At 35.1% G+C, this 72,089-nt stretch overlaps 2 protein-coding genes across 2 annotated transcripts; both read left to right on the top strand.

The window, feature by feature from the left end:
- Window positions 1-41,847: 41,847 nt before the first annotated feature.
- LOC145102715 (magnesium transporter MRS2-1-like) lies at window positions 41,848-44,384 on the top strand. The gene is made up of 5 exons (XM_079040167.1): window positions 41,848-42,261; window positions 42,734-43,312; window positions 43,394-43,846; window positions 43,921-43,968; window positions 44,043-44,384. Exons 2-5 carry the CDS (start codon window positions 42,740-42,742, stop codon window positions 44,271-44,273), a joined length of 1,305 nt encoding a protein of 434 aa, XP_078896293.1. The 5' UTR covers window positions 41,848-42,261; window positions 42,734-42,739; the 3' UTR covers window positions 44,274-44,384.
- Window positions 44,385-51,128: 6,744 nt separating this feature from the next.
- Window positions 51,129-53,193, top strand: LOC145102714 (Tetratricopeptide repeat (TPR)-like superfamily protein). The gene is made up of 2 exons (XM_079040166.1): window positions 51,129-51,817; window positions 51,987-53,193. The coding sequence occupies exons 1-2, from the start codon at window positions 51,219-51,221 to the stop codon at window positions 53,029-53,031; spliced, it is 1,644 nt and encodes a 547-aa protein (XP_078896292.1). The 5' UTR covers window positions 51,129-51,218; the 3' UTR covers window positions 53,032-53,193.
- The last annotated feature ends 18,896 nt before the right edge of the window (window positions 53,194-72,089 follow it).

Genomic DNA, 72,089 nt, shown 5'->3' with positions numbered 1-72,089 from the left:
GGGATCAAAGTTTTTAGACAGCCTTTATCCACTTGTCGGTACCTTCCATATTCACATCTTTGTCTGGTCGATCGTCGGTATTGTTGTCCACTTAAACACGAAAAATTGTGACAAATTTAGGACATACTATTTGTTACAAGACAAGGTGAACTTAAGTTCCTAAAAATTATATCTGATCCTAATTCCTTAGATACTATATCTTAAGGACCATTCATCTGACGACGACCAGGGATATTGTTGTCCACCTAAATTGAGCAGCGAGATCTATAGACAATCTTTGAGTGTTCAATTTTAATTGTACTGGAACGTGTTTCCCGCTTCCTGATATGCCCCAGCCATCAAGAACTTCCAGAGTACTCCTTACACCGGGTGAGCAGACAACCATTCAGAGAGAGAAGAGATTCAGAATTCTATTGCTAACTACTTCAGAGGGGTTGAGAAGAAGAAGGTTGCATATGCTGTGTACCAGGTCGGATTAGAAGTCGCGCAAAGGAGATAGCATATGGCTAACATATAAGAAGTATAACACACACACACACACACACACATATATATATATATATATATATATATATATATATATATATCCTGCAGAGAAATAGAGTTGCATATGTTGTGTACCAGGTCGGATTGGAAGTCACGCAAAGGAGACAACATATGACTAACAGACGGAAAGAAAGAAAATGATATTCTACATACCTAATTTATCGGAATTTACCAGTCGCCCCATCCAACCGGAATTAAGGACAGAATCCGCACATCGAGGAAAAGTTAAACCACGGTTCCAAGTACGGGTTCAATTAATGTGACGAGTAGATTCCCATATATATCTCCCTGCTCAACCTATCCGAGCGTCGTATTGTCAGGCTGAACGTATCTAACTAGGTCAAGATTTGTCAAGTCTATAAATTTCCTAAGTTCAACTCTCCCTAGTCAAGTCCATTTAAAAATTTTCGTGCCTACCGACGCATCAAGTCAGAGCATAGACCCTTCAACTTAGGGTACGTTACGCAGACTCAGGTTGCCTGTTATCACTAGATAATATCATTTCCCAGAACATTTCCCTCAAGCAGATTTCATAACCAACATGTTTTTTTTATTTTCTAATTTTCTGATTTTTTTTTTTTAAAATTTTCTAATTTTTGTTTTGTTGTTTTGTTTTTATTTCTCCCCCTAAATTTGTGAATAGGAGAGAAACGAAAGTAAATGCGCAAATTTAAAATATCCTAAAACAAAAATTAGTCGTTAAAACGAATCAGGTTAAGAAAAAACTTAGGAGTATTAGAGAAGAAAACGCAAACCGTAAGTCACCGATTGAATTTGCATCCAGAAGGTCTGAGAACAGCACGCATAATCTCAGAACAGATCCGAAAATTCTTCATGTCGTTATGTACTAACCCCATGAGTGATCTCTTCCTTTCTTCCTTGCCCGCAGAAGGACACATGCTCTCAAACAATGTTCTAAGTGTTATACAGTTGAGAGATGTCCCCAATCATACACCAAGAGCAGCCACTACCAACAAACCGAAGTCTGATGATATGCCTCCATAGCTGCTCCAGCACAGAGCGGGATCAGTTGGTCTTTGGAACCCAGTCCATTTTGAAACTGGGTCGACCTTTGTCATCAACGCACGATACTCTCTCCGATGACATATCCTGTTTATCACAAACAGAAGATGTAGAAACGTTAGAAGCATTAGGAATTTTGGGAGTTTGAGCCTTCGGAACCCATTTGTAGTTGGGTTTAACCCATTTCTTTTTCGATCCTATGGGTGGCTCAACACTTGATTTGGCACTTGAAGCCGATCTTCGAGATGACTTTGACCTAGCCGGTCTTGGTTTTGTTGGGGCATCTCTTGGATTGGACTTCTTGGTCGACATTCCCTCCTTGCCCTTGGGGTTTTGATTCTTGGCCTTGGAAGATTGATTCTTGGCCTTCTGTGCATTCCAATCAGCATTGTCTGAACGTGACCTTGAGGGGTTTCCTTTGGAGTATCTCCCTCTTGGCACGTTCTGCCACCCTTGTGCATAGTAGGGAACGTAAGCGCGATTTGGGCAGTTTCGGGCAATGTGTCCAGGTGTTCCACAGTGAAAACAAGTCATTTTCTTCACTGGGAAATTGTTTCTTCCTGCCCCTGGTGGCGTATCCTTGCCTTGTCTCTCGTTGTTCCCAGATGCACGCTTACAACAGACGCTTTGTTGCGCTGGAATTGGAGGCCTATATTTCTCAACGACAGGTTTATCAGAAGCAATTGAGTTCGAAGCAACAGGCTCAGAGCTCAAAGAGACATTTGTTTGTTCAATAGTGTTCTCCTTATTCTCATCTTCTGCTACTTTACCTGCACATGAAGTAACAACATTAGTATCTTCAAAATTAATAACTCCTCCTGACACAAATCCAGCTCGTTTTCCATATTGAAGATGCGTCTCCCTGTCAATTTCGTTCTTTGTCATAGGGATGAATGTGTAGTTATGATTGAAAGGAAGATGTACACTATCATACCCTAGACCCTTGTTTTGATTCCTTTTAAACTGCATGCTTTGGTCTATCATATTTGCAACCACCTCACTTGAGAAATCATATTTTCTAACATCAAGTTTGGCAGTTTCAAACTTTCCTTTCAAAGATTCAACTTCAGCCACTAGCTCAGCATTTTGTTTGACTACATAATCATAGTTTTCACATTTGTTGTTGTAGTCTTCCTTAAGTTTCCTAAAGTCCGTGGTTTTAGCTTCTAACTCAGCCTTCAGGGGTTTCTGTCGTTTCCTGAGTTGATATCCTTCATATCTCAGGTCCTCAACTTCTCTTTTAAATACATCAATTTGTTCCCGAAGAAATTTAATCGTGTCTTCACATGATTGAGAACATGAAACTTCACATGAATGAGAACATGACACTTCATTGACCGGAAGGTTTGCTGAACTCATTGTTTTTCGACAATTCAAAGCGTTAAGTTCTTCAATTATATCAGCTAGACTAAGACGATTGAGATCTTTTGTCTTCTTGATGTCAGCCACGTCCATATCCCACGATTTTGGAAGTGAATTCAATAGCTTTTTGTTTGTCTCAGATTTAGACAAGAAGATCCCGACTATATTCATCTCAGTAGTGAGTGTAGTAAACCGCTGCAACTGAGTTTCGAGCGTTTCTCCAGGGACATAATCGAAAAAGTTGAAATTTTGTCTTAACATATCCTGATAACTTTCTTTCATGTTTTCAACTCCCTCGTAGACACAAAATCAATAACAATAAAAAAAATTAAACGTCAAATTTAGAATGCCCTTTTTTTAATTTTTTTTTTTAAAAACAACCTTAAAAGTCAAATTAAAAAAAACAAACTCAAAAGTCGAACTTGAAAAGTCAAACTTAAAAGTCAAACCGAAAAGCTAAATTTGAAAATTTAAAAATTAAACGAAAAAGTTAAAGTTTAAAATCAAAAGTCAAACTTGAAAGTCAAAGTCAAAAATAAAAACAAATGTTTTGTTTTTTTTTATTATTATAATTATTATTATTATTTAATTAATTTATTTTAATTTTGGATGAAAATGAATTTAAAATTAAAAGGAATTTAGTTTTGGGGTTGAAAGTGTAAGTAATGCGAAACTTGCTGCGACTGGGAGAGGTTAAGTTTAATATTTCGGAATGAAATCAACAAGTGAACCGTTGGAGGAGTTGGCAAGGCGCCAGTTTTAACTCCCAGGAAACCCGGGTTCGATCCCAGGCATCGACAATTTCGCTCCTCCCCTTCCTTTTTATTAATGAAGCGCGATGCGAGCTGCTGTAGTCCACTGCCGAGCCGAGCCGTGATCCGAGCCGAGCCGCAAATACCGGAAACCCTAGCCGTAAATGCAATCGCCGCCGCCGGCCGTAAGCTCCGGCCGAAAACCCTTCAGCAATTACGTGAAAATTCGACTTTGAAGCTCCAAACCCAATCAAAAACCTTTTTTTATGAAAAATACAAAGAACAAACCCCCTTTATTTTTGCGAGATCTATCCAAAAACGCAAAAATATTACGAAAATAAGATCAAATATTGCCCCAAATAAAGTTTAAGGCCTAAGAACTCGGAGTTTACGGCCGTAAGCTTGGACCGTAAACACAGAATATTCGATTCCAAACAAAATAAAACCTTTTGACTGATACAACTTGGCTCTGATACCAATTGTAAGTCCCTAATCTGCCCGTGTATCAGTCAAATCCGTTTGATGGTGCGGAATTCCAATCAAATGGATGATGTTAGGTAAAAATAGAAGAGAATGAGAAGAAGAATATTATGAATCGTGAATGTATTAATGATATGAATGAAATTCCTTACACAGGATTCACACACAAATAAAAGCTCCTGTCTCTCTGGCCGTAAACTACTAGTGTTCCTCAATCATCAATTTCATCAATCTTTACTTCTCACCCTAACACCTCTATTTATACATGTTGGATATGGGCCGGAAACAATGGGCCGTAAATGAGTTTACGGCCGTAAGGTGTTTACGGCCGTAAACTCAGCCGTAAACTAGACCGAAAACTCCACAATTATTACACAAAAATACAATGCCCAGAAAAGTAAAGTATAAACCATATTTTGACCCAACACATCATCTGAACCTGAAGACCATATTTGATATGTTCCATCCGATTCAGTTTCTCCATGAGCCACCAATGACAAATTCTTTGCTTTCTTCTTTACTTTCTCCAGTTTCTCAGTGTAGTATGCTTCATCCTTTGTTTTATTTTTCTTTTCCTCTTTCTTCCTCAACAAACAATCTACTGCCAAATGATTTGCTCCATAGCAATAATGGCAATTAATTCCTGTATCACCTTTCAACAACATCTTCATTTGTTCCATCTCATTCTTCGAATCTGTCTTCATTTCCTTTTTCTTTTCATCCAGTTTGTTTTTGTTCTCAAAACTACCCTTCGAATCTGATGACTTCTTTGGATTAAAAGGTTTCTTAAAAAATTTCTTTACTCTATTGTTTGAGTAAAATGCAACAGCCTCATCATCAAAATTCATCAGAAAACCTTCTTCTTCATCAGACTTCGATTTTTCATTTTCTCTTTCTGAAACCTTCGAAACTAGAGCCAAAGGACCACCAAGACTTGCTATTGCTTCCTCAGCTATTTCATTAACTTCATTTTCATGAGATTTTAATTGATTGTACAAGTCATTCAAAGTCGAAGTATCAAAACTCTATTGATTTTTCACCATCATACTCACACTTCTCCACTCCTTTCGAAGTCCCATTACAAATATCAAATTGTACTCCATTGGTGACCTTATTATACTATAACGATTACAACGATAGATTAACTCGTTGAACCTATCATAGTATGCTTCAATAGACTCATTTTCTTTTTGTCTGAACTCTTTAAGTTCCACCAGGCATTGTTTCACAGAGGTGATCTTCGTCTTTTCACTCCCTTGAAATTTGTCTTTGAGATTATTCCAGATTTCTTTAGCTGTTTTGCATGTTCTGACATAATTGTACACAACAGGAGGCAACGCACCTCTTAATTCCCTCATGCGTTTCTTCTCCAGCCTTTTTAAACGATCCGTTTGATTATCAACTTCTAAACTACTTGAAGACATTCCGATTGGTTGAACTTGTGCAGGTTGATTGATTTCTCCTGTGATGCATTTCCATAATTCTTCATCCAATCCGTTCAAGTAATCTTCCATCCTATCTGCCCACTGATCATAATATTCTGGAATAAGCATTGGAATTTTTGTGGATGATCCAAGCAAATGAGAAAATGATGTCATCGAATTCAGATTGAATGACGCCATTGTTGTACGGACAAAAACTTCAAGATGATACTAAACTTTTGAGAATTTTGAAATCAAATTGTATAATTCAAATCAGAATTACACAACGAACACTCGATTAACAAATATTTTCGCAGAATCAAATCCTAGATTGAGATCAAGAAGAATTTTTCAATATCAAAAAGAACAGAAACTTTTCGAATCAAACAGTAGATTCAAAAACCTTTTTGATCGTATGAAAATCAGATCACAGAAAGGATTCCTACTCTGATACCAATTGATGAGATTTGTAATCGAGTTTAAAATCAATTCACGTAAGATTTAAGAAAGAAGAAATACGATGAACACGAGAGTAAATATAATATTTGTTCAGCTCATATTATGTTTTTGATTTTACAGAGTACAAAGGAATTCTTTGTAAAGAGTGTGTGAAAAGGTTTTTTACTCACTTAGTACAGACCTCTATTTATAGGAGTACAAAAGCATAACAAAATACTAAGGACTAGACATTACGACTATTCAATAAAATACCTTAGTAAATATAACATTACATCCAAAGACCCTTCTTACGAAGACTAAAGATCCTTCGTAACAACATAACTAACACTTCGACATATTACAACATTTATACCCTTACAGGGTACGACCAAAAGCTCCGTTTAACGTCGGTATCGGGTAGAATTTCTCCGGGCCATAAACTCAACCCCTATATAAAGGATTGAGTGACATCATTTTGAAGCTTTTTCTCTCTCTTAAAACACTTTCTCTCACTACTCTCTCTCTCTCTAAAAACTCGAGTTTGATCCAAAAACCACCTTTCAAGCTTCAATTTGGTAAGTAATCTATCCTAGCTTGTTATTAAGCTTTCTTATCATGTAAATCTATGTTTGAATCACCCAAAACACTCAAGAACATGTGTTTAAGGTTTAAGAACCCTTCCAAAACCGTGAACACCCCTAAAGAGGGTTTTGAAGCCCCAAAACCCTTCCAAATCACTTCTAGTGCTTAGTTATGGCTTAGAAACTTTCATGCATGAGCTTAGGCCCCAAAATCTCACCAATTGAGGTATGGACATGATTTTACAGCCCAAGAACATTCTTGGACCGTACACCCTCATTCATGGACCATAAACACCTTTTTAAGGTGTTAAATTGCCCTTAAACACCTCCAAAGGCTTCCATGAGCTTCCATGAGTGCATAGAACCTTATATTCCTTCATGAGATGCACCAAAACACACACAAATGATTCACACTTGAGTTTATGGCCCAAGAACATTCTTGGACCGTAAACACCCCTCCTTAGACCATAAACACCCCCAAAGGGTGTTAAAGTGCCTTTAACACCTTTTATGGCTTGGAATTGGACTTAGAACTTTGTATGCTTAACCTACAACCACTAAAACCCATGAATCATGGACAAACATGCGTTTACGGTTGTAAACTCATGTGTTTAAGGTAGTAAAATCCCTAAGAACATCTTCATAAACCGTAAACTCCTTATCCAAGGTCATTTCAAGTCCCGTTCACTTCCTAAGCCATGGAATCAACCCTAGAACCTTCCTGTGTGCATTGTAAGACCATTTGGCATCCAAGAACACACCACCCTTGAGTTTACGGCCGTAAACTCATGGGGATATGATCAATGGACCGTAAACTCCTCAAGGAGTTTACTCTTGAAGAGTAAACTCCAAATTTAGGCCCTACACGCCCTTAGATGCCACCCGGGTCACTCCGAACACTTGGAATGAAGTGTTTTCGCATCTCGGGGTGTATATTCTCAATTAATTAGTATTACAAGGTCTAATTGGATAAAAATGTGTATCTCTTCATATTACATAGGAACCTCGCGCATTCTCAAGCCCCGAACTGACACATAGCGTCCAACCGACACACTTCTCGACTGGTGAGTTCATATCCCTACACCTTTTTCCGCGTTTTTCAATGTTTTCAGGGGGGGAGTACAAGCAAAAGTACAAGGATAGCTTGTACTCAAACTTATTATTTCATTTGAAATGTTTCATATTCCACATCCTTTTAACAATCAAAACTGTATTAACCAACAGTTTGACTTGCAGAGTTAGTTTTCAAATCTTATTATATATTGTTATAATATATGTTTCCCACATGATTTTTCCACTTTATTATTGTTAAAAGCATTAGATTAGTACATTTGTTTTGTCCTCGGTAACACTCCACAGAGATACGCGATTGGAGGATCAATGTTGTAACAAGATTATTTCGTACTATTACTTGTAAATTCGTTAATCTTAATAATTAGAGACACGTGCTCTGTAAACACTCCACAGAGATACGCGAGTGGAGGACCGCCCCCGTAACCAGAATCTCCTAGAGGGAGAGCGTGACTTAAGTGTATAGATCTATACGGGGCTGACTACCCCGCACCTGGCTGCTAGCTACAGCCGAACCGAAAGGTTCAAGGGTGACGAAAGTCATAAATGGATAATGGACTACTTATTGCCATTTTTAGTCTATCGTATGGTTATGGAACTCGCAATTTAGATTACGGAGATTTACTTGTTGTAATAATGAACTTAGTAAGCTAATAACCTTAAGAATTAGTTTACTTTCCACTCAATAGTTTTATATACGTGTTTAAACTATCATACATTTCAAGGATAACCAGGCTTTCTAGAAACTTCACACAACCATTTGAAGTATGGTAGATACTTGTACATTAATTTTGGATTCGATAACTGAACTTTACTTTTAGGAAAATAAGGGTTTTCCTGTCATAACTGAACTGTTCTTAACTAGACCGTGTATCTAATGGATAACTCAACTTTACTTTTAAGGAAAATAAGGGTTTTTCCTGGGATAACAAACTGTACATAACCGGATCGTATAACAATCGGATAACTAAACTATACTTATAAGAAAATATGGGATTTTCTTGGATAACAAACTTTTTCGGAAAACCAAAGGAAACTTGTACATTTTCAGAAAACAAACCTCTTATGAACTCACCAGCTTTATGCTGATTTTCAAATTGCTTGTATTCTCAGGTCCACATTAGACAGGTACCCACGATCTTTTGGAGAAGACGGAGCGCTTCTCAGACTCGTCTTAACTTTTGTTCATATGATATATATGTATAACACTTGTAACACTTTGATTTCAAACAAATGTAATAATTCTATGTAATGTAATGTTTTGTGTTTACTACGCTTACTATGTACATTGGTTGCGATATTCATGACGTCCTCCGCCCGGAACGTTTCCGCCTTCGGTTTCGGGGTGTGACACCTACTTGTCGAGTTCCTCTCTGGACTTGACGGGTAAGCCTCTTGACTTGGTGTTTTTCTTCCCTTTCTTGACATTCTGAATTCATGGTGTTACTTTTTAAGTCAAAGTTAACTATATAGGGATGCAGGGCTCGTCAATACATTTTTGTGCATATAAAGATCGCTGAACACGGTGTTAAACCGAAGAAGTTATGGCTAATTGAAATTGGAATAGATTTCAGTGAAAAACCACCACTACAGAGTGGAGATCAGAGCTCTGATAGGTTTTGAGCATAACATACAATCCTATGTGTGCATGCAACCTTAATAAGATCTATGTTTTTTCTAATTGAACATAGAACATGAACAACCAAGTGTAAACCCTAGATCTCTAAGGAATAATCGAAAATCATATAAGAAGGGTTATGATACATACCTTTAATATTGTTATTGTAAACAATCTTGAATCCTTGCTTGAAATACCTTTGGTAGAAAACGTCACAAGTGTCGCGCCTCTAATTGTTCATAAACAAACCTAGCAACCAAGGAAAACTATAGAGAGAGAGAGAGAGGAGAAGCCTAAATTTTTTCCAAGGAACTTAGAAGAAGTCATGGCTGCAATGATACCCTAAGGAGGGTTTATATATGTGTTATGAAGGTATTGGGTTAGGCAGGTATCTCCGAGATAACCCTAATCCCTTAATTCGTCCCTAAGGCATCCAAGGCACCCTTAGAGCCCAAGGAAACCCTAGGAGCACTCTAGAGTTCGTTCCCCCCTCTTTAGGGAGGTTCTAGAATTGTCCAATGCTCAACTATTGAACATTGTCACCTTTAGTCCCTACACATTTAATTAATTCCTTTAACACCAAAATTATTTCCAAATTAATTTCTGATTAAATATTAATTAAACAATATGATTTATAACTAATATATTATATCCGTAATACATTAGTAAATCATTTATTTTGATTTCTATTCAATTTATTAACCAATTAATAAATTAATAAATCATTCTACTCTCTCTAAAAGCTATCATATTCAATTGTCAGGTTTGAAGGCAAACCAAAAGGACTATGCTACTATCAATTCAAGTATATACCAATTATAAATATAGGCTTAGACACCTAATCCAACAGTCTCCCACTTGGATATTTCTAATAACTATAACTGCTAGTATAACTACCAAATTGATCAGCAAATTGTAGCTACCAAAAGTCGTTATCGAACTTTGACCCAATCAGTGACGTGTCCTTAGATAAGTGATCAAATATCCCTCCGTTCTACAAGGTATCGTATGGACATGAGACGTGAATTATAATCAATCTACATGTCCAAGATTTGTTTCCCGAGTTCCAATTTATGACGACTGATATCAGACTACTAATTGAACACATCAATTCAGTCTAGTCTTGGACAAGCGCTTTAGATGTCATCATCAAATCATCGAGGGGCCTATAGATATCGCTTTTACCGTTAGGGCAAGAGGAACGGATAAACTTTGACTTATATGCTTGCACTATTCACTTATCAAATCACACACAACAATACGTTTTGTAACATCAAGTTCTTATGAATTTACGTATTATCAATGCATAATTGACTCGTAAACAACAACTCATATATCTCCACCTCAAGAATATAAGATATTATCGTCTCAAAATTCCTCGTGATAAAATCCATGAAGTAATTCTTTTAGCATGGGTTAATCCAATACTTAAATCCCAATTTCAAAAGCACTCATTAATACTGCAGCAAACCATTGTTATGCCTAACCCCTAAGACAATCTACAGTCTGATTCATGACAGTCTTAATTCACTACTGACTTCCAAAAGTATGATCGATTGTGGATGTTTGAATAATCCAATTATTCGGGAAGTAAAACATGGAAAGTGAAACACAATAATAACCTAATTAACTATGGTCTCAAAACTATTAAATATAAATAAAACACTTATTATTTAATCACCCTATTAATTAGACTTTATTAATTGTATAATGTTTTGATTAATCAACTAAACAGTTGAATCAAACATCATTCATGCCATGTTATAAACGTGCATACTATGTCTCTCTATGGTCCTTCCTTTGTGAACAGATCAATTGGAAATAATTCCAATGATGCTCATATCATAATTCCAAATCCTTATTACAAGTGTAAGACTTCCAAATTCTTGTCACCACTAAATGTGTTAGAGTCTAACCTTGCATGGAATATCCTTTTGTGATGACGTGGTGTTAAAGTCACCGAGAATTAACCAATGATGTCACAAAATGCTTCATTGAAACTTTGTTACTAAAACAATTTCATGGTAATCAAGTATCAAATTCAAGGTAACTCCTTGAACGCCTTCCTTGTGTTAAGGTTTCTAACTCACGTGTAGATTTCAGTAACTAACTCCTATTATGGAAATATTTCTATATTCTCATATAACCATCAATTATGAATAAGAATCGCCCCATTTAGGGAGGTTTTAGGATTGCTCAATGCTCAACTATTGAACATTGTCACCTTTAGTCCATGCATATTTAATTAATTCCTTTAACCCGAAAATTAATTCCAAATTAATTTCTGATTAAATATTAATTAAATAATATGATTTCTAATTAATACATTATATCCATAATACATTAATAAATCATTTATTTTGATTTATTTTTAATTTATTAACCAAGTAATAAATTAATAAATCATTCTTCTCTCACCAAAAGTTATCATATTTAATTGCCAGGTTTGAAGACAACCCAAAAGGATTATGCTACTATCAATTCAAGTATATACCAATTGTAGTTATGGGCTTAGACAGCTAATCCAACAAGCTCCATGGTGCGACAAGCCATGGAGTGGAGAAATGTGGCCACAGGGTGGCAGTCTGTCAGGCTCAAGCCCATGATTTTAGGGTTTTCAATATATTAAAGCATAAGGTTCCACATTTTTGGGCATTTTAGCAACCTCCATTGTATCTAGAACCCCTTAAACCCTAGCCTCCATCTTCAATATTTGAGCTCCTCCCCTCTCCTCTTTCCTCTTTTGGATGATTTTTATTATATTTTTTATGAAGCTTAAAGATCAAGAAGGTTCTTTTGTGTACCAGGAATGTTGCTTCAACTTTGGATTTATCAAAGGCACTATATTTCTTGACTATTGTGAGTATAAAGTTCCAATCTTTCTCTTTAATTCTTTAAATCTCTTCATTTGTGGTTTTGGCACTTTGATCCATTTTATGAGTAATCTTGGAGTTGAGTGGACTTCAACATCTTTTGATCAGTTTGGAATGCTTCTTGGACCTCATAGATGAGGAAAGTTATGATCTTTTGTCTTCCCTTTTATCCATGCAAGTTATCTTGGTCCTTTAGGTCATGTTGGTGTATTAAAGTTTAGATCTTGAAATATTATGACATTATTATGGATAAAGTTGGAAACTTTATCCATTATGAAGCTATTAAGAATCAGATCTGATGTTTTTAGCTTTGGTCTTTATGAATTAAGCTCTTTTTGAAGAAAACATTTTCAGACTGAAGACCACGGTATGGCCAAGGAAGGCCCACAACATGGTAGCGAGACTTATCGTGTCTGTTATGTCCACATGTGCTCACAGTGTGGCATGATGCTCGCCACAGCGTGACGATGAGTTTATCCACGACCGTTTTGACTGGATTCTGCCATGGCTTGGTGGCATGTCTGCCACAGTGTGGTGGCAATTTTTTATCGAGACTATATTGAGTGGTCGTAGTATGGCTATGGGTTGGCCATGACATAGGCATCAGTTGGAGTTGACTTTGGTCATTGACTTTTTGACCAGTTTGTCCTTTTGGAGAAAATTGGGTAGAATTGAGTATTTGACTGAGGATTGGTCTCGATTTGGCTTTAGGAAGCTTGGGTTGGTTGTTATGTTACCGAGGTAGCAGTTAGGCTTCTGTTAAGTAGTTCTGTTGAGTCTTCTCACTATACACTCTTGTATGGTAGTATATGCTTACTGACCAGCTGGGTCTTAGCTCGCTAATTTTTATTATATATGAACCGAGTTACTAATAAATCCTAGACTGTTGTGAGTACATGAAACTAGTGATAGTCCCTAGGGTTGCTGATAACATGTGAGGTGTGCTATTACTCCACATGGGCATTCTGTTAGCCCACTTGGACCATTAATAGTTCCTAGGTTGCTGATGACCCATAGCTAATTATTATGTTGTGTTGTATGTGATATTTTTGGGTAACTCGCTAAGCTTTGTGGATTAGATATTTTATAGGTGCTTATCAGATTGTGAAGTTGAGACTGTACACACACATCGACATATTTATGTTTTGAGATCCTATATTATCTTATTACTAACTCTGATTTTGGAATAATGGTTTATGAACAAAAGGTTGTAACTTTACTAAAAGTGGATGTTATATTATTTTAAAAAACGAAAAAAATTTCTTGGATTTTTGGGATGTTTTAGTGTCACAATCCCATTCATCTGTGAAGATAACGACGTCGCAATAAAAGAAGTGACACATAGTTAGTCCTGAGTATAGAAGTTTTAAACAATATAATAGCGACTTATCACAAGCACTATTGATAGCAACATTGACCCTTCCATTGTAAGGATGAAGAGGAAAGGGGATAAGGTTTCTTCTTGGTGTCACCTTTAGTGACATAGAATTCATCAGTTGGAGACCTGTTTACAAGAACGGAATCCCATGAGGATGAAAGGAAACCAAGTATCCAAGTTCTCAATTTTCTCTCGAAAAATATTTGGTTCATCATGACTCAAGATATATACCCCCAATTTTTCGATTCAAACACATTTCATGAATACGAACATATTCAATAGAGTTTTCAGAAATAAGATTTTTCTTTGATTCAGAATTATTTTGAACAAATGTTGAGTAATTGTAAGTCCCTAATATGCCTGTGTATCAATCAGATCCGTTTGATTGTGCGGAATCCCAATCAAACGGATGATGTTAGATCAATAGAAGAGAAGAAGAAGAAGAATATGAATCTTGTATGTATTGATATGAATTAAAGCTCTAGATACAAAAGATTCACACACACAATGCTCTCTAGTTTCTCTCTTCTCTCTGGCCGTAAACTCTCTTTGTGTTCATCCTTTTTTCCTCACACCCCTCACCCCTATATATATACACACGGGAAACATGGGTCGTAAACAGGGTTTACGGCCGTAAACACCCCTTGGCCATAAACTTGACCGTAAACACATAAGATATTACATAAAAATACAATTTCCTAGAAAAGAAAAGTATAAACCATAATATTGACCCAACAATCTCCCCCTTGGTTTATAGCTTTCTTTTCTTTTCTTAAATGACCCAACAAGATCCCCCTAAAAAGTAGCTGGCTTTCTTGATAATCTTCATTGGGAACTTGGCTTCAGCATTAATCTTCAAATTCTTCACGACTTCAAGATGAACTTGATGAATCTTCAGTGAATGACTTCATCTTGAGCGGTTGGGCTTTTCTTCAGAATTTGGCATTGAACGCACGTTGGGTGAGGAGGCTTAACGTACTGATTCTTGAAAGATAGTGCTTTCAGCTTGAGAATCTTCAGAGAGAACATCAGAGAGAACTACATTTCTAGATCACTTCAGCAGGTACAAAGATAGCAGCAGACTGATTGAGGAGGCTTCAATGCAATCTGTCACATATTCTTCAAGTTAGCTTGACCTTTCTTCTGGGGTTGAAGGATTGAATGTCGAAAGAATAATCTTCATTTCTTGCTCCTTCAAATGCGAATTCTTCGATGCTCACGAACGAGGCTTTGGCTCAGAAATCTTCAACACAAACTCCATGAGTCTTATCTATACCTGAAATCACTTTTCAAGACAAAACAAAACTAAAAGAAAACTTAGCACACAAATTAAAACATAAACAAAAATATTTTTGGATTTTTAATTTTTCTGATTTTTCTTTGATTTTTAATTTTTCTGATTTTTCTTTGATTTTTGAATTTTTCTAATTTTTTTTTAATTCTCCCCTAATATTTAAATTAGAAGAAACTATGAAAAATTTAACAAAAATAAAAATGATATCTAACTTTAAGAGTGATTTGGGATCAAAGTTTGTAGACAGCCTTTATCCACTTGTCAGTACCTTTTATCTTCACGTCTTTGTCTGGTCGATCGTCGGTATTGTTGTCCACTTAAACACGAAAAATTGTGACTTATTTAGGACATACTATTTGATACAAGACAAAGTGAACTTAAGTTCCTAGATACTATATCTTAAGGACAATTCAGCTGACGACGACCAGGGATATTGTTGTCCACCTAAATTAAGCAGCGACATCTACAGACAATCTTTGAGTGTTCAATTTTAATTGTACTGGAACATGTTTCCCGCTTCCTGATATGCCCCAGCCATCAAGAACTTCCAGAGTACTCCTTACACCGGGTGAGCAGACAACCATTCAGAGAGATGATAGATTCAGAATTCTATTACTTATTGTTTCAAAGGGTTTGAGAAGTAGAATGTTGCATATGATGTGTACCAGGTCGGATTGGAAGTTACACAAAGGAGACAGCATATGGCTAACAGATAAGAGGAAATTCATATATATAACATACAGAGAAATAGAGTTGCATATGTTGTATACCAGGTCGGATTGGAAGTCACACAAAGGAGACAACATATGACTAACAGACGGAAAGAAAGAAAATGATATTCTACAGACCTAATTTATCGGAATTTACCAGTCGCCCCATCCAACTGGAATTATGGACAGAATCCGCACATCGAGGAAAAGTGAATCCACAGTTCTAGATACGGGTTATTTAATGTGACCGGTAGATTCCCATGTATATCTCCCTGCTCAACCTATCCGAGCGTCGTATTGTCAGGCTGAACGGATCTAACTAGGTCAAGATTTTTCAAGTCTAAGAATTTCTTAAGTTCTACTCTGCCTAGTCAAGTCCATTTAGAATCTTTCGTGCCTACCGACGCATCAAACCAGAGCATAGACCCTTCAACTTTGGGTACGTTATGCAGACTCAGGTTGCCTGTTATCACTTGATAATATCACTTCCCAAAACATCTCCCTCAAGCACATTTCATAACCAACAATTTTTTTGATTTTCTGATTTTCTAATGTTTTTTTTTTATTTTTAAAAATTTTCTAATTTTTTGTTTTGTTTTTATTTCTCCCCCTAAATTTGTGCATAGGAGAGAAACGAAAGTAAATGCGCAAATTTAAACTATCCTAAAACAAAAAATTTTCTTTAAAGCGAATCAGCTTAAGAAAAACTCAGGAGTATAGAGAAGAAAACTCAAACCGTAAGTCACTGATTGAATTTGCATCCCGAAGGTCAAAGAACAGCACGCGTAATCTCAGAACAGATCCGAAAATTCTTCATGTCGTTAATCACTAACCCCATGAGTGATCTCTTCTTTTCTTCCCTTCCCGCAAAGGACACATACTCTCAAACAAATGTCTGAATGTTGTACAGTTGAGAGATGTCTCCTATCATATGCCAGGAACAGCCACTATCAACAGACCGAAGTCTGATGACATCCCTCCATAGCTGCTCTGAAACAGAGCGGGATTAGTTGGTCTTTGGAACCCAATCCATTTTGAAATTGGGTCAACCTTTGTCATCAATGCAGGGTACTCTCTCCCATGACATATCCTGCTTATCACAAACAGAAGACGATGAAATATTAGAATCATCAGAAGATTTGGGAGTTTTCACCTTTGATACCCATTTGTAGTTGGGTTTAACCCATTTCTTTTTCGATATGATGGGTGGCTCAGTGCTTGCTTTTGATCTTGATGTCGGCCGTTGAGATGACTTTGACCTAACCAGTCTTTGTTTTACTGGATCATCTCTTGGATTGGGCTTGTTGGCTGACATTTCCTTCTTGCCCTTGGGATTCGGATGCTTGGCCTTAGGAGTTGAATTCTTGGCCTTCTTGGCATTCCAGTCGCCAATGTCTGATCGTGATCTCGAGGGGTTTCTTTTGAAGTATCTCCCTCTTGACGCGTTCTGCCATCCTTGTGCATAGTAAGGAACATATGCGCGATTAGGACAATTCCTGGCAATGTGTCCAGGTGTTCCACAGTGAAAACATGTCTTTTTCTTCACTGTGAAGTTGTTTCTTCCTGCCCCTGGTGGCGTATCCTTGCCTCGTCTCTTATTTTTCCCACACACACAGTTGCAACAGGCATTCTGTTTAGCTTGAAATGGTGGCCTGTATTTACCAACGGCAGGTTGATTAGAAGCAACAGATTTAGAGTTCAAGGGTTCATTTGTTTGTTTAGAAGAACTCTCCTTGTTCTCATCCTCTGCTACTTTACCTGCACATGTAACAGAAACATCAGTATTTTCAACATTAATAACTCCTCCTGACACAAATCCAGCTCGTTTGCCATATCGAAGATGTGGCTCCCTGTCAGTTTCGTCCTGTGTCATAGGGATGGATGTGTAGTTATGATTATAAGGAGGAGGTACACTATCATACCCTAGACCCTTGTTTTGATTTTCTTTGAATTTTAATTGGGTTTCATATAAGGACTCGATTGTCTGACTTGACGCGGTATAATTTTTGAAACTAACATCAGTTTTTCCACATGTCATTTTTAAAGCGTCAAGTTCTTCAGTTACAGCAGCAAGTTGTCTCTTAACATAATCATAATTTTCACACTTGTTGCTATACTCTTCCTGAAGTTTCCTAAAGTCCTTGGTTTTTGCTTTTAACTCAGCCTTCAGGGGTTTCTGTCGTTTCCTGAGTTGATATCCTTCATATCTCAGGTCCTCAACTTCTCTTTTTAATAAATCAATTTGTTCCTGAAGAAATTTAATCGTATCCTCACTAGATAGTGTAAATGAAACTTCACATGATTGAGAACCTAAAACTTCATTGACTGAGATGTTTGCAGAACTCATTGTATTTCCACACTTCAAAGCATCAAGTTCTTAAATTACATCAGCAAAACTAAGACGATTGAGATCTTTTGTCTCCTTGATGATAGCCACGTCCATATCCCACGATTTTGGAAGTGAATTCAATAGCTTTTTGTTTATCTCAGATTTAGACAAGAAGATCCCAACTATATTCATCTCGGTAATAAGTGTAGTAAATTGTTGCAACTGAGTTTCGAGGGTTTCTCCAGGGATATAATCGAAAATGTTGAAATTTTGTCTTAACATATCCTGACGACTCTCTTTCATGTTTCAACTCCCTCGTAGACCTTAAAATCAATTAAAAAGCACAACTAGAAGCCAAAATCAAACTTAAAAGTCAAACCCTTTGATTATAAAAGTCAACCTTAAATGTCAAATTTAAAAAGTTAAACTCAAAAGTCAAACTTGAAAAGTCAAACCGAAAAGTTAAATTTGAAAATTTAAAAGTTAAACGAAAAAGTCAAAGTTTAAAGTCAAAGGTCAAATTTGCAAGTCAAAGTCAAAATTTAAGGTCAAAAGTTAAAAATAAAAGTCAAAAATTAAAATATAATTTTATTTATTAATTTTAATTTAATTTATATTTATATTTTATTTTATTTATTTATTTATTATTTTGGATGAAAAGGAATTTAAAATTAAAAGAAATTGAATTTTGGGTTAAAAGTGCCAATTTTTGAAAGTTTAAACCGAGAAGGACATGTTATAATTTAAATTTCGAAGTAAAAACACAAGGATGTGGCTAGTTGAGTTGGTAAGGCGCAGTGCTCTTGATCTGGAGGTCGTGGGTTTGAAACCCGGCACGCCCCTTTTTTTAATTAAACATTGTGCGAGGCGAGGAAGCTGATGCGAGGACGCTGGCCGCAAACCGAGGTGCGAGGCCGTAAACCACCGAGGCCGAGTCCGACGCCGTAAACTCCGAGCCGCAAGCTCGGACTGTGAACCGCGGGCCGTAAGCTCAGACCGGCTGTGAACTCCTAGGACCGCAAACACCGGCTGTGAACTCCGAAACCCTAGCCGCCGACCGCAAACTCCGACCAAAAACACCGATTTTTCGACTTTGAAGCTCCAAAACTCGATCAAAAACTTTTTTTATGAAAAACACGAAGAACAAACCCCCCTTATTTTTGCGAGATCTATCCAAAAAAGCAAAAATATTTCGAAAATAAGATCAAATTATGCCCCAAATCTGACAAAATTGACTGATACAACTTGACTCTGATACCAAATGTAAGTCCCTAATCTGCCTGTGTATCAATCAGATCCGTTTGATAGTGCGGAATCTCAATCAAACGGATGATGTCAGATCAATAGAATAGAAGAAGAATAATAATAATATGAATCTTGTATGTATTGATATGAATTAAAGCTCCAGATACAAAAGATTCACACACACAATGCTCTCTAGTTTCTCTCTTCTATCTGGCCGTAAACTCTCTTTGTGTTAATCCTTTTTTTTCCTCACACCCCTCACCCCTATATATATATATATATATATATATATATATATATATATATATATATATATATATATATATATATATATATACACACACACGGGAAACATGGGCCGTAAACACCCCCTTGGCCATAAACTTGACCGTAAACACATAAGATATTACATAAAAATACAATTTCCTAGAAAAGCAAAGTATAAACCATAATATTGACCCAACAGCAGTCAACCTCATCCTCCACATAAATTTCATTCATGTCACTTTTGTCAAATTCGGAAACATTTTTGGCGTCAAAAGTGTTTTCCGAACTCAATTGTGTGCATACATAGTCAAATTTTTGCACATAATCAGATTTAATTTTCTCTTTATCTTTTTCATCCAACAGTTGTTTTAACATGTTCTTATGGTCATTGGATTGTATGTAGGCTTCTATTTTGTCAAATCCAACACGGTATGCATCTGAACCCTCTTCGGAAGAGACTATGGATTCACATTTGTAGCACTCTGCATCTATTTCATCCTCTTTCAACTCTAGAAAGGGTAAAATCATTTTTTGTATCTTTTCACCTATTCCAAAGTCAAGATGCAGTTGGGTAACGTTAAAATAAAGACGCTTTGCAATTAAACAAAATATGTCTTGTTGTTTTAACAAAGCTAAATTGTCTCATTTCAAATAAATAACATCATCCCTAGACCTATTTAATTCTAACTCCAGCTTCTCCATCCACATTCATCTCTCTTCACTTTTACTTGTTATCCTACTGATTTGATGAGTTAGGTTAGAATTGTTTAGACGCGTTCTCTTTAAACTGTCACTAAAACTAGAGAAAGTATAATTCATATCATTTAATTCAGATTCATAGCGTGTGGCAGGAATATTAAGAGACTGAAGTATGGAGTGTACCTTGTTGATGACATTTTCACACTCCTTTACCTGTTTTGAAATAGGCCTAGCTGTGAAACTACTCTCGGTTGGACGACCTGCATTAGTTGCAAATTCCTTCTGCTCTGACACTCTGCTTTTCACCATCAAACATTTCCCAGCATACTCCTGCCCAACAGCCTTCGTAACAAAGCATTCACCATGAGTCGGCATTCGGACTTCTTCATCTTCCGAATCAGTTGACCATACCTCAACTCATCCAAACTCATCCCTATCCTCCTGCACGACCAAAGCAGGTTTTGCATTCTTAACATTCGTTCTCTTCCTCAGTTCTTCTATCTATTGAAGATAGTAAGCTTCATTCTTCTCTTCTTCCTTCTTCTCATTCAACCTTCTCAGCATGCATTCTTTGGCAAAATGGTTTCTACCAAGCAGTAGTTACAATCATAACCAGAATCACCAAGCAGCTTTATCTCTTGCTTTTCTTCATCCTTTTGTGAGCTTCTGAAGCCTTCATACCTTGATTTCTTCGATTTAAAGTTTCCTGACCTATTTCTATTTTTGAATAGTCCAAATTTCTTTTTGATGAAGCTTTTGGGATTAGAAACCATCAATGCTTGTTCTTCCTTGGTAAGTTCAAAATCTGAGAGGTCAAATTCCGAATCTTCTTTTAAAACCTTTTTGCCCATCACAACTAGGGCCAACGATCCCATGTTGTACATAACTTTCACGTCCTTCATCACTTCGTCCTCATGAGATCTAAGAATACCTAGTAGCTATGCCAAAGAATAGTTCTTGAACTGTTCATGAGCTTTCACAATTGATACATCCGCTTTCCATTCCGATCTTAAGCCATTCATAAAAGTAACTTTTTTGCTCAATATTTTCACGCTTAATATTTTGCTTAAGCATCTTGCTTAGTAGATGAGTGAAGCAATTGAAGGTTTGATCCGGTTTCTCTTCTGGCTTTTGAACAAAAGCACCAAATTCAGAAAGAAGTAATGTTTGAACAAAGTGTTCAAGATCTGCATCGCTTGAATAGATTTCTTTCGGATATCCCATATATACTTTGTTGTATAACATGAACTTACCAGACGAAACGTGTCTGTAGGCAAAGCAAACCTAGTGATTCTCATCGCCTTGATATTGCTTAAAAGCTTGTTTTTTTCATCATTAGGAGTATCTTCATGATCGATTAGAATAGAGTTATAATCTGCTTGGGTTTTAACAACCTTCCTTGTATCCGTGTGAGAGAAAGTTTGTGTTGTGATAGCCTCCCTTATTAGGGGTCCATGTTCTTCAAGACCAAAAACATAGTCTTCAAAGTGTAAAGCCCAAACTTCATAGTCTTGAGGAAAAAGGATTAGGATCCTGGTATTCGATCCAATATAGCTAGAAATACTAAAAGAAAGGGTGTGTGGATCTTCTGGATTCATCTTTGTCAAGATAATTGAAACTGTAAAGAATTAGATGTGTAAGATACTAATCGAGTTTAGGGTAACACAATGACTCAGATCTAACGTATGCAATCGATGAAAGAGATGAAGACCGCTAGAACAGATATGATAAAAACTCGAAACCCTAGTAAGCTCGACAGAAGATATGCGTATGTATTACTCAATCTCTTGCTTTAATACCAATTGTTGTAACAATAAAATAGTGATCGGTAGATTCAGAACAACTTAGTTGAATCAAACAAAATAAGAACAAAGATTGAATGTGATTGAAAGTGTGCCAAATGTTTTATTATCAATATCTTAGGAAGAGTTCGATTACAACTTCTCTGTGAAGATACGTAGGGCTACAAAAACATTTTTTTAAACGATACATGCATGCTATATTTATAGTCTAACCCTAGCACCATAATGACGGAAGGACATGCCTAATCCGATAACAATAAAGACTAAATACATGCATAATCAAAATTAAATTGACACAACACAATAAATATCCCAACAACCTATGCTAATAAGCAACCTATCTCCGATTTACTTTTTATGACACATACATTGTATCATGTCGAACACGAAACTTAGATTAATCGTAACTTCCTAAAAAATCGTTTATTTTTATTCTTTATTTTATCGCTTCGATGATAATTCATATACTAAGGTTTTCTACAAATATTATATAATTCTAAGATTTATCCACATATCGTGTATATGATCCATCCAGGAAAATCTTCGACCGATCCATCTTGGAAAACGGGTGTTTAGAAAATAAAGAAGGTGAAACTGACATTTTACAAAATACAAAGTGGAAATGGTTAAAATGACATTTTAAAAGTAGAAGGATAAAAAAAATATAATTTTACAAAGTATATATATATATATATATATATATATATATATATATATATATATATATAAATGAAAAATGTCATTTCTGAAAATTGAAGGTGCAAACCATCTTTAATATCCTCCTTAATAAATCAAAACAATCACATGTCCTCTTCTTCTTTATTTGAACACGTGACATTTTCTAAAATTTTTGAATTTTCTATTTTCTATTTGTCATTTTATTATATTTTTTATTTTAGTAAATTAAAATTCCACATTTAATATGTGAGATAATATATATATATATATATATATATATATATATATATATATATATATATATATATATATATATATATATAATGTATTTATTAGAAATGGTTTATATATGTAATGTATTCAATGTATTAAAACCTCATTAATTTTAATAATTTAAATTTTTTATCATTTTTTTTTATAAATTCAAACTTCTTTAAAAAAAAAAAAATTTAAATAAACTCATATAATATATGGGTCTTACACTTAGTTATATAAATATTTGATAATTTCTATCTTAGTTTGATGCTACTAAAAAAGGTTTAATTAATTAACATTCAATAATGGTCTAATACGATGAAAATAGACAAATATGTCACCTTTTTTAACTTGAAATAAAAGCGGCTAGTCTTCATATCTATGAGTTGTATGTTTGAGTTGTATGTTGGATTATTATGACATTGAATAATTACAAGACATGGTCACAAATTCATGCAGAATGAAGAAGACTATTATACCCACCACCTGGGGTCGTTTAGTTTCGTTTTTATTACTTAGAATCCGTGCACCTTCTTCTCGCCTACAACTTGACCCCTCACCCATTGGCTGCTTTCACTGTTTTCACACTTCACATATCGCTCTTCATACTTTTCTATTGACCACCGCATACGCTTCACTAATTTATTAACTACACGACAATTGATCAAAACCCACACTTGACACTCTCTTCCCTCTTTTGTCAACAGATTAGTATTATTTATTTTGTTTCAAGAACGATTTAGTTTACTTTCATCCATATTGACTGTATGAATTGTTGATGGGATGTCCAATGTGTAGGGCTAGGCTTTAGGGCCAAAGCCCTTTGATCTAATAAATTTCGTTATATTATAAGATTGGGTTAGACTCCAACAAGAAGGAAAACAAAGCACCATCTCTAATGCAACCCCCTTTGATCTAACAACCACTCTAAAACAGTCTACCCCAATATCATAATCTTTATTCTCCTGTCAACACGAGCACACCATTCGTTATATTATGCTACATGTTTATGGCTAATATGAAATACCTTATTATATTAATAGAATTTCACTTGTTTTTAATTAATATTTTATTTAGAGAAAATTTTCATTAAAGTCTTAATATTTTAGCTTAGTTTATGAAAAAGTCTCAAACTAAATTTTATTTATAGAAAAGCAGAAAACCAAATAAAATTTAGGATAAACTCATTTTGGCTGGTTTTGCAGTGTCTCATATTTTTTTCGTTATTTTAGTCAAAATATTAAGACTTTTCAGAATATTACTTTATTTTTAATCAATAACCAAAACATTTGGACTTTTTTAATGATTAACCTTAATTAATGTATATTATTATTAACAAATCATTTATAAACGACACACATCTTTTTTATTACAAACAAAAAAATACAGTTGTTGATAATTTATAAGGATGAAAAATGTGAAAATATTTTTCTAATTGTTTATTGATAATTTCAAGCTCTCTACGCTAGGTTAAAGAGCATATGAGAAACACCAAAGTCATAAGAGCACACACATAATGCATCTCACCAAAATACTCATAACGATGTATATGATGAACATAGAGAGTTTGAAGTGATCAACAAACAATAATGAAGTACTCAATCCACTTTTCCATTCCAAAAAAATTAGCAACAATTTATTTCTTTTCTTTATAATAAAAAGATGTGTTACGTTTGTAAATAATTTGTTAATAATAATATACATTAATTCAAACCTAATCTTTAGAAAAATCTCAATATTTTAGTTATTGGTTAAAAATAAGGAAATCTTATAAAAAGTTTCAATATTTTGACAAATCAACAAAGAAAGAAGGGATACCGGCTAATCCTCAAAACCGGTCAAAAAGGGTTTTTCCGAAGTTTTAGCCGGTATTATATGTTTTTCTATAAATATATTTTATTTTGAAATTCTTTCATAAATTAGACTAAAATATTATGATTTTACTAGAGATTTATTTTTATTTGGTAACCATATCTATTATTGGATATTTGATGATATAATAAGTAATAACACATATTTATTATGAAAGGAAAATGACATAAAAGCCCTTAAATTTTCACAAAAATGTTGGTTTTACCCTTGGACGTGTTTTAGGTCCGGTAAAGTTGGATGTTTTGTTTAATTTGTTCATTTATACTCTTTTAGTCAGTTTCCACGTAACCTACCGGTTACTAAGTGTCAGTAAAGCCCTTAAGTTTTCATAAAATGTCGGTTTTATCCTTGAACATGTTTTAGGTCTAGTAAAGTTGGATGTTTTATAAAATTTATTCATTTATACAATTTTAGCCGGTTTCCAAGTAACCTACCGGTTACCAAGTGTCAGTAAAGCCCTTGAATTTCAAAAATGTTTAGATTTACCTTTAAGTTATCAAAAATGTTCAGATTTACCCTTACTTTGATTGTTATTTTGATTATTATTATTATTATTATTATTATTATTATTATTATTATTATTATTATTATTATTACGTTTTTAAATGTAAAAAAATATTTTATACATACATTTTTATTAATATAAATATATTTTTAAAAATATACATACTTGTATTAAGTATTTATATACATTTGAAGGTCGATGTATTCCTTTAAACACGTATTTATATATTAAAATATATTTATTTGTATTAGTAGGTATAAATATATATTTATTTCATACAAATATATTGTATACATATAAATATAAAAATACATATTTGTAAGGTTTATATTGTATAAACGATATAATTATATGTATTTTTACATATTACTAAGTCTAAATATGTTTTTAAATGTATAAATATGTTTTTATTTGTATTTAATAGATGTATTTATTTGTATAAAATTGTATTTTAATATATATAAATATTTATTTATTTTGTATAAAACTATCGTATACATATAAATATTAAATAAATACATATTTATACTTAGTACGCAAACACCAAAAACTTTTTTGGTTTTGGTTGATGGATCACTAAAAGAATTTAAAAAAATGTTTCGTTTATATGTATTTTATCATATATATATATATATATATATATATATATATATATATATATATATATATATGAAATAAATACATATTTATGCATAGTAATACATATAATTATATCTCTTATCATATATACTTATAAAACTAGCATTTTTTCTTGAATCTCATGCATTTGAAACCCCCATTCTTTTTTCCTTTCACCACATTCATTTGAAACTCCCATGATTTTTCAATTTCTTTATAATAATAATTATAATTTGATAATTAGGTTAAATAAATATCAAATCTAAAGTGTATTCATATATAAACTAAATTTCAATATTAAAATAATATCTTTAATTCTACTTATAAAATTATGTTTTTTAGCTTTTAATATATTATAATTAATTTATTAGTTTTAATATATTGTTGTATGTAAACCATTATCATTTTAAAGGTATAATTTTTGAACAATTTGTATAAAATACTTAAATTATTAATTACAATATAACATTATAGGATCAACTTAAATATAAATTTTATTTAACTTAAACAACCCAAAAATTATTTTACAAATAGTTAAAAGTGATAAATTGTAGTGTCTTTCTAATAATGATTGTAAGTTGGTTAATAAGGTTAAATAAATATCAAACCTAAAGTGTAATCATAAATAGACTAAATTTCAATTTTAAAATAATATATTTACTTCTATTAATAAAGTTATTTTTTAAATTTTAGCATATTATAATTAATTTATTAGATTTAAAATGTTGTTGCATGTAAACCATTATCAGTTTAAAGCTATAATTTTTTAACAGTTTGGACAAAATACTTAAATTGTTAATTTAAATATAACATTACAATGTCAACTTAAATACAAATTTCAGTTCCACTAAAAAAACCAAATAATATTTCGTAAATAGTTAAAAGTGATAAATTATAGTGATAAATGCAAAGACTAAATTGTAATATCAGTTTAACTAAAATATTTCCTAAATATATTTATATAATCGTTAAAAATTTTCAAATAAGTAGCTTAAAATAACTTATAATAAAAATAGTTAAAAATAACTCTATATAAATGATTATATTGTTACCTTTAAAATCAAAAAATAATGTTTGATGTTTTAAATAATTATAATGATAGAAATTAAAACATTAAGCAAATAAATTTTATAAAATTAGTTAAAAATAACAACTATAAATAATATTAAACCATATATAATATTTAATTTTATTGATGTGTAACTCGCGAGTAGAAATCATTCAAACGATTAAGATCATGACATTATAATAGATTTATATATTATTATATAATTCAAAATAATCAATATATTATATCAAATTAATATACGAATTATTATATCAAATTTAATAACAACGTTAGTATTATATTTTAAAATATATATTCGTAAAGACTTCAACTATATAGGTGTTTCTGCGCATTACAATGTCAACTCAAATATAAATTTCAGTTCCATTTAAAAAAAGTAAAGAATATTTTGTAAATAATTAAAAGTGATAAATTGTAGTGATAAAAGAAAAAACTAAATTGTAATTTCAATTTAAATAAAATATTTCTTAAATATATTTTTATAATCGTTAAAAGTTTCCAAATAAATAGCTTAAAATAACTTACAATAACAATACTTAAAAACAACTCTATATAAATGATTATATTGTTAGCTTTAAAATAAAAAAACAATGTTTGATGTTTTAAATAATTATAATGATAGAAATTAAAACATTAAGCAAATAAATTTTAAAAAATTAATTAACAATAAAAACAACTATAAATAACATCAAATCATATATTATATTTAATTTTATTCATGTGTAACTCGCGGGTAGAAGTCATTCAAACGATTGAGATTATGAAGTTATAATAAATGTATATATTATCATATAATTCAAAATAATCAATATATTAAATCAATTTAGTATATACAAATTATTATATCAAATGTAACAACAACGTTATTGTTATATTTAAAAAATCATATATTTGTAAAGACTTCAACTATATAGGTGTTTCTATGCAGCGCGCGGGCATTCGCCTAGTTCAATATAAACCTTACAAATAGATATTTCTATACTTATATGTATACAATATATTTTTATATGAAATACAAATATATTAATACCTACTAAATACAAATAAATATATTTTTAATATATAACTACGTTTAAAGGCATACAATAGTTTTCAAATGTATATAAATACTAAATAGAAGTAAATATTTTTTAAATACTATATACAAGTAAATATATTTTTAAATACATTTTTAAATCTATAAAAATATTGTTATACGATTTAAAAATGTATTTAAAAATGTAAGTATAAAATATTTTTATACATTTAAAACTGTATTAAACATAATAATAATAATAATAATAATAATAATAATAATAATAATAATAATAATAATCAAAATAATCAAAATAAAAATCAAAGTAAGTGTAAATACGAACATTTTTAAAAACTTAAGGGTAAATCTGCACATTTTTGAAAACTCAATGGCTTTACTAGCATTAGGTAACCGGTAGGTTATTTGGAAATCGGCTAAAATGGTATAAATTAAAAATTAAACAAACATCCGGTTTTAGTGGACGTAAAACACGTCCACGGGTAAAACCGATATTTTTGTGAAAATTTAAATGTTTTTATGTCATTTTCCCTATTATAAACTTAAAAGTATATAGATAAATTGTGAAAGTGCATAAGGTACACAAAGAAGGAGTATGTTTAAAATAGAACTTTTGACTTTGAGTTTCTTTTTTTAGTTTAAAAAAGGAAAAACTTCATTAGGTATTATGAGATTTTAGTTTTTTTTAAACGTTTATAATCCAAAAGCTAGTTTATGTGATTTTTTTGAGCTTTTAACATTTGATTTTTATTTAATTTACATCTTTTAAAGGGTTATTGTTATAAAAGCCCCCAATTTTACATATAATGTTCGGTTATGCCCAAAGTCGAATCTTTTGTACGTTAAAACCTCAAATACCAGAAAATTTGTTCTGTTTTGCCGCTTGGTTAAATTTAACCTTCTAAATCCAAAGTAGCTGACTTGCATGCGTGGGGACCTAATGCGGACGTGGTCGACTGTTTTGGACAAAGATGGAGTTGATGTGGACGTGGCTACCTTCTTTAGTAGAAAAAACGCAAGGGGTTAAAGAGTGAAGATGAGGGGTTTCGAACCCGCGTCTCCCACATTCCATGGAAGAGCTAGAATTAGTTTTGTGTTTTAACTCCTAACTTAATATATTTAATGTGTATTTTGCAGAATCATTTAAATAATAGATATTATTATTATTATTATTATTATTATTATTATTAATGTTTTATGAATTTATACATGCATTTTTATGTGTACAAAAATGTGTTTATATATTTAAAATTATATATATATATATATATATATATATATATATATATATATATATATATATAGAGAGAGAGAGAGAGAGAGAGAGAGAGAGACTTGTATAATAAATAAATAAGTTTGTAAATGTGTATGTAACATCCCAAATTTTAGAATATATTTTTTTTTAAAATAGAATAAACACTTATCTTTAGAAAGTTGAATTCTAGTAATTAAAACCATTTTTTCATAAACCATAATTCAAAATTAGAGTTGTAAGGAAAACAATATGAAATCTTGAATCATAAAAATGTTGTTATGTGTACAGTACCACCTTCACAATCTGATAAGTACCATAAAAATATTTAAATCCACATTGTATGTCAAAGCTTAGTGTGTTTCCCGCAAAATACTTCACACAACAATACACATACAATGCATGTACACATGAGCCTTCTGTCTACCTAAACCGCCTCACAAGGACTATAGTATACTTGGACTGCTCTCCCGAGCCTACAGTATAACTGGGTCGTCCCTCGGGGCCTAAAGTATAGCTAGACCTCTCCCTTGGACCTACAATCTGATCGGACGGCCTCTCAAGGCCTACAGTACACCAGGACCACCCGACTATCTTGGCCTACAATACAAAAGAAGATTGCCTCAACCTAACCATAATATGTCGACATGTTCAAACAAACAAATAACCAACAAACATATGTAATCATAACATATCTACCACTCTAACAAATAAATATAGCATACGAACATCCTACATATAAGGATATGTATTGTATTACAAAGTATAGTGAGAAAACTCACCTGGATCAAATAGAATAAGCTCAACGGCATCCTCAGCAACAAAACAACTAATCCAAGCTACCTAAAGCCAAACCAAGACTATTCCTTAGCTAAATACTCAGTCTTACCCAAGTTTGACAAAAAGTCAAATTGGTCAAAAACTTAACAGCCAAAAGTCGACTCGGTTGGTCACCACGTCACGGCCAAACACATACCACAACGTGATAGTGTCTAGACAAAAAAGTCACGAGAAACCTAATCACCATGATGCAGTAAGCATATCACCATGTCGTGGGAACTGCTCAGGAACAACTTAATGGATTAAGCCCTTAATCCATTTAGTCGCCCACTCATCTCTTCCAGAAGGCTTCCTTACACCCAAATAACTCATAAAAATCCTTGCTTTATTGACATGCATGTCCAATGCATGTCCCCAAATCTAGTTAGGTCAAAAATGGAGAAAATGAGGTCAAAACCTCACGTGTGGAATCAAAACTCTATCATATTTCAGATATGGAACAAGAAACTATCAAGGGAGCTCAAGGATCCATAAAGTTGTCAACTTTATGGAATCCATCCACTCAAACTATCCCAAACACAAAGAAAAATGAAAAAGAATCTAGATCTAGAAGAAATGCACATAAAGTTGAGAACTTGAATCATACCCAAGTTCCAAAAGATAGATGGAAGTTGAGATCTTCTGATGCAAAACTCCAAAACTAAATATTGATAGAAAATCCCTTTTAAAAATCACTAAAAGTCTCATAAAATGGATGAGTTATGAGAAGGGAGGCTCAAAGTGGTGAAAGAGAGGCTAGGGTTTCTCTCAAGATTCTTCAGATATGATGGAGGATAGAAAAATATCCTAAAAACACGGAAGCATCCTTTAAATACATAGAAAAGCCTAAATATCATATGAATGGGCCTGCCCAATGTCCGCTTTGTGGAAAACAGTTCTCCGCTCCTTGGTGATTACTACATCATGGACATCAGTTCTCCGCTCTATGGCAACGAGTTTTCACCCAAATCCATCCAGCTACAAATAGCCTTCACTTCTTCATTTCAACTACGTCTTCGGCAATCTTTATATGCATGCGAAGGTATTGACTAGCCCCACTATTTTATATAATTACTTTTGACTAAAAACATACCAAACTCAATTCATTAATTCATGTAACAAGCCCGAAATATCATCTTTCCCATTTTAGCCTTTGCTTTGAAGCACAATTCGAGAGCTTTAATCACTTAACCAACTGTAACTTCCCAAAAACCATGACAAAATTTTTCATTTTTAAGAGAAAATCTTCGTAAAACATAAGACTATCAAACATTGTTTTTAAAACCAAATCTATAGAAATCAGTGTATCAAATAATCTCTCAATACATAAGTCAGTAGGAGGATTTGTACGATCACCTCATCGTCTTGCCTCGATCATCTGAAGTACCTGAAACATTGAAATCAATAACTCTAATCCAAAGCTTAGTGAGTTCCCCCAAAATACCCCTAAAACAATACATATACAATGCAAGCACATCGGGCCTAGAGCTACAAAGATTGGATTGACCCCGGGCCAACATCATGAAGACCGAATTACCCCTGGGCCCACCATACGAAGACTGGATTACCCACGGGCCCATAGCCACAAATACTGGATTGCCCATGAGTCCACAACTTAAGATTAGATTGTCCATTGGTCCCACAGCCTAAGACTGGATTGCTCACGAACCCGCAACATAAGACACGACTGTCCTTCCTGGCCCTCAACTGATGAATGGATTGCTCCCGGATTTGTTGGATTACAACATAATCAGTACGGCCTCAACCCAACCATTATATATGATGAGATTTAGGTAAAAACAAATAAACTTAAAACCCTTAAGTTCACATGCAACCTAAAAGGATCTATGTTTTCATTATTGAACCTATAACTATGAACATCAAATAAGAAACCCTAAGAACCCTAGGTAATTTTCGAAAACCACAAATCAGGGTTTAGGATTATATACCTTAATTGTTATTGTAGCAAACAACAATGATTCTTCAAATGTAGATCTCTTGAAAGCTAGCACCATAAATGTCGTGCCAATAATGTAATCACATCCAAACTAGCAAGAGGATAACTTGAAAGAGGAAAAGGGAGGTAGAATTCCAGCTATCTCTCTATGAGATGGAGTGGTCGAAAAATGAAGGCCTTAGGGTCCTTTATATAGTGGTACAAGGAAGCCGTGGATAACCCTAATTGGAATATAATAATAATATTTCAAATTGGTAATTATCCAACTCCTTATTTATCCACATGGGATATTCTATAAACCATATAATATCCCTCGAATTGTCCACCACCTTTAGTGGAAGGTTCTGGAACCTTTTGCTTAACTATTAAACAATTACACTTCATACCCTACACTTTTAATTCTTTCTATTAATCCCAAAATTAATTCTGATTAATTTATGATTAATTATTAATTAAATAATACTATTTCTAATTAATATATTATTCTCATAATATATTAATAAACTATTTATTTCAATTTATTAATCTCATAATAAATTAATCTCTCTCTCGAAAAGTCATCCTGTCTAATTGTTAGGATGGAGGGCAACCCAAAAAGACTGTGCTACTATCAACTCAAGTATATACCAATTATAGTTATGGGCTTAGACACATAATCAAACAATCTCCCACTTATATAAGTTTATAACTATAACTGTCAGTATAACTTCTGAATCGATCAGCAAATTGTAGCTTTCAAAAGTCGCTGCCAAACTCTGACCCAATCATTTATGCGTCCTAAGATAAGTGATAATATAATCCTCCGTTCTGCAAGATATTATTCGGACATGAGACATGGAATATAATAAATTCTCATTGCCCAAGACTTTGTTTCCCAATTATCGAATTGCGATGACATAGGACTTCTAATCGAACACATCGATTTAGTCCTGGTTGAGCCCAACACTATAAATCAACACCAAATCACCGAGAGGCCCAAAGATATCACGTTTCTCGCTAGGGAAAAAGGAACAGATAAACTTTGACTCAAATTCTTGTATCCTTTACTCATCAAATCATGCATGACAATACGTTTTATAACATCAGGTTACTTGTAACAACCGAAAAATACAACTAATTTTAAATTTTTCAAAAACAACTCGATTCCATTAAATCATTACAAAAAGGTTTTCAATACAAAACATTTAGCGTATTCCCAGAATCACATTACTACAAAATCATGAAGAGCGGTACGATCACGCCTTCGCCTTGTCACGGTCTCCTGAAGAACCTGAAAAACATAAAACCACAACTGTAAGCCCGAAAGCTTAGTGAGATATCCCCAAAATACCAACCACTTATACCATACACACATAACATTCCACAACATATCTGATCACAGAACAGCCATGCACTTCGGGTCTACTGTGTGACTGGTCCGCCGCACCGACCTACAGTCCACCTGGTCCACCCTCTGAGTCTAGCCATAAACCTCGACTCTACAGTGTGATTGGTCCGCCCGCACCGGGCCTTCAATCCACCTGGTCCACTCTCCGAATCTAACCACATACATCGAGTCTGCAGTGTGATTGGTCCGCCCGCACCGGGCCTTCAATCCACCTGGTCCACCCTCTGAGTCTACAGTATGACTGGTCCGCCCGCACCGGGCCTTCAGTCGGCCTGGTCCACTCTCCGAGCCTCGGCACGTCTGGTCCGCCCTCTTGGGGCCTACAGCCTATCCGAACCGCTCGCTGGGCCTTCGGAACAACCGGTCTGCCCTGGGTATCTTGGCCTACAACACAAAGCAGGACCCACCTCAACCCAACTCCAGTCCAAACAACCATGTGCATATATACATACAATCATATAGCAATTCACAGTCAACAAGCAGATCAAACAGATCACATAACATATCATCATCCTAACCAGGATACCGACCTAACAGGTCACTAGCATAGCATTTCCCTATCTCTCAGGATACCGATCTCAATCAGGTCTCTAACATATACCATCCTACCTCTCAGGATGCAAACATATCAAAGCAGAAACATAACAACAACTACCCGGATCTCAATCCGATAAGTATCGGCCTTGGTGCCTTAGACCCTGTTGATATAGTGAGGATAACTCACCTCGAAACTGTCGGCTGAAAGGATAAGATCCCGCTGCTCCAAACTCCGACACGAACTCCTCCACTGAACACCAAAACACTCAACTCAATAAATACCCTTAATTACCAAAATACCCCTGGAAGACAACTGGTCAACCTTTGGACAAGGTCAAAGTCAACCCCTGACTGACTCTACTCGCCGAGTCAACCCGATGACTCGCCGAGTCCCCAAGCTCAAAACTTCCCTCAATCCGTGACCTAACTCACCGAGTCCAACAACTCTGAGTCCACTCGCCCACAACTCACCGAGTCATCCCTTGACTCGCCGATTCTCCACTCAACCAGAAAATATTGGGACTCTTCGACAAGACTCGCCGAGTCTAAGGCTATCTTCAACCTACTCGCCGAGTTGTTCATACAACTCGCCGAGTTCCAGGCCATCTTCATCCAACTCATCGAGTTCCAGCTCATCTTCAAGCAACTCGTCGAGTCCACCCATGTGACTCGCCGAGTACCACCGGTCTGAATCCATACAGAAGCACTCCAGGCCATGCAATTGATCCAAAACATAGATCTAGCCTTCTACAACCCATCCATCACGTAAAGTGGCAAACTTTACGTGAATCCAAAGAGATCTAGGCCTTTAACACTTTAGGGCTAGGGTTTGGGACATGATAGCTTCTCTACACACTCAAACACAGGGACTTTCAGGCATTCCAACCCTTCTCCATTCCAGATCTGAGGTAGCAACCTCAGATCTAACCTCTAAACTCCAAAACACCAAAAGATAAACTCCCCACAAACCCCATAATGATGAATCCATAAGAACAACAGCCCAAGGACGAGATATTACATCAAAAGAACGCCCCAACTGCAATGGAACTCGAATCCACGCAAAGCCCCTTGCTCCAAGCCTCCTACCCTTCAAGATTTCCTCAACAATTGCTTCTCCAAGCTCCCAAATGCAACTTGATCCACTCACATACGAAGGTTAGGGTTTCTGGACTTGAGGATGAGTAAAGAGGCTGGGGGAATGGATGTTATGTTCTTTATATAGGGCTCAACCCCGAGAATTAGGGTTTTCTCCACTTAGCGCCTACTCGCCGAGTCCATCTTACTGACTCGCCGAGTCGGCTACTTAACACACGACCAAGTCGCGACTCTACTCGTCGAGTCCACCCATGGACTCGCCGAGTCGCTCTTTCCCAATTTACTCTTTTAGCCCTTCAACTCTACTCTTGATATTTCGGGATGTTACATTACTGATGCGTTTACGCATTACCAATCGAATTGTAAATTACAACTCATATATCTCTGTTTCAAGATCATAAGATATTATCGTCTTGGGATTACTCGTAATAGATTCCATGAAGTAATTCTCTGAGTGTAGGTTTATCCAATACTCAAATTTCCATTTCTAAGTACTCATGAACATTGCAACAACATTATTGTTATGTCTAATACCCTTAGACAATCTACAATAACCATATTATTCAGGAAGTAAAACATGCAAAATGAAGCACAACAATAAACAATTGAAAAAAGGTAGTAAATAAACGCATAAATAATTCTCTATTATTTAATCACCAAAAGTAAATTACATTTACTTTGTTACAAGTTTCAAACTAACTATCTAACTACTAAAAATAATATCTTTTCTCAGACAAATGCCCCTAACATGCTGACTGTGTTTGACCCTATTCAGAGCTATCGTCAAAGGATCTATAGGATTCTCTTCTGATGATACCCTCTTCACGATCATATGGCCTTCTTCTACCATATTTCTGATGTATGGTACTTTTTGTCGATATGTCTAGACTTTCCATGATCAATTGGTTCCTTAGTCAAGGCAACCGCTCCTTCATTATCGCAGAAAAGTTCCATTAGCTCCTGAATGGTCGAGACAACTTCAAGGTCACCGATAAAGTTCCTCAGCTAAGCCGTTTCCTATGATGCTTCACTTGCAGCTATGTACTCTGATTCATATGTTGAATTAACCATTGTGTCCTGCTTAGAACTCTTCCAAGTTACTGCTCCATTGTTTAGAATGAACACCCAACTTGACTGAGAATGGAATTTGTCTCTATCCGTCTGAAAGTTGGCGTCATTGTATCCACTCACTCTCAATGTATCACTGCCACCAAGGACTAGAAGCATGTATTTTGTCCTCTGCAGTTCCATTGGCTCCTGAATGGTCGGGACAACTTCAAGGTCACCGATAAAGTTCCTCAGCCAAGCTGTTGTATGTAAAATTTACAATTCCAGGCCTGTATCTACTCCTCCAGCTTCCGATCCAGCACCTGTTGTGAATGCCATGTCAGCATTTCTCTCATAACCTAATTATAAAATACAATTAGTCCTTATTATTTATTAATGACTGATAATGTTTATTTTTTTGATTTAGGACCGGGAATGTATACGATCAAGTAATTTGGAAGGTACAATTCAACATCTTCTTGATATGGGAGGAGGAAACTGGGATAGGGATACAGTTATTCGTGCTCTTCGTGTTGCTTTTAATAATCCAGAAAAAGCTGTTGAATATCTCTATTGTGTAAGTCTGAACTCCTTCAATTTCTTTCTATTTTAATAATTAAATATAAAACATTTTAAATTTATAATTTTACCATGTATATTGTCAGGGTATACCGGAGCCAGTAGAACTCCCGCCAGCTGCCGGAGTTTCACCACTGCCAGGTCTGCAGGCTGCCCAGCCCCTGCCAGCTACAATTGTTCCTCCAAGTGGACCAAATTCAAACCCTTTGGATCTCTTCCCTCGGGTATTCAGTATTTTGTTTTGACTTTCAGTTTGTCAATTTTCGTTTTAGACCCTGTAGATTGTAAACTTGTCGTGTTTGGTCTAAGGACTTCCTGACATGGGCACAAATGCTCATGTTGGTGCTGCTGGCAACTTGGATTTTCTACGTAACAACACACATGTATTTATTTATTTATTTATTTATTTATTTATTTATAAACTAGTCAACCATATCTACATACATATTAATTATTAATTACCTCAATAAAATAAAAATATAATTTATATTAGTGTTCCAGTTTCAAGCACTTCGAGCCATGGTGCAGGCTAATCCCCAAATCTTGTAGGTATTTCATAAATACAAATCATAATACTTCTCAAAGACATAAATGGTAGTTTCTCTTTTATCTCATCTCTTATGATTTATAGGAAAGTTTTGATTCAGAACAATTTCAAGATCATCATTCAGTTGAGGTAATAATATCATCAGTTCTTACAATTTTAGTTATTTAGTTTCATGTTTTTTTTCTCTTTTATCTCATTTATTATGATTTACAGGAAAGTTGGGATGCTGGATTTAACAATGATTGGAACATTGGGATACTTGAAGAGTTGAAGGCAGAAGATAGTGAGGGTATTATTGGTTCACAATCACATGTTGAAAAAAGTTTAGATAAGTTGAATGGATTGTATTTTTTGTATATGGTATTTTATTTCTATTATGAGACATTAAATGCAAATTTAATTTAAAAATAAATAAATATATAAATATATTTTTTTTAAACATTTAAATTTTAGATACGCAAAAATGTGTGTCATCTTCATTTATGACATGGCCTTTCTTGACAGGGCTTTTAATTGTAACATCCTGAAATTCAAGTAAAGCTATTTAACCCTTCTCCTTTTCCCAAGTTGTCAAGTTAAGTCCCTTAAGTAAAAAAGTTAGGCTTGTGAGTACGCTGGGCGTACAAGGGAGTACGCTACGCGTACTCGCGCGCTTAATTTGGACGCGGACTCGCCTGGGTACGTTGGGCGTAGCGAGCCCAAATGAAAACCCTAATTTGGGGCTTGTGCAATATAAAAGGAATGTTATGGCCTTGACCTCAGCCTCCATTCCAGAGAGTGAAACCCTAATAGAGAGTCCTCCTTCGTTTCTAGCTAGTGTGTTGGTGTTCTAAGCTTCTAAGTGTCATTTCAAGGTGGTGGAAGAAAAGAAGAGGCCATTTTGGAAGCTAGAAGTTTGTGGGAAAGAGTAGATCCGAGCTTTTTAGAGGTTGGAGCTTCTTCCTAAGGTAAAAAGCTCAAAACTTGCCTTGTCATTTGTGTTGTGTGCTTCTTGGACCAATTTCTAGGGTTTTTGGTCCCAAGATGGAGACTTTATGAGCAAATGGTCTCCATTGGCCTAGATCTATCATATTTCAGGACTATAAGAGTTGTATGTTCATAAAAATGCAATCTTGGACGTAAATATTGAGCCATGCATGAGATCTAGACCTTTGGAGGAAAAAGGAAAGGTGTTAGAGGGTGTAGGGACCTTTACAGCCATGCCAAGGCTTAAAGGTTCCGACTTTATGGGATAAAAGGCTTAAGGAGAGTCAGATCTGGAAGTTGAAGGAGTGTCTTAACCGTTTAAGACCAAAATCCATGGAATGGCTGAAACTTAGACTTACGTTGGGCGTAACTCTCAGTACGCGCAGCGTAAGGGGTTGAGACCCCGATTGTGGTTCACCGGCGTACGCCCCGCGTACAGAGAAGGTACGTGCCGCATACTGCCTCATGTTGACTTCCGTTGACTTTTAGGGTTTTGGTCAACCTTTGGACTTTTGGGTCAGGGAGGGGTAAAATGGTCTTTTACCCTTATGTGGAAATTGTAGAGTGGATTTAATCTAGCCTTTGAGAGCCATTACTTATTTGAGAGTATTGTTATGTGATTAGGTGGGGGCTAGACCAGCGTGTTAGAGTGCGAGACTATCCGAGATGCCCAAGGTGAGTCTTCTCACTATACTATACCTGGAAGGGTACCTATGTGTGACCGGAAGGTCTTATATGTTATGAGATGTATGTGCTATATGTTGATATGTGATATGTATGTGTTATGTATGCTATGTATGATAAGGACCGGAAGGTCAAGATGATATGGACCGGAAGGTCAAGAGGACATGGACCGGAAGGTCAGGAGGTTACGGACCGGAAGGTCGATACGGGTAGGACCGGAAGGTCTACCGGGATTTGGGACGGAAGTCCCCTAAGACACTTGGACTGGAAGGTCCCACAGAGTTATGGCCTGGAAAGGCATATGTGTTGTACGTGGTATTTTGGGGAACTCACTAAGCATTTATGCTTACAGTATGGTGTTACGTGTTTTAGGTACCAGTGAGGATCGCGGGAAGGCGCCGGCTTGATCAGTACACACACATGAGGAGTTTGACATGTTATGATCTTGGGATGTGATGTTATGAGTTGTTATGTGATACAATGACATTTTTATAACAATTATGAATGAAAGTATGTTTTTAAAATGTGAAAAATTGTTTTGAAATTTACGCGTTACATTAATGATACGCATTGTGTGTCGTAAATGCGCGTCGTTTGTAGACGACACACAAAAGCTTGTCGTCTCTCGTTATGACAGGGCCTTCCTTAACACGCATTTGCGCGTCGTCTGAGCATTTTACGACACACATTGTGCGTCGTAAAAGGCTGTTTTCTAGTAGTGTCGTGACCAATGAACTCATCCCCGAACCAAAACTCCAGATTTGAATAACTCAGCCATGATCGGAAACCACTGCTACGTCGTGATGGCCATGTCCTCAGATCGTGACTAAGCCACTCCAAAATAGCAGGGAAAACACCTTGTCACATCGTGACAACCATATGGTCACGTCATGACTATAGCAGAATGACACAACTTAATACATTCAGCCCTTAATCCTTTAAGCCATCCATTCCAACTTTCTAGAGGGCCTTCTTACTCCAAAATCATCCTAAAAATCGATGATTTATAGGCATGCATGACTAATGCATGTATTGATCTAATATTTGGTCAAAATGATGAAGAATGGAACCACAATCACATGAATGACTTTCAAACTTAGCCAAACTCCATATCCAACAACCACCACCCTTAAAGGACCTCAAGGACCCATATAGTTGCCAACTTTATGGAATCCTTCCATCTAAACATCCATAACATGAAGGAAAAGGGACAAAAATCCTAGATCTAGAAGCTATCATCATAAATTTTGGATCTTAGACTCTAATAATGATCCATCAATGGCTCAAACACCAACTCCAAGCTTGCCAAGAGATTCTCTACACCACAAAGGCCTTGTTCTTCCTTCCAAGGGCTCCAAAACACTAAGTATAAGATCACAAATGAAGATGAGAGTATTAGGGTTTGATTCAAGGCTCAAAAGGGTAATGAAGGTGGGAAATGAAACCCTAAATCCAAGTTTAATGGCTTAAATATGGAGGAAACCCTAAAAGATCATGTGCTTGGGCTGCAGCCATCGTCATGACGTGACGATACAAATATCATGTCGTGATATGCTTCCCGAATACACGTTTCCCCAAAAACCAAACTTTTGACTCCATAATGCCCTATATCGATCCATTCTAGAAAACGGGTGTTATAACATTATCAATATCCAACATGATCTAAACTCTATTACGATGAAGCCCAAGACCTTTACTCGATCAAAATACGGCCCGATACCCTGAAATTAGAAACATCATGAAAACTGGGTGTTACATATATAAATATAGGTATATGTATTTATTCATTTTAAAATTGTGTGTATATATATTTGCATGTTTTTTATGTATTTATCAATTTTAAGTTTTAAAGCATATTTATACATTTTAAAAATGTATTTATGTATACAAACGTATTTATGTATAAATAACGTTTGTATACATATAAATAACGTTCTTATACATATTTGAACGTATGGAATTATTTTTATACATATAAAATATATAAAAAGATGTTTTATTATGTATAATATGATTTTTAAAATACACTAAACATGTCTAATATGATTTTTAAAATATATTTTTAAATGTGTTTTTAAGTGTGTAAGATGAATTTTAAAATACGTTAAACATGAATAAAGACATTTTTATACATATTTATATATACAAGTGATGTATAAAGGTATACATACTTATATAATGTTTTTATGCATATAAAGGCATACCTATGTATATAACGTTTTTATATGTGTTATTATTATTTATATATCTTTATAAACTTATTTATACATGATAAAGTGTCTTTCAAGCAAACACATAATCATGAGACCGGGTCTGAAACCAATCCCCCATTTCGTTCATGTGTTTTTCCCTTGAAGGTCAGCAATGTTGACGACGTGGCAAGCCACATAAGGTCTGACTCAGCAAGTTCGACCAATCAACTAAGGGGTGACCGCCCTTTGAAAGCAAAATTCGGTTAGGGGTAAAATTGAACCAAATTTCCAATATGTTAGGACATTAACGCACCAAAAAAAAGTATTGGGACATAATCAAACATTTTATGTAAATTGGGGGGCTTTTGTAGCAATGGTCCTCTTTTAAAACCAATAACTATTTGTACCGAACACTTCTGCATAAATAAAAGATGGTGCTTTCGGCTTTCGAATACCAGCTTCTTTGCCAAACACCCCTATTACAAAAACAATTTAACAGTCAAGTTGAGTATTGTCAAACTTGAAACTCGATTCGATTAGAAAACTCGAGCTCAAAATTTGACTCGAACTCGAGTCGACCCTTAACTTTCAAGCTCGAGTTCAAGCCTGATAATGTAATCGAGACTTTCAAACTCAACTTGACTCGTTAAGTTGAAACAATTATGATTAAACACGGTCTATTTATATAAATATGAATAAAATAAAAGCAAAAATATAATTATAACAAATTAAGAGTGCTCAAGCTCGGGTTCGAGATCAATTTAATCCAGTCAAGTATTTTTCAAGTTGGTTATGAAACGAGTCGGGTCCCTCGGTCAGATTCCTACCCGCCTACCCGATAGACTAGAAATGCGAGTCTCAACTTACAACGATGGTGCTCAACAAACTTGTCAATTCTTTCGGAAGACGCCAGGTCCGTCTCTTTCAGTCGAATCGGTTGGAAGATCAATACTAGAAATTGATACCTCCATATTCAATTATGGGTTGGAATTCTGTACATAGATTAATATGAAGTTTTGTACGTACAAGCTGCAGCATACCTCTGCTTACTTCTGAATCTATTGTTGATTATGCATTTCTGTCGAAGATACATTCATACAACACATGCACCTATAAATTTCCGCGTGTGTAAATGCGTTTAAGAATTCGCGTATTTTAAAGTCAATTGCTCGATGTTCCGATCTGAATGTTCATTTACAGACGGTTTGATCATCTTGTAGTGATGTGATCGACTTTTTCTGGAGCGAAACCCTAATTCATCAATAGGGGGAGGGCATGAGGTGAGTAACTGCATTATTCCTTGAATTCTGATATTTAGATTCGATTATTCCCTTCAATTTTCTTATTATTTGTCATTGGTTCTCAATTTGAGTTGATTTTTCGTAAACATGGTTACCTGTCTCGTGTTATGCTCCAAGCCTCGAAAGATTTGTTCAATATCTCAATTAAAATCCAAATCTCGGACAGAAGAAAACAAGCTTGCATGTTAAAATCAGGAAATTTAAATGAATATTATCCAATTACATGTTTGACAATCATCTGCGTATACTCTCGTGATTGCATCAATTACATCATGCATTTCAATTCGAATCAAATTACCTGACATAAATGATAAATTGAACTTCTTCTCATCCTTTTCTCTCCCAACTTGAGCAAACATGTTTGATTAAAATCGGATTTTTTTAACTGTATACCTTTATGTTGCGGAACACATATCTTCTTTATGCTTACTACACATCTTTCTGTTTTTAGTTTTTAATGGAAGACCTAAAAGATCACCTGCTACCAAAACCTACACCACAATCAAACCTTGCAGATTCATCTTCAAGACCATTTGCATCATTACGCCAGCCATTTCAAGGTGTAGATGTTCTAGGTCTAAAAAAGAGAGGCCAAAGTGTTCGATCATGGATTCGTGTGGATGCTTCATCTGGAGATTCACAAGTAATTGAAGTTGATAAGTTCACTATAATGAGACGTTGTGATCTTCCTGCTCGTGATCTTCGTTTACTTGATCCATTATTTGTTTACCCTTCAACAATTCTTGGCAGAGAGAAGGCCATAGTTATAAACCTGGAGCAGATTCGTTGCATAATAACAGCTGATGAAGTTTTGCTTCTGAATTCTCTTGATAGTTATGTACTACAGTATGTGGTTGAACTACAACGAAGATTAAAAGAGTTTTGGAATTCCGATGAGTTAAAAAGATTGAGAGAATGTAATGCATTTAATGATTTATCTGGGAAAAATTCATCATCTGATTATTTACCCTTTGAGTTTAAGGCTCTAGAAATTGCCCTTGAAGCTGCTTGCACATTTCTAGAAACACAGGTTTAATCAATATTCAATACACCTTTCGTAAAAAACATTTTTTTTTCTTTAGTTATCAATTTCATTTAACTCCTTCATCAGGCAGCAGAATTAGAAACTGAAGCATACCCATTGTTAGATGAACTTACATCAACAATCAGCACATTAAACTTGGAACGTGTTAGAAGATTAAAAAGCAGACTTGTTGCATTAACTCGAAGAGTCCAAAAAGTAAGAGATGAAATAGAGCAATTAATGGATGATGATGGAGATATGGCTGAAATGTATCTTACAGAAAAGAAAAAAAGAATGGAGTCAATTTATTATGGTGAACAATCTATGATTGGTGAAGGTGTTCAATCTTTTTCAGCTCCTGTTTCTCCAGTTTCTTCACCTCCAGATTATCGAAAGCTTGAAAAATCTTTTAGTTTTGCAAAAAGTAGACATGAAAGCATGAGAAGCTCAGAAAATGGGAAACAACATATTGAAGAAATGGAGATGTTGTTGGAGGCTTATTTTGTTGTCATTGATAGCACTCTTAATAAGCTCACATCGGTAGTAATTTTAATTTTATTTTTATTTTAATTTCTGTATATCAGTTTTTGATAAGGTTGATGTTTTTGTCACAGCTGAAGGAGTACATTGATGATACTGAGGACTTTATTAACATTCAACTGGTATGTTTAATGTTTGACTTGTTTCTCAAATTATGATTTTGGTTTTTTTAATGATTTTGAAAATAATAATGTAGGATAATGTGAGGAATCAGCTTATACAGTTTGAGTTGTTGTTGACAACTGCAACATTTGTGGTTGCGATTTTTGGAGTAGTGGCGGGAATATTTGGGATGAATTTTCCGATAGGATTGTTTAACAGTTCATCGGCTTTTAATTGGGTATTGTTGATTACAGGAGTTGCTGGACTCCTCATTTTCTTTTCTTTTTTGTGGTTTTTTAAGTCTAGGAGAGTCATGCCTTTTTAGGATTAAATTTTGTACATCTTTTCTTTCTTGTTACCAAGTTTTGAATAATAATGTATAGCTGAAGACAATTATCATGTTTAAAAAGGTTTATTTATTTGTTTGTTTATTTTATTGATGGTTGCCTACTTTAGAGTAAAATTACATAAATCGTCGGTCTTGAATTTTCCATTGTTGCATATTTGGTCCCTACGAAACTTAAAATGATAGTTTTACCCTTATAGATTTCATTTTCAGATTGTTTTTATCATTTATTTGTTATTTATAATTTTATGAAACAAAATGAGCAGACCATTATCCCACCTACTTTATTTGTTATTTATTTATTTATTTTCTTTTTGTATGTATATATTAAGCATGGAATCATAAAGTCCAAACACCATTGGTAGACTAAAAAAACATCCGTGTAAGACTGTATAATATGGAATGCTTTGGTTTTCTTTTTTTAACAATTTACAAGACCAAAACGAACTTGAAGATGTTTAAATATAAATTGAGATCATCGGTTTCAAATACTTGTTCATCTTCAACCCATCTAAGCAATAACAATCATCAAGTGCATAATTCTATGTAAGGAAATGATTAAACGAAAGAAACTAGAAGAAGATGTGGTGTTCCCTGTAATTAACTTCCAACTTCTCATATTAGATTGGTCGTTTAGGTGTTTACTTGAAGACTAGTTATTTTTTCAGTCATAATTTGATGAAAACCTTTAAACCCATAGAATCCTAGGTATAAAAACCGTTCAAATCATGGTCCAAAAAACATTAAATCCTTAAATTTGATTTTTTCTCATCAGCTAATCCATCATAAATACAAGAAAAACTAATGTCTACCCATGGAGAGGTCGAGGATAATGGAGAGAAGAGATAACTTGTTTAAGGTGGTAGGACCCACATTTTATCAACATTTTTCTTATTTAGATTTTAGTGATAATAGAAAAATTCAAAAAATCATTAAGGGATGTTAGGACCCAAATTAAACCCTACGACTATGGATGACAATTTTTGATTCTTCTGTTGTGCTTTCAGTTAGAGAAATTAAATATTCTCCTACATTTTATTTCTACTTATCCTCCTATCATATCAAATGTTGACATGTGTCACATTTAATGAAATTAATAATCATTTAATCCACTTGTCAACATTTTATATGGTAGGAGGATAAGTAGAAACAAATTGTAGGAGTTAACTCCACTCGATAACACATTGATGAAGTCATCCTCCCGATTACTAATATCGTATCGCTCGATGGAACAAATTGACTCCATTAAAAGTTAACATTTTTTTTGTGGAAGGCTGTTATTAATTGTGTTTCTACTAGACGCAATCCCTTTAGTAGGGGTGTTGATTTGGATTCATTGCTTTGTCCTATTGTCTGAATGGCATGGAGACCATTTCATGTTATGACCCGATGACATGCTCATGATATTTGGAGGAAGATTGTTCCTTGGTGATATTTTCGTTTCCCCATGACCCCATGGTTGGATGGCATGTAAACTTGAATACTCAATACTATCCCGAGGTCTTGCTTAGAAGTGGTATGTTTCACGACTTCTTAAAATAATTTGGATGTATCGAAACTCGGTTTTATTCAATAACAGGAAGCACTAGAAGAGCTTTTTTTTCATATAATGTTATTATATAAATATATATTTGTTTCAATGGATTGCACGTAAAAGTAGTAAATTGAAAGTCAATTGAATTGGTTGCTTACATAACTGCTTTGTAATTCTTTGTAAACCGAAAGCCAATGGTTATTTTGAAAAGACAAAACTGCACAAATGGTCCCTGTGGTTTGTCGAAAATTGTCACTTTGGTCCAAAAAAGTTTGGACTAACACCAGTAGTCCAAAACTTTCATTTTGTTGCGTCTTTGGTCCAATCTGTTTTGATTTTTTTCAAAATGACGAATTTGCCCCTATTAATATGATTTTTTCTTTTTTCTTATTTGTTTTTCTGATTTCTAATTTTTTTAAAAAAAACTAGAAAATAAAAATAAAAATCTCTCTCTCTCTCTCTCTCTCCTGATTTTCAGATTAAAAAAACAAAAAATAAATAAAATTCTCTCTCTCTCTCTCTCTCTCTCTCTCTCTCTCTCTCTCTCTCTCTCTCTCTCTCTCTTAAATATGTAGCTTTAGTCACTAGATCAACCGCTTCAAAGCTTCTTTCTATTGAAGTCATCTACTCTGGAACTAGAGTTATCAGTGACTACTTTAACAAAAATTTCATTGAAGTCATCTTCTCGTGCATCTGATTCAAATCTACCGACGAACCGTGCTTCTTCATCTACCTTCTTCTTCATCTGCTACTCCCTCAAACACAGATCTGGGATGTTCATGGCGGCTAGGGTTTCATGGAAACTATTCTCATCATATGGCGGTGTTATGGTTTGGACAAGCGGCGCAACTAGGGTTTCCAGCGGTGGTGATAAAGAGTTCGAGTTCTTCATGTAGCCGAGATCTAATCGTTTTTTTCCAGTGTTTCCACCTTTACAACGAGCTCGATTAGGCTGTAAATTGATTTTAATGGTGTGTTGAAACCGATTGGGTTTTCTATTAAGGTTACTGATCTTTCTTACAATCATATTTCTAGGGAGAAACCAAATGTTGTCTTGTGGACTCTGTCAAATGGGTGATGTTTCTTGATCTATCCCATACACACAAATCGATTACAGATTTGTTTTCTGGGTTTTTTAATTCCAGAAATAATTTTGAGGGACATACGATTTCATATTCATTTTCTGGGTTTTTTAGTTCCAGAAATAATTTTGAAGACAAATCGATTTCATATTCATCTTTCTTGATCTATCCCATACCAGCAAATCGATTACAGATTTAGTTCTAGAAACGTTTTAGATTTATGAGTTTGTTTGTTTTGTAAGTGTGTATTTTTTTTTTTTTGAAGAACTTTTGAATTATGGTGTGTTTTGGGTTATGTTCAGAGAGAGAGAGAGAGAGAGAGAGAGGGAGGGAGGGAGGGAGGGAGGGAGAGAGAGAGAGAGAGATAGAGATATTTTTATTTTTATTTTATGTTTTTTTTTTAAATCTGAAAATCAGAAAAACAAATAAGAAAAAAGAAAAAAATCATATTAACAGGGGCAAATTCGTCATTTTGAAAAAAATCAAAACAGATTAGACCAAAGACGCAACAAAATGAAAGTTTTGGACCACTGGTGCTAGTCCAAACTTTTTTGGACCAAAATGGCAATTTTCTACAAACCATAGGGGCCATTTGTGCAGTTTTGTCTTTTGAAAAATAATAATAATAAGACAAAACTGAAAAAATGGTCCATGCATTTTTTTTGGGGTTTTAGTCCAAATCATGACTTTTTTGGATTGGTGGTCCTTTTGAGTTAGTTTGTATGTGGAAAATGTCCCTCCCCAACTTGAAAAGACTAAAATACCCTTAATAAATTTATTTTTCATTTTTCTTTTTTTTATCTATTTTATAATTAATAAATAAATACAAAAAATAACTCACTCTCTCTCTCTCTCTCTCTCTCTGTAGATTAGTGTTCCAGTTTGTCTCTCATTTGGAACGACCACCATCAACTGGAACCATCTCTCGTTCTTTATCCTAATCTAACAAACATATACACACTATAGACTAGAAGCCTCATTCTTTCTGATAGATTTGATGATGATTTGGAGGCTTGATATTTGAAGGGTACAATCCCCCTACCAGATCGGAATCACCATCTCCATCGAGACCAAGCATCCACCTTTAATGGAGCCTCCACCGACAACAACTAAGTTTCGCTCCTCTCCACCATTTCTTCTTCTTCTACCTAATCTGACACTTTGATCTCCACCATTGGACCAGGGGCATCAGGGACCAGATGACGATGATAAAGAATTAAATGCAAATCAGTGGTGGGTATGACGGTGCATAGAGTCGGAGATGTAGCCATGTGGAACAAATCAATTCTCCATCAGTGAGATGCGATTCATCGATAATTAATCTGTTAATGGCACTAGGAAGAAGAATTGATCAAAGCATGTTGCAGATTCTTGATTTTTGTGTGCTCATCGATGATGGAGGGTTGGGTCATTCCTTCTTCTTCCCTGGTGAAGGGAGAATACCATATCGGAATCCACAATCAAACACATTTCATCCAATTTCAAACCCAAACTCACCTCTGTTCCTATTCTCCAGTTACAAATCCAGACCTGCGTAAGGGCTTCTGTCCATGTTGTTCATATTAGTAATACACCCAATTAGGGCTCCATCTTCACTCAAGAACATATTAGAGTTTTATTACCACCAAGTTGTCGCAGCTCTAAACCCATTTTCTCAACACCACCAGACCACCACCATTAGAGAAATTAGGGTTCTTAAGAAGAAAGGGTCGAGGAACAACATAAATCGAAGCAGATCTCCATACACAATCGAAGTTTTGAGATCTAAGTTCAATACACACACGAAATTGAAAAAACTCACACTTGAAGGAGACAAAAATGTTGTAAACCCAGTTGAAGATATATGAACTTGTGTGTGTTTTATCTCAGGTCTAGTTTAATAGTGTGGTGGTAGACGATGGGAATGATGATGTGTATGGGGTATTGGTTTTCGATGAGCTGTAACAAATATGAGTTTGCAGGTGGTGTGTTGATGGTGAAAAGATGGCGGACCTGTGGGAAGAAGATGAAGGAGTAGCTGGGTTTTTTTTTTGGTCAGAGAGAGAGAGAGAGAGAGGTGGGTCCCATATTTTTTTTATTAATAAAACTTTAATTTAAATTGAAAAAAAAACATAAAAATTTATCAGAAGGGTATTTTAAGCTTTTCAGTTTACCGAAAGACCAAAATCACAACCAAACTACCTCAAAAGGACCACCAATCCAAAAAAGTCATGGTTTGGATTAAAATCCCAAAAAAATGCATACCACAATGACATTTTTGCAATTTTGTCTAATAATAATTAAAAGAGTAAATTACACGAATGGTCCCTATGGTTTGGGGTTATTAGCGTGCTTGGTCCCTAACTTATTTTTTAAACTCGGAAAGTCCCTATTGTTTGTTTTTGTTACGCGCTTGGTCCTTTAAGTTTGTTTTTGTTACGCATTTGGTCCCTATTTTACCTAAAAAGACTATTATTTAAATAGATAAAAATTATGAGAAGGTAAGGTGAGGGGGAGAGGTTGGAGGTGTGTTTATTTAAATAAATTAAAAAAATCAATGGAAAAATAATATTTTTAGGTAAGACAGGGACCAAACATGTGACAAAAACAAACAGTATAGACCTTCCGAGTTAAAAAAATAAGTTACATACCAAATACGTAAATTACCCTAAACCATAGGGACCATTCGTGTAATTTACTCTAATTAAACCTATGGTTTAATGAAAAAAAATCGTTTTACAATATCGTATTGCATCAATGTCATATCATCATTAATAGCCTGTTAACGAGCCATAACAATAATATTTTTGAACAAAAAAAAAATTGTAATTGCCATAGTACTAAACAAAGCAGACGGAGGGAAGCTGGTCAGGCGAAAAGAGGTTGTGTATTTTGGGGATCAATTCCATTTACCAGGAAAGCATGTGAACGGTGATGGAAGCTTCAATCGAAGATGGGAGCAGACAAAGAGGACGATCAAAATCCAACATTTAAGAAAAACCTCTGAAAGATGAGGCGGTGAAAGAAAGAGAAGAAGGCACGTATGCTGTTGGCGTCAAAAGCCGATGACTACGCATACGAAAAAAAAAACGACACGTGTCCACTAACAATGTAGATAATGATAAAAGGACCCATAACAATACATGTAATGACTTCAAAACATCAAAGATAGAACAGAGACGTTTTTTTAACATTTATACATAAAGAAGGGACCAGTTGTGCCAACTCCTTAGAACTTTACTCTTAGGTGGACATTTTTAATATATATATATATATATATATATATATATATATATATATATATATATATATATATATATATATATATATATATATATAATGTGGAAGGAAATGGATCCAGAAGGTACGGAAAGGTAGAAAGAGGCGGTGGAATGCAGACGAAAGTATATATATATATATATATATATATATATATATATATATATATATATATATATATATATATATATATATATATATATATATATATATATATGGTGGATGGGTGGGAACATAAGATTCTGTCAGCTACTGTTTTTAATTTTCATTTCCTTAATATATATATATATATATATATATATATATATATATATATATATATATATATATATATATGGGAAAAGGGAATATATATTACAGCCCCACCTAATCTTAGGTACTAAACCTCTTGAAAATACATTGTTTTACTATATAAAGATTACGGTTAATGGATTCACGATTAATACTTCAAGATGTAAATTCAAGATCGACACAATAGGGTTTAGAGTTTAGGGTTTAGGGTTTAGATTTAGGGTTTAGGGTTTAGGGTTTCAGGTTTAGATTTAGGGTTTAGTGTTTAGGTTTAGGGTTTAGGGTTTAGGGTTTAGATTTAGGGTTTAAATTTAAGGTTTAGGGTTTAGGTTTAGGGTTTAGTAATGTTCACTTGGGTGAAATAATAAACGATAATTGAAGAAAGAAAGCAGGGATGATAAAACGATAATGAAAGAAAGAAATGTTGTGGTGGATGATATATTTACCAAGTGAAACCAAACCGGGTATATCTAGCATGTTAAAACGACATATTTTAGAAGTTTAGTACCTAAGCTTAGGTGGGGCTGTAATGTATATTCCCTATCCCCTATATATATATATATATATATATATATATATATATATATATATATATATATATATTAATTGGCTTTTAAATAACTATTTTAAATTAATTTTAAAGGTATAATTTGTTTCTTTTCGTGTATTTCCATTTGAAACAGTTAAAGCAAGTGCCCGGAACACCCGGTTCCCTGACCCTCGAGTTGAAGCGTGCTGCGAATCAAAGAAAACTCATTGATGTTTTCTTCCTATCTTGCTCGAACAATCAAACAACGTACACACTCTCATCTCTTCTTACCATTTATTCTAAGATCACTAGCTTCCCAATATGGTTTTTCCACTCTTTCCTATTCGCATTCGACACATACACTCTTTCAGGCATTTCATCAAACACCTGGTATTCAATACCAAAAACTGGATTACAACCATTTTTCTACACTCCACCCATCCCACCTTTATCAAACAATAGACTTCACCCAGATAACAGAGTGTGCCGATGAAACTACAAAGTCGGATGTGATTCAATTAGTCAAATTATTGCGTAGTAATTTTAACCCTGGAGAGGCAGAGTCGTCGGATTTTCTTGACAGATCTGACATCAAGCCGAGTGACGTCTTGATCAATTCAGTGATTTGGGAATTAAAGGATGAATGGAAGTTAGCTTTTTTCGTATTTAAATGGGGTCAGAAATGGAGATGTGATAATGAAAAAGCTTGGAGCTTGATGATATGGGTGTTAGGGAACCATAAAAAGTTCAACAATGCTTGGTGTCTGATTCGGGACTTGTATCAATCTTCCATGAACACTCAACGCCCAATGCTCATCATGATTGACAGGTATGAACTAAATTACATCCCTTTCTTTAGTTATTTTGCTATTACTTGACCGCTTTCGTTCATGGTAGAATGCTATCGTTTTTCAAGAACGCGACAACTTTATGATTTTGTAAGCTGAAATAACTCGGAATCTATGTAACTTGTAACAAATTCATTTGTGTTTCAATAGATATGCAGCTGCAAACGAACCAGCTGAAGCTATTCGTACATTCCAAATAATGGAAAAGTTCAAACTTAGCCCTGATCAGAATTCATTCTACTCACTTCTACACACGCTCTGTAAACATGGCTACATTGAAGAGGCTGAAGAGTTCATGTTTCTAAACGCAAAACTCTTCCCACTTGAAACCCATGGATTCAACATCATTCTTGAAGGCTGGTGTACTACATTCATAGACATACTTGAAGCCAAGAGAATTTGGAAAGAAATGGACAAATGTCAAATAATCCCAGATGAACATTCCTACACCCACATGATTTCTTGCTTCTCCAAAGTCAATAACTTATTCGATTCACTAAGATTATACGATGAAATGAAGAAAAAAGGGTGGACACCGAATCAAAAGGTTTATAATTCATTAGTTTATGTTCTTTCACACGAGAATTGCATTGATGAAGCTCTTAGAATATTGGAGAAGATGAAGGAGATGGGGTTAAATCCCGATTCTACCCCTTATAATTTTATAATACGTACGTTATGTGAAGTGGGAAAACTAGAAGATGCAAGAGGGATATTGTCAAGAATGTTGGAAGAAAATGTAAGCCCTAATATTGACACATATCATGCTTTTCTTGAGGGCGTAGGCGTAAATTTTGAAGAAAGTTTGGAGCTTGTTGAGCGTATGGGGAGATCGGGAAATGGGCCAACTCGGGATACTTTTGTTATACTTCTTGAGAAGTTTTTGGGTGTGGATGAGGTTGAAAATGCAATGAAAATTTGGGTGAAAATGAAAGATTATGAAGTTTTCCCGGATTCTAAACATTTAGTGATAATGGTGGAAGGGTTAGTGAAGCATGGATTAAAAGTGAAGGGTAGAGAACTATATAATGAGATGATATCTATTGGAATTGTAGAGGATCCGAAACTCAAAAAGCTATTGAAGGACTCATTAGAAGATGAATGTAGAAAAAGTAGGAAATCTAGACATGAGGAGAGACGTGTGCGTATGCATCATGGAAAGAAATGGTTTAGTGTTAAAAAATCAAGAACATAAAGTGATCTTGCTATTCTATCTTCAATTGTAGGGTGATGTATTATGTGGACTTGATAGTGTTCAAATTGGATAAACCTTACTTTGCTATGGAAACTTTGTGGGAAGTTAAAGGTTGTGTAAAAGTTCATTTGGAACATGAAATTGAAGAAAGAATTTAAACAAGTTATTAACTCATTTTAATAAGTGGTAATATGAGAAGTACATGTGAGTATGACTTTTTATATTGAATCTTCATGTCCAAGGAGAAAGAATTATGCATGACCAGGAAAAAGTTATTGACATGGTACATGATTGATGTTAGAGAAAATGTCTAACTATGAAGTTTGACATCTTAAATAAGGCTAAAATCCGTGCATTGAGAGTGTCGGAATGCAAAAAACATGAGCGTGAAACCCCTAAAAGAGCGAAAAGAAGAATTTCAGGTAGAAATTATACAAATGTTTGAGATGTTATTTGGAATAAAACTAAGATTTTATGAATAAATAATGATGTGTAAGTTGCGAAAAAAATAAAGAAATGAACAGTGAACGTAAATATATTTTCTGATACATAGTAGTACTATAATTTAAAAGAAAATTTACAACAGAAGTGCCCAATGTTTAATGGAATACAAGCAGGCCGGCCTGAGATTTTATAGTATAAGCTGTGCAATTTGATAAAAATAGGCCCCAAAATAAGTTATAGAAATCGGGAAAAATGAATTAAAATTGCTAATATAATCCGGTTGCACCGGTCCTATATGTGCCTACAAGCAACAAAATCAAGTTAGAAGATGTTCCATTTCTTAGGACTTCAAATTTAAGCTGTCATTTGTTTTAATTCAAATCTTTATAAAAATTAAAGAAATTTGTATGTCACTGGAAAGCATAAATAAATAAATAAAATAACGGTCAATATACAAAATTTCATATGTTACTTTTCATCAAATTATTATAATCCCATCATCATTAAACAATGATATAGAGAAAAATTATGTTAGCAAGCAAGGTACTCAAAGATAACTACAATGTAAAAAAGAAGCACCGATATCTTCTTATTGTTTATGTTACTTTTGATTTGTGTGTAATGTGTTTGTATAATAATTAATGTTCTTTGAAACAACAAAACATTTTATTAATATAAGAATGCCAACAGGAAGCTGACACGATGATATAGTATGGAAAACAAAATAAAAACAACGCCAATGAGTACAAGCACTTACCCTAGGACCTAACAACCCCAAGTTTTCATTTGGACAATGAAACAAAACAAATCATGCAGCAAATCGAAAGAACCACAGCAAGTCCCTCATAGCTAATCACATGCAAAAAATGGCAAACCTTCAACGCATTACACAACCGAAAATCATGCCAAAATAAATGAATAAGCAAATCAACGAACTTTGGAGTAGTCACACTAGAATGAAGATTAAATAATGAGTTATGAATGCATACCTTGATCCCATGTTGCTCTAGAACATGAAATGTGTTTTGTCTAACAAAGATCTGCAATAAATAATTAAACAAGTACATCATCTGATTAATCGCAAAGATGAATGAGTTGTGTGAATCGACAAAATTGTTGCTAGACGTGAATCAATAAATCGTCTGACACTATCAAGTAGACAAATCGTTGTTTCCGGATGTGAATCGACACATAGTTTGAAGACAACACCGATCGACAAATTGTTCCCATCATGTATTTATCTTTCCATTTTCGAATTGATTAACCTAAAAGATTTGGGCGCTAAATGAATATAGCTAGTATTACATACGGATAAATATATGGGCCCTCAAAAAAGAATAGACAATGTTCGTCGGTACATCCTGAACTCCCATAAGGCCGGCCATGAATACAAGAGTGGAAGACATATGTTGTGACACACATGTTACATTTGGTGAGTTGATAATCTCAATATGAAATATTTTGAATAAAATCGAGGCAATGGGTAAATAGCAAAAAGAAGTTAAGAAAATACTTAAAAATTGAGATGGAAAGAAGTGGAAATGACAAGAACTCAATATTATGGATAATAAGGAACATCTAAACAAGTTTAATATTGGTATGTTAAAACTTTTGGATTGGACATTTAGGACTTTAAAGTGCTTAAAGAGTGTATACATTAGCAATAGCCATTACAGGTGTGAGAGCATTGAGAGAAGTAGGATGTTTTATTAGAAAAATGAACTTGATATCCTCCTTAATAAATGAAAGTTTTTTTTTGTCACATGTCAATATCTCATGAGTTTTGACACTTGTCATTTTGTGATATTTTTGAAATAAATATTATCCACTTGTCAATTTTTTGTTTGTTTCAATTTTTAAAATTAAAGTGATATACTTTTATATATGTAAAGTATTAAATATTATATATATATATATATATATATATATATATATATATATATATATATATATATGATATTAAATTGCAATAAATACGTTTCTTTCTTTTTTATTTTAAAGTTATATATTAAAAAATATTTTCTTCTTACACTTTAATATTTAATCAACCTGTGTAATACACGAGTCTCACACTTAGTTTTTAAAATACATATTGATATCCCCCCAAACATTGAAATAAATGGCTTATGCACAATCAATCTATGTTAACTGTATAAGCCTTAACTATGCAATGCCCTAAGAAATGACACTCGATATTTGTTGGGTTGTGAGAAGGTTGATGTTGTGTTCATCTCTCTGATACGGTGTCCGCCTTTCTAATATGGTTCTCATTGAGAGGATGCAATCTAAGTCAAGGAGGTAATGTGCAAGAAATGATGATGTGTTGTTCACTTCTTCATGTGGTGGTCATTTGCAGTTGTCTGCTGTGCTTAAGGAAGCACGAGTCATAAGAAGACAAGTATTGGACATGTGGTGTTGTTCTTCTAATGTGGTGTTTAGCCACCCGATGCAGTATTAAGGTCTTAGTGTAATGTTGCAACCTAGTAGCGGTACTAGTGTACAACGGAGGTGCATGGTAGGAGGCCATGCACATTCTTGTTAGTGGAAGATTCTAGAGGCTTGTTGCATGGCCTCTTCTTATTAGCATAAACTTAGAGTAACCTATTTATGAACTAATTATGGATGGGTATGGCCTATCAGAATTAGGGCATCCCAAAGTTTTCTATAAATAGGCACTTATCCCTATAACATTCTATATGCATAAGAATCAAGAGAGAAATCATTGTGAAGAAAGAATTGGTTAGTTTTAGAGCACATAGCTTTTGGCAGGTTTCCATAAAAGTGAAGATTCCTTTTGTTTGGTACCCATAGAAGAGTGTGTAAGTTTACAACTTTGTGAGTGATTTTATCTTATCTTATCTTCATGATTAATAAAATCCTCTCTCCTTCTTTCTCGTTTGTCTGAAACGTTTAACTTGTTTTGTTGAATCCCAAAAAACTGGTGTCAGAGTTATGGATAAAGATGAGAAAGTTAAGATCAGAAAATTTAAATGTCACGATTTCGGCTTTTGGAGAATGCAAATCAAAGACTATTTCTACTAAATAAGTTACATGAACCATTATCCAAAAGAAGCCCAAAGCGATGAAGTAGGGGGTATAGGACTTATTACATCGGCAAACACTTGGAGTGATAAAGTTATCCTTTGAAAATAATGTAGGTTACTGAATATTACCAAAAAACTATTAGATGCATTGTCTAATATGTATAAAATCCTTTAACATCAAATAAGGTTTTCTTGATTCGAAAGTTGGTGAATCTAAAGATGAAGGATGATAGCTCGGTGACTGATCATATGAATAAATTTAATTAAATCATCTCAAAGTCGATTTCAGTTGATATTGGATTCAAGGATGAAATCTAATCGTTTCTTCTATTATCATATTTTCCTAATAGTTGGTCTGAAAGAAGTAACGGTAATCAGGAGTTTAATGGAAGTGCTAAGCTAGCATTTGAAGGCATTAGCGATTTAATCTTAGGTGAGGATGTGTACAGAAGAGGTGTCCATTAATCTTACAGTAGTATCCTAAGTTCTAAAGACAAATGAAGGAGGTTCAAGATAGGGGTGGGGGTAGAGGAAGATTGAAATCGCAAAAGAGAGGTCAATCAAATAACATAAAGGATGTTACATGTTGGAATTACAAAGAAGTTTACTTTTCTGAGGGAAACCCAAAAGGACTTTACTTTTATTCATCAACATTATACCAATTCAATTAGGACCTTAGATACCTTAATCCAACAGTTGTTATGTTACTTGAAAGGAACATTTGAAGTTTCCTTATGTTTTAAAAAAAAATTGGGGAAGGGTTCGCCAATGCAAATTTGGGTGGATGTATAGATTCAGGTAAGACCACATCGCTTTATGTGTACACGATCACGTGTACAACAATCAGCTTAATGTCTAGGTTACAAAAGAATGTTGGTCTCTCAACCACAAAGCAAGTTTATATATATATATATATATATATATATATATATATATATATATATATATATATTGTAGAAGCTATCAAATAGCTTATATAGTCAAAGAGCTTTTATCTGAACTCATAATTCAGTAGGAGGATTGTGTATTATATTGTGATAATCCGAATGCAATTCACATATAATCTAAATGCAATTCACATGGTGAAAATCCAGTGTTTCACTGTAGGAAAAAATACATTGACACAGGATACCATTTCATGAATTAGAGAGTTAATTAATGACGGGACTCTGAATATGAAGAATATCCTTGGAATGAAGAATCCAACCGATATATTCACCAAGATGGTTACCATATAGAGGTTGAAGCTTTGTATGGTTTCAACTCGCCTTCTAGAAATTCGAGGAAATAGGCATGGAATAGAGGGATAGAGAGAGAGAGAGAGAGAGAAATAGAGAGACATACACACACACAAAGAGAAATAAAGAGAAAGAAGTGTAATTAAGTAATATGGTAGAATTAAATGGCATAGAAATACTAAGTTGTTCAAGCATTCAAGTGGGAGATTAATGGGTTGTGTAAAGGTTGATTGTGTGTTCATCTTTCTGATGTGATGCTCATTTAGAGGATGAAATGTAAGTTAGGGAGGTGTTATGCAATAAATGGTGATGTGATGTTCACCTCGTGATGACATGTTCACTTGTTGATGTGGTATTCATTTTCTGCTATGGTGCTATGTCAAAGGAAGCACAATCCATAAGAAGACTAGTATTGGAGACATGGTACTGCTCTGCTAATGTGGTGCTACCCTTAATCCTCTATATGTGTTGCTACCCTTAAAGCCTCTAAATGCGATGCTAAGGTCCGGGTGCGGTATTGAGGTCCATTAGAGGTGCTAGTGTATAGCTAAGATGCATGGCAGGAGGCCATGCACATTTCTTTTAGGTTAAAGATTCTAGAGGCTTGTTGCATGGCATCTTATGATTTTCAGAAACTTACAGTAACTTATTTATGAACTAATTATAGATGAGACAGACCCATCAAAATTAAGGAATCCCTAAGTTTCCTAAAAATAGGAACATATACCCATAGCATTCATTGTACACAAGAATCAAGAGAGCAATCATTGTGAACAAATTCTTTGAGAATTGGTAAGGTTGAGAGCACCTAGCTTTTGGCAAATTTGAAACAAAGTGAATATTCTTTTTTGTTTGGCAGCCATATAAGAGTGTGTGAGTTTGCAACTTTGTATTGATAGTATTTTATGTTAATGTTTAATAAAATCCCCCCCCCCCCTCTATCTTTCTTTCTCTCATTCACCCATGAATTAGTCGATCCGACTAATCGTGTGAACTACGTTTTATATCGTGTTCATATTTTAAGGTATTTTGTGGTTTTCTAAGTAGTTTTATTCCATGTGTTTGTTGAAATCGTATTTCCCATTTGTCTGAAGTGTTTAACTAGTTTTGTTGAATCTGATCAATATTTAGTTTGCAAACATCATTCAGTAGGGAAAGGTCTCTAGTATCCAAATCTTTTCAAAGTAATATTTCATAGTATTAAGAAAAGTGTTTATGCGAAAAAAAATATTAATTTGAAATAAATAAATTTACCTAAAAGTATACATAAACCTCTTTTGGGTGTAGGTTGCTCTTTTCCCGTTAAAAGACAAACAATTATAAGTACAATCCTAAATAACCTTAAATGATGGATAACCATTTGTAAATACTCTAAAAGATGGGGTGAATATGACCCTCAATTTTCTAAAAGACAACCAATCGTAAGTACAATCTCAAACAACCATGTCCCATGGATAACTGTTGTAAACAAAATCCATGAATTAGATAAATTACAAACATTGTAATTTGTAACTAATTAAAGGTAAATAAAATTGGTAAATTAGATTATACTTGTTCAATTCTTCAAGGTCATATATGAGGACAATGTATTTGTCTTTAACGAACTATCGAGGGTACCAACTGCATAACCCTGTCTCCATCATATAAAGTGTGACACTCGTACTACATCTTGATTGGATAACTCATTTAGTCAGTTATTGAAGATGAGGTCTACATCACTCGCCTTTACTATGCCAAGTGATGGAAAAAAACAAAACATCTGAATGCATAATTGGGTTGTTGTCAAACGAGCACAGAAAAAGTTCCAAAAGTACACACCCATGATTAGGAAAAAATAGTTTTATCAAAACATGGATCGTAATCCCCACACTGAAAAAAATAATTCATCCAAGTCGGCCTCAGAATGAGTGATGACCTCTTTGGAAAAATAAGGTTGGAGGGAGTGTCTCATGCTTGACACAATCCATTTAGTCGCCACCTAAGATTTGTCATGTTGCATTAAATTTTTGCCATTTACAGGGTGTGGGTTGCCACATTTTCCATGCTTTTTTTCCCTAAAATTAATTTATATTAAAGATAATCAATTTAACCAAATTATTTTAAAACTAAAATTTCATTAAACTTCAAAGAAAATTACAAAAAAACAAACCAAAAAAACCACATAGAGTTTAAAAATACAAAACATGAAAATTAACATTACCAAACCTAGATAGACCTAAATGACATCTTCATTGGAAAATTGATAGTCTAATTCATCGATCGGTTATGTGTTAAGATCGATGTGGTTAACGGTCCAAATATGTTCCTTCAAGTCTCTATAAAGAACATGATGAGTCTCAACGTCATGAATTATTGCCCTCCTCGTCAAGTACTCCTCGTTTCCAACCTCAAAAGCTTGTGATGGTGGAACAATCTCGTTTTCATATATTCACATATTGCATTTCCTTCATCTTCGAGAATCATATTATGCAATATGATACAAGTATACATCACCTCACTCAGTATCTTCTCATCAACAAATAGTATAGGGTATTTAAGTATATGCCAATGTTTTTTAAGAGCGCCAAACGCTCATTCAACATCTTTTCACGCCTTCTCTTGAGCTCTCTTAAAATTCAACCTTTTGCGATCATTTGGACAAGGCATAGAATTCATAAAACAATCACGCTCCGGATAGATATCGTCCACAAGATAATACTCGTACCTATATGACATTCCATTCACTTCAAAGGAAGAATCAGGTGCAGTCATGTTATACATGTCATTGAATAACGAATACATGTTAAGAACATTAATGTCATTGAAGGAACCAACAGAACCAAAGAATGCATGTCATATCCAAAAATCTTGTGAGACCACCGCTTTAAGCATGATAATTTCCTAGTTAGATAACCATGATCGCATCGGGTGTATTTGCCTTGATATGCAATCGAAAAATTGCCCCATTCCCAATAGAGTCAATCTAGGCTTCCTAACATTCCAGGGAAGCCATGCACATTCGAATGATGAGCATATAACTGTTGGACGTCACTACATGTAGGTTTGTGCAAATATCGTGAACCATACAATCTCATGACATAATTACAAATTTTATGATGGCTTTGTCGTGCAGTACATCTGGACATCCTAAGATTATCATCTAGTGCATCGGTGGAAGTGGCATATGCTAATTGACAAAGAGCGGCATGCATTTTTGAAAAGGAGTAAAACCAAATTTACCTCTAACATCTACACATTGTTCAAATTATGGACACGTTGCTGTGATGTTGTTAACGACACGCAAAAACAAAGGCTTATGCATACGGATCCGTCGGCGGAAGTAATATCCTTGAAAAGTCTCGTTTTCATCAAAATAATCTTGCACGAGGTGTTGATTAGCCACCTAACGATGTCTTTGTATGTACCTTCTTTTTCCCCGACACGCATTATCTGCATTTCGTTGATGTAGTTCTTCTATCTTATGTTCAGGCTCGTGAATGACCTCTATTGTCGTTTCAAGCAACGCATCAAAAAAGCTTGACGATGAAGACGATGAAGATGACTATTTTAGAGAAAATGTATAAGAAGGTTTTGATGTGGTAAATGAAGGAACGTTAGTTTATAATTATAGTTATTAAAAGAATAAAAATTAAATTAAATTTTAAACAAAAGAGTTGTTGCTCATTGGTGGATGGGATGTAGTCAAACTTGATACATTCTTGCTGAGTACCGAAGTCGAGTCGAGTTCACCGAGGTAGCGTCACGTAGTTCGTTGAGGTCGCCTCGGATTTTTCATGCCTCACCGAAGACCACTCCGCCAAGCCTATGTAGTGGATGATTAAAGAATCCCCTTTCACGCCATCAGGATATCTAGCCACATGCCAAAGCACGAGGCCCTGAAAAAGTCTCACGAGTCGATTTATTCCTCATCCTTGAAATAATGTCACAAACCAATTCATTTTGCAAGTGAGAGTAACGAAAGCATCATCAGACTCATGTTGACGAATTAATTTAAAAAATAAGTTATTAAATGAGATTATCGTCTCTCAAATGTTCATCGCATTTCATACTCTTTCTTCGAGTTATATAGTGCTAAGAACATTTTAAACAAATAATTAACATGAACTATTAATACCAAATAAGCAAATTTACTGACAAACACTAAAGTTCTAAACATTATAAGATGAAAAAAGTCATTTGTTCTGGAGAGTTATGAGTATAGCAGACTGATTCACCGGGTTTTGGATGACGTTGAACTATCCAGAAACATTTTTCTACCATCAAGAGTAGATTAAACGTTCTAGGTTGAAAAACTTGATAATATTTCCATATGATTATTGAAAGAGAGAAATTACAAGGTTTTCATTGAAAAGCATAAAGGCTACAAAGAAGAAAGGGGAAAATAAATACTAGCTAAGACAAAACCCTAATGGGATGAAGCCTAAAGTGCCCACAAACATGTGGGCTAATAACATATTGGCTAACAGCCACCTTAAACTCACAATGCCAAAACAATAAGTATTGAGAGTTTTTCACACAAAAACCGAAACCGAGATTCTGATAGAGCATTCGTAAAAATATCTGCAAGCTGCAAGGTTGATGAAACAAATGGAAGCGATATGGTTCCGAGTTGTAAGTGATGACGAGTAAAGTGACAATCAATCTCAATGTTATTTTTCCTCTCATGGAAAACAAAATTATTCGCATTTTGTATCACACTTTTGTTATCACAATACAGGGGAGTAGGTGAAGTAATGTGAACTCCCATATCCGCAAGCAGCCACTGTAACCAGATAATCTCACATATAGTCACATCCATAGCACGGTACTCAACCTCCATGGAAGATCTAGAGACAGCGTTCTGTTTTGTGCTCTTCCATGAAATGAGAGACTCTCCAAGAAATATGAAAATCTGTTGGTGAATTTATGATCATGACGATCGCCATCCCAATCAACATCACTATAGGCACGTAACTCAAGAGAAGATGTTGAGGTAAATAAGAGGGTCTGAAACTGAGTGCCACGAATATATCTCAGAATATGGAGTACAACTCCCCAATGAACAGAGGTAGGAGCAGTAACAAACTGACTGGCAACATGAACAACATGAGCAATATCTGGACGAGTAACTATGAGATAAACCGAACTTCCCACAACAGTGCAATATAGATTAGATTTGACAAAGGAACACCATCAGTAAGAGAGTACCATGCATTGGTTTCAAGAGGAGTATCAATAGTCTGATTGTCAAAGAGGCCCACCCATGTAAAAAAGTCATATATATATATATATATATATATATATATATATATATATTTAGTCTGAGAAAGAATATACCCTTTCTTAGACCGAGCAACCTCAATACCTAATAAATAACGCAGCAAGCCCAAATCCTTCATAGCAAATCGATGAGCTAGGATCATGCTTCAAAGACTCAATACCACCATGGTCATCACCAGTAATAATCATCTCATCCACATATAAGGACAAAAGAATTCGTCTTGCACTCGAGCATCTAATAAACAAAGTCGAATCATTATTACTCTGGACAAATCCAAGAGAGGTAATCACTTTGGAGAGTTTCTGAAACCAAGCATGAGGTGCTTACTTGAGACCATACAAAGCTTTTCGAATTCGACAAACTTCACCCGACTGGTGCCGAATTCCTTGGGGAGGAGACATATAAACATATTCATGGAGGTCACCATTCAAAAAGGCATTCTTGAAATCTATTTGAAAGATCTTCCACTGTCGAACAGATACAACTGCAATCATAGTATGGACTGTCGTCATTTTTGCCACTGGGGCAAAGGTCTCCTCATAGTCAAAATCGTATTGTTGGGAATACTCTTTTGCTACAAGTCTAGCCTTGTACCGCTCAACAGACCCATCAGCTTTTTTTATCTTGTAATCCGAACGACAACCAATTGTATGTTTCCCAGGAGGAAGGGAAACCAAATCCCATGTATGAGTCAGATGAGATCAGTGACTTCCTCAACCATAGTATTCTGCCAAAGAGGATCTAATACAACTTCTCTATATGATTCAGGTTCAGACAGATGATGGATGTTTGCTATAAATGAAGCAAATGGTCATGAGTATGTATAGTATGCAAAATCTGGAAGCTTGGTGGATTTAATAGAACGAGTAGACCTCTTGAGGGGTGGTGGTGGAGGTGGATCTTCAATTTCAACAGTCAAAGGAGCAGACTCAGGAGCCGGGGTCGAGGAACTCTCTAAAGAAGTGACCGTGTCATGATCCGAAGGAGTAGGTGGCATAGATGGGTCTTTAGCCTCTATCTCCTTATCGAAAGGATCAATATGCAGAAGGTATGACTTTGTTACATTGTGGGTTGTAGCAAGAATTTAATAGAAATGAATATGTTCCAAAAAAGTGACATGCTAGGAAACATATAACTTCTGGGTCACAGGATCATAGCAACGGTATCCTTTCTGTCCAACACCATACCCGAAAAATTCACAAATAGCAAATTTCAGACCCAACTTGCTCCTCTCAACATGAGGACGAAGAACAAAACAAGTACATCCAAAAACTTGTAAGGCATAGTAGTCTGGTAGGTGACCATATAGCGTCTCAAAATGAGACATTCCTGAATTTAATGAAGTAGGGATACGATTAATCACATAAACAACAGTTAAGATTGCTTCTCCCCAAAAGGCACTAGGAACCTACGCAGACAGGAGCGATGAGCAAGCTGTCTCAATAATATGACGATGTTTACGTTCTGCCATACCGTTTTGCTGAGGAGTGTCAGTACATGATGACTGGTGAATGGTACCATCAAAAGCAAGTAACTTATTAAAATCATTAGAGCTATATTCATCCCCTAGGTCATACCTGAAGCACTTGATCACAACCAAATGTTGAGTTTAACAAGAGCTCTAAAACTGTTATGAATGCCAAGGAAATCAGATATGTGTTTCATAAGATAAACCTAGGTATATCATGTATAATCATTTATAAAAGATACATAATAGGTTGACCCACCGTGGATACTGGTGCAGGACCCCACACATCAGAATGAATAATATCAAAAGGAGCAGTAGAACAAGACATACTTTTACTAAACGGTAAAGCAAAGAATTTTTCCAGTTTACAACCACTACAATAAAAAAAATATCACAAGTGTTCAAATGACACAAAACATCACTAGATGCTAGAAAACCCATACGTGATACAAAGACATGTCCCACATGAGAATGCAAAAAATAAAAATCAGACGACAAAGGACTCAAACGAAAAGAAGATAAATCAATGATAGAGGCAGCAACAACATATACTTTAAGAACCTCCAAGACATACAATTCCCCCTACCCTACGCCCGATCCCAATCACCTTCTAGGTGTGTTGATCCTATACAACACATACAAAATCAAAAAAGAACACCCAATTACCAGACTTACACAACTGACTGACTGAAGCAAGATTCAAAGTAAGTTTGGGAATATAATAAAAATCAAGGAGAGTGATATGAGAAATAGAGACAGACCCAACATCCTCAACTATCATAGATGTATCACTGGCAAACATAACAGAGATAGATGACATATGTGACAAAGAAGTAAATGATGACAAATGAGAAGTCATGTGATGGGTTGCATCAGAATCTAAATCCAAAAATATGAGCGAATACCTGAGGTACTGGATGAAGTAAGACTAGAATGAGACATAGATGCAGACATGACAATGGGATTAGAGGCCAAATATTGTATGAAACTCTCAAAAACCTTGGGATCCAATGCAGATGGTTGCATGTTTCCAACAGATTCCATGTCAACTGCTGGTGTAGTAACATGGTTGCATGTTTCCAACAGATTCCATGTCAACTGCTGGTGTAGTAACAGCAACAAACTGTAGAGGACGAGGTGTCCATGGAGGAGTATGTAACATCCCCCTCTGGCACGTATCACAATATTGTCCGCTTTGGGCCACTCGGCACGAGGACTTCCCAGGGGGTCACCCATCCTGGTACTACTCCTGCCCGAGCACGCTTAACTGCAGAGTTCTTATGGGATCTGCTGCCCTCACGGCTTTAAAACGCGTTGTGATAGGGAAGGTATCGACACCCCTTATAAGGAATGCTTAGTTCTCCTTCCCAGCCGATGTGGGATCAGATCTAACCCACTTTCACCCCCAATTATAGGGTTCGACATCCCCGTCGAACACATCGACCCGTGCCCTGGCTATGATACCATTTGTAACATCCCCTTTTGGCACGTATCACAATATTGTCCGCTTTGGGCCACTCGGCACGAGGACTTCCCAAAGTGGGTTAGATCTGATCCCACATCGGCTGGGAAGGAGAACTAAGCATTCCTTATAAGGGGTGTCGATACCTTCCCTATCACAACGCGTTTTAAAGCCGTGAGGGCAGCAGATCCCATAAGAACTCTGCAGTTAAGCGTGCTCGGGCGGGAGTAGTACCAGGATGGGTGACCCCCTGGGAAGTCCTCGTGCCGAGTGGCCCAAAGCGGACAATATTGTGATACGTGCCAAAGGGGGATGTTACAAATGGTATCAGAGCCAGGGCACGGGTCGATGTGTTCGACGGGGACGTCGAACCCTATAATGGGGGGTGAAAGTGGGTTAGATCTGATCCCACATCGGCTGGGAAGGAGAACTAAGCATTCCTTATAAGGGGTGTCGATACCTTCCCTATCACAACGCGTTTTAAAGCCGTGAGGGCAGCAGATCCCATAAGAACTCTGCAGTTAAGCGTGCTCGGGCAGGAGTAGTACCACGATGGGTGACCCTCTGGGAAGTCCTCGTGTCGAGTGGCCCAAAGCGGACAATATTGTGATACGTGCCAGAGGGGGTGAAAGTGGGTTAGATCTGATCCCACATCGGCTGGGAAGGAGAACTAAGCATTCCTTATAAGGGGTGTCGATACCTTCCCTATCACAACGCGTTTTAAAGCCGTGAGGGCAGCAGATCCCATAAGAACTCTGCAGTTAAGCGTGCTCGGGCAGGAGTAGTACCAGGATGGGTGACCCCCTGGGAAGTCCTCGTGCCGAGTGGCCCAAAGCGAACAATATTGTGATACGTGCCAAAGGGGGATGTTACAAATGGTATCAGAGCCAGGGCACGGGTCGATGTGTTTGACGGGGACGTCAAACCCTATAATGGGGGTGAAAGTGGGTTAGATCTGATCCCACATCAGCTGGGAAGGAGAACTAAGCATTCCTTATAAGGGGTGTCGATACCTTCCCTATCACAACGCGTTTTAAAGCCGGTGCCAAAGGGGGATGTTACAAATGGTATCAGAGCCAGGGCACGGGTCGATGTGTTTAACGGGGACGTCGAACCCTATAATGGGGGTGAAAGTGGGTTAGATCTGATCCCACATCGGCTGGGAAGGAGAACTAAGCATTCCTTATAAGGGGTGTCGATACCTTCCCTATTACAACGCGTTTTAAAGCCGTGAGGGCAGCAGATCCCATAAGAACTCTGCAGTTAAGCGTGCTCGGGCGGGAGTAGTACCATGATGGGTGACCCCCTGGGAAGTCCTTGTGCCGAGTGGCCCAAAGCGGACAATATTGTGATACGTGCCAAAGGGGGATGTTACAGAGTACTAGAGGAACGTAGCTGAAACTTCTTTTGACCAGACATATTATGTTGTCCCGAATGAGGCTGACCAAATTTACCCTTGTTAACTAATAGTGGACACTGAGCTTTCCAATGATTTTTTTGTTTGTAGAATGCACACTCATCATAAACAACCCTTGGAGTTTGTCGAGTCTGATTAGAGGAAACAACAAGCACAACAGGAGTGGAAGTAAGAATGGAGGTTGTTGTAAACCCTTTATCCGCGTGAGACTTGATATGAGTCTCTTCAACAATCAGCTCATGAACAACATAATCCACTGAGGGAAGGGGGAGCGATGAAGAATCGTTCCACGAAGGCCTTCAAAAATCAGAACACAAGGCCATCAAAAAATGGAGCAAATGTTGTTCTTCCTTCCTAGCAATATAAGGCTCAAAATCTTTTAACTCTTTAGATTCGGTAAGAGCCAATTGATCCCACAAATTAGACATAGCAACATAGAAATCTTGAATACGATGGTCATTTTGTTGAAGAACGCGAATATCATATTCTAACTGATAATGTTTAGCAAAGTTGGACTGAGTATACAGTCTCTCCAAGTGATTCCAAACTTCCTTTGGTGTGTCATATTTAGCCAAATGCATACCAATAAACTGTGTAATATAATTGTTAATCCAAGTAATGACCTTGGAGTTATCAGTCTCCCAAGCATCAACCAACAAATCGAAATTCTCAGCTTGAGGCACTGAGGGTTTAGCTTTAGTCCCAGTGACATAGCCTCACATATTCTTCCCATGAAGGAAGTGATGGGTTTTGGTCATAAGACATCCTATGTGCTCATACAAACCCTAAAGCTCGGATCTAGGTTTCTCTATTGTACATGCTTTGAATCCAAGACTTTGAACCCTAATTCTAGCATATGGAAATCAGAATTCACATGTAAATAGGTTTAAGAACATACCTTGATTGTTATATAGCAATAACAATCCAATTCCTCCTTGAATTGACCTTGGAAAGCAGAGAGTCACAAGTGTCACTCCTTTAATGGCTTACAAACACCATAAGCAAGTGGAGAAGGTATAAAGAGAGAGAAGGGAGGTTAGAATTCGTATCTAAGACTTCTTGGGAAGGGATACACGAATTCATGACCTTGGGGTTGTTTATATAGGTGTAGAGATAGGGTTTCAGTCATTATCCTTATCTAGTTGATTATCCATTAAGCAACCAATAAGATAATCCTTGAATCCTTATCATACTCGAATTCTAAGGCTTTCCAACCTTAAATTCGTTCACCACACTTATAAGATAATCCTTACCTTATTTTGTAACTATCACATAATTACAAATCAGCCCCTCTAGTTTAATTAATTACATTTGATCACAAAACTAATTCTTAATTTAATTATCGACCAATATTAATTAAACAAATATGATTTCTCCTTTAATATATTATTCTTATAACATATTAATAAATCATATTATCCTCTCTCTCTTTATTCATTTCTCCAATCAAGTTGCTTTGGTGAAGGCAACCCAAAAGGACCATGCACCATCAGGTCAAGTACATACCAAAATAGTTATGGACTTAGACACTAATCCAACAGTCTCCCACTTGGATAAGTCTAACAACTATTCTGCGTATGACTTCGGATCCCGATCTGCAATCGTAGCTTTCCAAAGCCGCTGTCAACTCTGATCATATCAAATACGCGTGTCCTTAGATAAGGGATCATATATTCCTCCATTCTAGATATCGTATGAGATATGATTTCAAATCATTCTCTTTGTACTATATCTCGATTTCCGATTTATGACGACTGACTAATTGAACAAATCAAATTAGCCCTAGCCCGGCCGAGCATTTACGTTTGTCATCACTAAACCATCGAGGGGCCCAAAGATATCGCTTTTATTACTTTGGATAAAAGGAACGGATAAACTTTGATACAATGCTTGCTTGTACTCACGCACCGAATCACACACAACAATATGTTTTATAACACCAAGTTACTGGTGCGTTTACATATTATCAATGTGTAACCGATTTGCAAGATACAACTCACACATCTCGGTTTCAAGAATATAGGATGTTATCGTCTCACCAATCACTCGTGATACAATCCATGGAGTGATCCAAGTGAGCGTGGGTCTAATCCAATGCTCAAATCACATTCATAAGCACTCATGAACGTTGCAGCAAACTCTTGCTTATGTCTAATACTCTTTTAGACAATCCACATACCAATTCACGACAGTCATCATTCATATCTACTTCCAACATATGAACGACTGTGGCCCGTTCGAATAATTCGATTATTCTTAATAAATTCAATTATTCTGGAAGTCAAAACATGCAAATGTGAAACACAAGAATAATACTAATCCCATATGGCCTCAAACCTTTGAGTATAAATAAAACTCCTTTTATTTATCACCATATCGATTACTCATTATTTGTCGTTTCGGGTAATCAACTTCTTACTTGAATTCCAACACTTGTCCCATGCTCCTAGCATGCACACAGTGTTTACCTATGGTTCTTACTTTGTGAAATAGATCACATTGAACACATTTCCAATCCTTCTCATTTCACAACTCCAAATCCGTTTTTCATAAGTTAAAGAATATCAAATTCTTGTTACTTATAGAATATGCTAGATTCTAACATTCTATGCAACTTATCCTTTCGTAATGTCACTGCACCAAAGTCACAAGGACTATTGCCAATGATATTACAAAGTCCTCTATCGGAGATTGTTACAAGACAATTCCATAGACGTGATGTCTCTCACTCAAAGTACATTCTTTGATCATCCTTTTGCATAGAAGTTTCTAATCTCGTCATAGATTTCTCAATTCCCAATATGGACACACTTCCATATGTTCCATATGACAACTCATTCTTAATAGAATCTTATCTATTCGTAATGATGTCGATACGGTCCATCCAATATGGAAACATTTCCATATTTTCCAATACTATACTTCCAACTACTCACAAGCGACCAATCCTCATCGAACTTTGGGTTGTCCTTTGATAGTTGTTTAATTGTTTTAGTCAAAACCAATTCTAGTCTTTTTTCCCTCTAAATGCGCTCGACATTTGGAAAATATTAGAATGGTCAAACATTAAAGCATTTGCAATCGATCCTATACCCGAAGCGTATGGGACACGACGCATAATGTTTTATTTGCTATGTTCTCAAAATTCGAATTGTGAAAAGGGATGCCGTAATCATAATCGAAATTTTAAGAGAACACTATGTACCTTTGACTAAATTTATTAACATTTCTCAACCTAATCCTTTAGATTTGAAATGAAGCATAATATTCTCTCCCTTAATTATAGCAAAACAACCTTTCAACTCTTACAACTTTGCAAAGTATGACTCTTGTTTTCTATAATTAATATTGCTAACCTTGCAATACTTTCCTTAATAATCATACAATCATAACTTTTATGCTCCCACTATCTTGATGATTATTATAAAACATAACACTTATGCTCCCACTAGCTTCGACATGTATTCATAAACATCTTAACTTTCAGAAAAACAATGCTTATTGAATTTCTTAAGTTCATGTTTCTAATACTTAGTGCTTTGATAATCTTTTATCAAGATTTCTGGAACCTTTACACATTTGCCTTCGATAGTTCATATGTGTGTCTAAACAATTAAGACTAATTGCCAAACCTCACAATTCAAATTATGGAAAGGGATGCCGTAACCATAATTGAATTCGAGAATGCAATTTTACAATCACTATCTTCTTAAAATCTGTCTTAGTGAAAGCATTTCCTCACAATCATTTTCATGAAGGAGGAAATCTTATGACACTTAGATTTAAACAGTGTATTTGTTCCTATCCATGTGAATTTGTCAAAACCAAGGTTTACGACAAATTCAAACTCTTATGGATCGAACTTTCTTGATCTCGATTTCTTGCCTTTATGGTAGCACAGCTGCCCACCATGTCTTCCAAGTAGTTAAGCAGCTCACCCTTTCCTATCAATGTACCTTTCATTGATTAAGGTGCTTTGCCTTTTATGCGTTCAAAATGAGAACTCATAGAACTCACATGCATAATTAACTCGATTGGATTGGCACAGAATCAAAATAATGTCAACACGATAGGTTGTAAAGCTCAACTCGTGTGCTAGTGATGATCGATAAGCTTTATTTGATTTGTTCTTGAAACCTTTCAAGACAGTTAAGACTCCCACTGACTCCTTGACATATAAGGTTCTCTTGTCAATAACCATTTCTTGACAAACAAATATTCAAGAGTTAGTGTAGCTTTTATCAAAACACTTCATAAATTGGTCCTAGTTGGTCTTTGTCTTATCCAAGACATCACAACTTTCCACATTTAATGAAAGTTACAAACCTTCTTAATACCTTTCACAATCTTAACTTTAAGACTTGTTATTGGAACGAAGTATGATTGACTTGTTGATTTAACCATTTCTTCAATTCTTGATTCCTCTTCTTAGACATACAACTGTACTAAGACTCACTTAGAGGATCAATTGAGATATGGTTCTTAATCATTAAGACCTATCATAAAGCATAAAAGGTACTCTCCCTTCTTCTTAGAATGGAGAAACTTTTATCTCTCTGCCTACTTGATTCTTGTTATTCGTACTGCTATTGATCTAAACCCTTTAATCAATTCAAAATTACACTTAATCTTGTAAGTATAATCATATTTACTAAACCTTTAGTAAATCATGACGAACATCATTGTTACTCTTATGGTTGACTTGATCAACACGCAACTTTGTGT

The sequence above is a fragment of the Lactuca serriola genome, chromosome 4 (assembly GCF_051521515.1).
Source record: "Lactuca serriola cultivar US96UC23 chromosome 4, Lser_US96UC23_V15, whole genome shotgun sequence".
In the NCBI taxonomy this organism is placed as follows: domain Eukaryota; kingdom Viridiplantae; phylum Streptophyta; class Magnoliopsida; order Asterales; family Asteraceae; genus Lactuca; species Lactuca serriola.
Note: the sequence above shows the minus strand (reverse complement) of the source record. Positions and strands in the feature narration are given on the sequence as shown.

Coding starts and splice junctions, on each gene's coding strand:
- LOC145102715 (XM_079040167.1), top strand. CDS start 42,740: ATGGAAGACCTAAAAGATCACCTGCTACCAAAACCTACACCACAATCA. Junction 43,313..43,393: donor GCACATTTCTAGAAACACAG/GTTTAATCAATA, acceptor CTCCTTCATCAG/GCAGCAGAATTAGAAACTGA. Junction 43,847..43,920: donor CTCTTAATAAGCTCACATCG/GTAGTAATTTTA, acceptor TTTTTGTCACAG/CTGAAGGAGTACATTGATGA.
- LOC145102714 (XM_079040166.1), top strand. CDS start 51,219: ATGTTTTCTTCCTATCTTGCTCGAACAATCAAACAACGTACACACTCT. Junction 51,818..51,986: donor ATGCTCATCATGATTGACAG/GTATGAACTAAA, acceptor GTGTTTCAATAG/ATATGCAGCTGCAAACGAAC.